Raw genomic sequence first — 72,089 nt, forward strand, 5'->3', positions numbered from 1 at the left:
GGCTGACCAGTGAGAGGCCAGCGAGTCTCCAGGGGATCACCCACTCACACGTGCACGATCACACACACACACTCACACACACGGGCAAAATCAGTGATGGACTGGTAATCTGGAATTTGGGCAAATGCCAAAGGGGCCGCGTGGGTCGGCCGGCCAATCAGGGAGTGGCATGACTGACCACGCGGCCCTAGAATTGTAATCGACGGCCCTGAGATTATTTCTCTCGGCCCCCTTTCAAGCGTCAATAATGTACTTTAACTAAGTGATAGCCAAAGTTCACCAAATCAAACTTCTTTAAATGCTTCACACTTATACAAATGGGAATCTGATCAGTATTTATGCCCCACGTGAGTCTCTATATCACAGTCATGGTCACCCTCTACAGTCTGCAGTCACAAACTTTTACATCAGTGGCATACCTATTCAAGCGAGGTCTTACTAAACAGGTCTCAGGTAGCACGACTGCCGGGAATTCCCAAACTTCCTACATGTGCAATAGGCTACCACACAAATCCACCAGATGCACACGTCAGGAGTGACAGTGTGGTTGGCTCATGTCTGCTTAGCGAGAGCTACTCGCGATGCAGCCATCTGAACCCAAATGAGAGGCGGGCGGCCACAGCCCAACTTCATTCTGTCACACGCTGAAATCTGCATTTCAAATCGCAAAGCCTCTCTCTGTAATTGGGTTTTTGGCTTTATAAACATCTATCCATGTTCTGTTTTAAAGGGTGTCCTGCAGCAATTAAGTAAGTGGTTAGACATATGTTCAGCAGTCATAGAGGAATCCTTGGCTGGTAGCATTTCGGACTCATGTTGACTCATCATTGTGAAGGTGTGTCGGATCAAGCCATGTGAGAGAATGGTGATGATGAAACGGTTTCTCTTGCCGCCTCCAGCATTTTAACGGGCTCGCACAAATCTTCAGTTTTGATTGCAACAGATTGATATTTTCCAGGCAGAGTGGGATAATTAAAAAAGGGCTGGGCCAGATATTATTAAACTGTCTTTGACACAACACAACACAACACAACACAACACAAACTCTTTGTCCTGTCAGTCCAAGGCTATCTCACAACCTCCTCTGGGAGTGCTGTTATAGGGGACAACTCATCAGTAAACAATGCTCTGATTGGGAGAAGTGTTTATGCTCCCTCTCCCTTTAGTCCAAGAGCATGCCTCGGTTGACACACACCCGCCTGCAATGGCATTTATAATGAATTAATCCGATGAATAATGAATTATTAAACACAGTAGGCTGAGCTAACACATTAACACATTAATACTTTATAAAAACTCAAATGAACATTTTACTCAGATCTCTTTATAAAACTCAAATGAAAATTTTACTCAGATCGATCTAAACACCCGGCAGGCATACCCTAATTTGAGATTACTTAACAAGATTAAGATTTATTAAGATAATTTAAAATGTAAGATTATGTAATTATATTGCCAGTTTCATAGTGGAGATGGCTATCAATGATTTTGTTACATCTTGCCCATCGTTTTGCTTCTTGAACATAACTTTCAGGATCTTGAAAAGTAGTGTTGGCAGAGCAGGGTCAGGAAGTTCTAAGCCCTTTCCACTAATACTCCACATTTTACTATGGAAAAAGCTACTCCTTGTTTAGGATGTGAATAAAACATTGAAATGTGGTAGAACACACAAGTAGAAAAAACAAAAGCCTCCATTGTGCACAAACAATGGACATCTTCAAATCGTCAAAATGGTCGTCTGTGAGACTCATCCTGGACCACACAGAGCACTGTGGCCACTGTAAAACCTAACCCAGTTCCGTGTCGGGTCTCATAAACGCTCAGCTGAAACTCGCTCCGTTAACGTTTATGAACCTGTCTGGGTCTGCTCCACTGACCACAGATGCTCTGGTGCAGGTGAACCTGTGACCTCATTAGGGTCGGTCCTCAACCTTTGACCCACATATGGGGAAGGGTTTGGCCAACAGGAAAAGATGTCTGAAACATGGACACCTGTCCGTTGGTGTGTGAGGGGCTATCCCTCCCACTGAACGCGTCATCTGAGGTTGCTGCGCATGCATGGGGGCGCTGACTGATTCGGCAGACGGAAAGGGTCAAAGGTCACTTGTGACAAAAGGTTTCAGGCAGAGACCTCACACAGGCCACCAGGCACGTGCAGCAGCAAGTGAGTGAGTCAGCAGTCTCTCCCCCTTACCCTCCCCAGGCAAGTTCAGGTTCCACTTAGTCGGGTAAGAGAAAAAAATAATCTAGTATATGAAATAACTTACATGATTTACCATATCCGATGGCAAACCACAGAAAAGCAACAGATGGAGGCCATCACTGACATGCCTCTCAATGTCCTCTGTGCTTTGACAAGCCTGTGGACCCCCCGCAATGACAGCTTGCGTGTGTAGGAACGTGTCCAAAGCTGTTTCAGCACATTTTGTCTGGTATTATGTCCTTGGTTTTGCCCACAATGGAAAACACCAATGTACACTTTCTCTCTTTCTCCAACCATCCATCTCTCTCTCTCTCTCTCTCTCTCTCTCTCTGGTGAATTAGACAGCACATGTACAACTCCAGGGCATCATGTACTCTGTACCCTCCTGTCCAGTCAGGGCCATGTGGTCTTGTTTAGGAGGCCATGGCTGCAGTGAGATCCCACACAGTCTCCAAGACAATAGTCACCTATCAGAGGGTGGCGGTCACTCTCTCCATCCAAATCTCTTTAATGAGCACAATGGAGCAGCGAAAGCCCCAGACAATGGCAAATAAAGATGTGTGTGTGTGTATGTGTTTGGCGTGTATGTGTGTGGTGTCTGTGTGTGTCTGGTGTGTGTGTGTGTGTGTGTGTGTGTGTGTGTGTGTGTGTGTGTGTTCGTGTGTTTGTGTGCGTGTGTGTGTGCGTGTGCATGTGTCTGTCTGTGGGACAACTGATCATGGGGCGGACCGAGCCCAAATATTTGCCCACCGCAACATGATGTGCTTTTGTTCAAGCCGACAAACAGAGCTGGTCTTATATACAGTGAGTGGAGTTCTGAGCTGGCATTGGAAGCAGCTAGCTGCAATACCCCATGCAGCTTCACAGTTCAATGAGCATCTTCGCAAGATGTATATACCCGAAATGCGGTAGCGTACCTATGTTCCCCGGGTCCTACGTTTCCCCGCTTTGTATGGGACCGGGGAACATAGAACCCTTTTTTAAAACCCTAACCATAACCCTAACCCCGAGCGGGGAACATAGGACCTAGAGAACATAGGACCCGGGGAACATAAGGATGACCCCCGAAATGCTGTGGGACAAGAATGCAATGTCATGTCATCATGCCCTTCCGTTACAAGTCAGTGTGGATAGATAGCCGTCGGACCCCTGAATGATGTCTCCGTTATGGTTCATTCATTTCAGTGCTTAAAATGGATGCATTTCAGTGCATGTATTTCAGAGCTTGTAGAAAAATCCCTGTGGTGGTGATCATTGAATTAAATTACTGAAGGGGATTTTCACAAGGAAATACAGTGTGTAGATGCTGGGTAACTGTTTGAAAACAAAGACTACAGACAAACAAAAGACTAGACTTTTCAGGCAGACATTCAACTTGTCAGAAGTATGAAGGAAGAGATTACAACACGATACTGGCTTCTAATTTGCACCGTGTGATTTGGTATGGGCTTTGAGGCAGGTGACTGAGACAGAGAGACCTGGGCTTAGACAAAACCATAACAAACATGAGAGAGAGAGAGATAGAGAGAGAGAGAGCATGCTACTGAGATACTATGAGCCAGCAAAGATCATTCATTACATGTCTAGTCTAGTGACTACTTTAAGTATACAAAACTGGGACTACGATGGGAGACAGCATCCAGCCATCATTATGTCATTCTCCAACAACAGAGAGATTAATTCATGGAGAAGAATTCTGTGTGTATGTGTGTGTGCATGCATGTGTGTGTGTGTGTGCTTTTTTTCCTTCCAAAATCAGAGTTGGCCAGGCAGTGGAAAAGAATGCACAAGCAGTTTCCAACTCAAGACTGAAAATATTCCAGATTAATCTATTGTTACACCTCAGAAACAGAGCAGCAATTAATAATAAATAATAAGAGTTATTATATGTAAGTGCTAATGTTGTTCGAGCTATCCTGATGTTCTGGATTAGCTGTAAAATCTAGTGTTGTTCCCTCTGACTTGGTTGAGACTGATGCACATATGACGTGAGAATGGCCGTGTTTTAGTGTGTGCTTTGGAATGCATGGGCAAAGTTGCAGCTCCTTTTCACTAGTACTAGTACTGTGTTGCCAGTCTATCGTGTTCCTCCTGTTATCTGTTATAGTTATAGTTGAGGAATAAAAACAAACACATTTTTAAATAGAGATTTGTAATGAGATTTGTAATTTGTAATGAACCTGGAGCAATGTTTATCTTTTTCCTGGCCCACCATGTGTGACTGACCCACAAACATGCAAACACAAATTTCAGGTTAATACTTTCATATTAGCCACTGGACAGTGAGGATGGAAGCAATCTAGTATGCATATCTCTTGTGTCACCCATTCCACTCTAGCTAGCCCTGCCGACAAACTTTATGTCTGCTGTCATGGTTACCGTGACAACGACGTCATGAGCGTGGCCCGGGAGTACGACAATACGTGTAAACACAGTCTGATAATAAAGAAAATTCCATTACTCATGCGATTATGAAAAACAAAATGTGCCGAGTGTTCCAAAGCATTCCGATATGAGGGGCACCAGGCCGTTCAGCTTAACAGGAAACAGAGGACACAAGTTCAGTCAGCCGAGATCCGAAGCATGAGCCAAATGAGGAGGTGATTGTTATTGGCATCCAGAGCACTCCAGATTGTTGTGGAAATATGAACTACATGATATAGGGGACTAAATCTTTCACCTTCTTGTGCACAGTTTAGGGTGCACAGGTTCAGAGTTTTATGTTGTCTCATTTCTGTCAAACTAATGTAAGACCTGTTTTGACTAGTACCAGTGCTGCCTATACATTTTGTATTTTAATCATATTTACTTCCATTGCAGCTCAGAGCCAGTAGTTGAAAATATATTTCTAAAATGTTGGCCAGTTATAATATTCGTGGCAAACAAAGGCCCCAACAGACATATAAAAACTTCAAAAGTCTCTCTTTTGTTTAAACTTTTAGCAAATCTGAAAACATGCCATTGATGACAAATGTACCATTTGGATTAAAACCACAGCGAACTACCAAGACAATCAATCATCAAAAAATGTCATAATTTTTTATTGCGGTTCTCAGCGGCCTTCTGTGGTGGCTATTATGATTCCACAGTCTGACTCACCAAACACATGGGGACACTTCCTCCACCCCACCCCCCCCCACCCCACTCCCCAGCTCAAACACACACACACACCCCAGCTCACACACACACACACACCCCAGCTCAAACACACACACACACCCCAGCTCACACACACACACACACCCCAGCTCAAACACACACACACACATCCCAGCTCACACACACACACACACACCCCAGCTCAAACACACACACACACCCCAGCTCACACACACACACACACACCCCAGCTCAAACACACACACACACCCCAGCTCAAACACACACACACACCCCAGCTCACACACATACACACACCCCAGCTCACACACACACACACCCCAACTCAAACACACCCACACACACACCCCAGCTCAAACACACACACACACACCAGCTCACACACACACACACACACACCCCAGCTCAAACATACACACACACCCCAGCTCACACACACACACACACACCCCAGCTCAAACACACACACACACCCCAGCTCACACACACACACACACCAGCTCAAAAACACACACACACACACACACACACACCCCAGCTCAAACACACACACACCCCAACTCAAACACACACACACACACCCCCCCGCTCAAACACACACACACATACAGACACCCACGCTCAAACACACAGACACCCCAGCTCACACACACACACACTCCCCAGCTCAAACACACACACACACAAACACACACACCCCAGCTCAAAAACAGACACACACACCCCTCCTGTTGTCCTCACTGCATTTCCATGTACTGTGGTATATCATTGTATTTTGTTGCCTCATGCCTTAATGCTTGAATAGATTTTGCAGTGTGTGTAGTTATACTCGATGCTTTTCCAGGCATGGGGAGTGCTGGTGCGTTGAAGGACTCCACTAGCGGAGAGTGAATATGTCCTGTGCTCCTATCCTTTGTTGCCGCAGAAAAGGCGGTGTCATAGTGTAACTATGCAGAAAAGGTGAAGGAACACATGCTTTTCACATGACACATGTTACTTTGGAGTGACATATTCAAATATGCATGGACCCCAAAATATGAACAGATCCATCAGCTAGCTTTTCAAACACTTGTGTCATCATGCATGCATCAGGGAAACCAAGCAACAGTAGTTGTGTCTAACTCAATGTGCCTTTGTGCTGTTTTTTTTGTCTGTATTTGATGAAAGAATGTAAGGACTGTAAGTGATTAAGTCGATAGTGTCCTAAAGGGCTAAGTGTTGTTGCCGAGGCTGACAGACCTGGAAAAATGACATAACAGCATGAAGACATGGGCACTTCCACCGTTACCCTCTGAGCGAGCAGGACAACACAGCTTGTGCTTGAGAGGACTTTCTAAGAAAAATAAAACAAAACCAAGCACAGCAAGGAATCAAAACTTTGATAAAAAACACTCAAGTATTTTTTTGTTTGGAAGAACTAAAGCTCCCCTCTGAAGCGCACACACACACACACACACACACACACACAGATAAAAAACTGTCCACTTGCGTGTATCATGGTCTATATTTATGCCCCTGTGTGTGATTACCTTGCACAACATCCACACCCAGGACTGTTCCCGTCTGTACCAGATGGATGGGAGTGCACTTCCTAATTGTTTGTTTGTTGGTGTGTGTGTCTGTGTGTGTATGTGTATATGTGTCTGTGTGTACTGTATGTGTGTGTGTGCGAATGCATATGTATGTGTGTGTGTGTGTCAGTGTGTGTGTGCTTATGTGTGTGTGTGTGTGTGTGTGTACATGCCGCCTGTGCCTGGCAATTTCTGTACAGGTCTGGGCCAATCCCTGCACACGCACTCGCAGCGGGGAGGTGCGATCCACTTGGTGGTACTGTATGACCCCGAGGGCAATCTCCGGAATGACGGAGGAATCTTGCCAGCCACACGCTAGCGGCCCCACGCGTGGCACAAGCGCGGCTTTGTGGGGTTTCTCGTGACTGGCTCGAGTGTTGTCAGAACGGAGTCGAGCGTTCGGGACGAGTCAAGGTGACGCATGTCCGTTCCTCTTGGCAACACATTCTGGCAGAGGCGCGTGGAAAACATCACTGGGAAATATTTTTTTCTTTCTTTTTCTAGTTTGTTTGTTTTCCATAGTGCAAGACCAGGAGGGGAATGCGTGGGCATGGTAGGTGACCGCTGGCTATCCCCAAATTTGGGCTGCTGTGTGTCTCCCCGCTGCTGCCATTGGTCGGCGTCCGTGTGAAGTCTGTGGCAGGAATGTGCAACGGGGCAGGAAGCAGTTTAAAAAATTCCAAACGAATTGGGCTGGGACTCGCGTCATGAGCACGCCACCATTCGGGACCACTCTGTTCTCTTCACCCATACTGAGATCCAGGCTATACATAGACCCATGTGTACACAGTGGTGCGGTGGTGTTCTATAGCAGAGGCCAACAAGCATGCCCTTATCACACATGGCATGGAAAAGCCCTTCATTGCGGCCATTAGAAGTCAATGATGCTGCACTAATGGCCATATTTGGATCTGACCCAGTTCAGCTGATGGATGGCTGGTCAGCAGCTGGTTATCTGTGGGGAGGAAGCAGTGACATGGCGGGGGGGGGGGGGGCGGGTGGTGCCTACAGACCCACACGCCTGTCACTGAAGCGCTTGCGAGAGAGGAAGAGGAAACCTCAGCAGGAGGCTGTTGTCCGTGAGATAGCCGCAAGAGAGGTCCAGGACTAGCCGAGAAGTGCCGTTGGCTGACTCCTGGCTTTGCCTCATTGCTTCGACAGTGCGTGGGCTAAGCAGCAGAAGAGGTGACTTCTCAAGTGGCAGAGAGACTTCTCAAGTGACTCGAGAGACCAGGCCTAGCGGAGCAGCCAATTTCACCATCTCAATTGTTTGCCTCTCTAGGCAACAATGTAAACTCTGAAGGTCTAGTAGATTTGACACAGATTTAGTACACTGTTCATTGTTTAAGCAGAGAAGGAGGTGACTTCCCAAGTACTATTCAAACAAGCCTTCAATATCGTTTCAAGATGTGCTTGCTACAGCTTTTAATTGAAATGTAACATCTATGTCCCTTCAGCCTGTCTGGCCAACACCAGGCATGCAGACTGTTTTGACACATTCTAACTGATCATATTCATACTTAGGCAGTGATCCTACTGACTTAGGCAAAGTTAAAACAGTATTTCACGGTGAAAGTTAACGAATATTCTATCAAAAGAATAACAAGACATAAGCAACAATGAGATAGCTTTTTGCATAGGCCCCGTCGTCGGTCCAGGTCTCTGAGCTTGCAGATCCTGCTGGAACGAGATGGCAGGGGCGAAGCCTACAAACTGGCGGTGATTGGGCAGGGAGGATGGGAACATCGTAAATCGGCATGTGGAAGCAGCAGGGCTGGTGCATGAGCCGAGTCATTATAAAGGCCGATGTAGACTGGTGATTGGTCAGGAGTAATGAATGAAGGAGTGACGTAGCATTAGAGTCTGACGAAGCATTAAAGTCTTCCTGGGAGAACTTTCTGTCCTTCTAATCTGAGTGAAATTCGGGAAGGACATGAAATGACAACAAGTCACTGCAACAGCCAATCAGCACTTGGAACTCCGTCTCATCACCTGATTGCCATCAGCCACTGGTGGCACATAGCTGAATCCAATGTCATCGTATACTGTCGCTAGGCTTCATTTCTCAAAAGTCCAGAGCCAATTACCCAACCAACACGCAAGCAAGCTTTGAGCATTGTTTCAAGATGTACTTGCTACAACTTTTAATTGAAATAGAACATCTGTGTCACTTCAGGCTGTGTTGCCAACCCCAGGGACTGTTTTCACACATTAACGTTTTAACTGATCAAAGGAGTTACATTCTAACAGTGAGACTGATGTGTCTGAGATATCAGATATGGAGGAGACCAGGCTTTCAGAGCAGTACCCAGCCTCTTTCAGACAAACTTGCCACTGGTGATGCATAGCTGAATCCTATGCCATCGTCTACTGTCAGCTAAGGCTTGATTTTTCAAAAGTCGAGAGCCAATTGATTTTTTTTCAAAGTGACATCTGAAGACAACTAAACTGGGGCATCAACCAGTAGTTCATCCAAGTATAATAAAAGGGATTAGTCTAATGCTGGGCAGACACTTTATGTGTTTTTTTTTTCAATCGAATACGATTGGGTCTACATACGATATGGTAACTCACACGACTCGTTTCAATTGGATGTGGTTACAGTGCTCCCACTGTACATTTGACTGCTCACACTGCAAGAGAGCCGCTAAAAAATTCTGATATGCCAGAAATCCACTCAGATCCAACCAGAGATGTAACATTGATTGTAACTTCTGCTAATCTTGAGCCTACTCATATTGAACAGTAATTCGGCCCGATTCAAAAGTTTTTATCGAAACTGATTCCGATTGAAATCGTGTCAAAATCATGTCGAAATCGCACACAGAATCGCTTGGCACAAAGGTTTAGGTCAAGGTGAAGGCAAGGTCATATTGAACACATCATCCTTCCCATCATCCTTAGCCATTTTCATGAGGTTAGTTTTTTTTGACATGATCATGACATGAATCATGATCAGATGAAACTAATCTGTTGGGTTGATATCTGACAAATGTCCTCAAGCTCCAATAAGAATGAGGTAAACATGACATGGTTGACTGGCCAAAGGGACTAGTCAGTCAGTCCGTTTTGAGCATACCTGTCAACATTTAGCTTTCCAAAAACGAGATGTGTTTATACCGGATCAGTGTTTGCATATTTAATACGTTTCATACACGTGTTTCAACACTGCATTTCGGTCGTTGCTTTTACCTAGCAGATCTCAAGGACATAGTCCTTTGTATGAAACCCACATCTTCCCCTGGTGATGTTGTCCCCTCTCCTATCTTGAAAGATGCTTTTGATGTGTTGGGCCCTTCCATACAGCTAGTTATCAACTCCTGTTTGACATCTGGTGCTGTCCCTGCCTGCTTTAAGCATGCGGTGGTCCAACCCCTGCTTAAAAAGCCCAACCTGGATGCAAATTCTTATAATAATTACCGCCCCATCTCTAAACTCCCTTTCCTTTCCAAGGTTCTGGAGAAAGTAGTGCTGGCCCAGTTGCTTCCCTTCCTGACTGAGCATAACATCCTTGAGCCCTTCCAGTCAGGTTTTAGAACACTCCACAGTACTGAATCGGCTCTGCTAAAAGTCACCAATGATCTGCTTCTCACTCTAGATTCAGGTCAAAATGCAATACTGGTTCTATTGGACCTCAGCGCAGCATTTGATACTGTGGACCACAACACCCTCCTTACCCGTCTAGAGGACTGGGTAGGCATAAAGAAGACAGCACTACTTTGGTTCAGCTCCTACCTCAGACACAGAACCTTCTCAGTATCCCTTGGTTGCTTATCTTCCTCCTCAGCTCCTGTCTCCTATGGGGTCCCGCAAGGCTCCATTTTGGGCCCTTTGCTGTTCTGTTTATACATGCTCCCCCTTGGTGACATCATCCGGCGATCTTTTCACTTCTATGCTGATGACACCCAGTTATACCTGCCCTTAAAATCTGATAACTCCATTCAGCCTCTTCTGGATTGTCTCCAGGATATTAAGTGCTGGATGAATAATAACTTCCTTCAGCTAAATGATAATAAGACAGAGATCATAATTTTTGGTCCTTTTAAAGCTAGACCCCTGATTGAAGGAAAATTAGCCCACCTCTCCTCTTTTGTCAAGCCACATGCCAAAAATCTAGGTGTCATCCTTGATTCAGAGCTCTGTTTTAAAAGGCAGATTGGCTCTGTTATCAAGAATAGCTTCCATCAGCTGAGAATTATTTCCCATCTCAAACCCTCTTTGTCTCCCAAGGACTTAGAAACAGTAATTCATGCATTTGTTACATCCCGGTTAGATTATTGCAACTCCCTCTATCTTGGTCTCCCCCACTCCCAACAATCTCGTCTGCAATTAGTACAAAATGCAGCTGCTAGGTTGCTTACTGGCACCAAGAAATACCAACACATCACACCTGTACTGGCCTCCTTACACTGGCTCCCCACTAGTTTTAGGGTCCACTTCAAAGTCCTTCTGATTGTTTATAAGGCACTGCATGGGTTGGCTCCCTCATATATTTCAGACCTCCTCCATCCCCTCCCAGCATCCAGGTCCCTTAGATCTGCCGATAAGGGTCTTCTCTCTGTGGCCCGCACCCGCCTCAAGCAAAGAGGCGATAGAGCTTTTGCGGTAGCAGCCCCACGTCTGTGGAATTGTCTGCCCCCAGATGTTAGACTGTCTCCCTCCATCACTACTTTTAAATCACACACCTTTACTCCTTGGCCTTCCCTGCTTCCTAGCTGTCCATCTCTCTCCTCTCTTCTTCATATTCAAGTGTCTTCTGTACTGTTGCTATTTATTTGTTTAGGGCTGTCTATTTGTCTATTGTATTTCTGTATTTGTCTTGCTTACTTTCTCTGTGCTTGCCTTTTATATTTTGCTTGTTCTGATTTGATTTTATTTTCTATTTTTAGCCATATCCTCTGTACAGCACTTTGGTCAGTGGAAACTGTTTTAAATGTGCTCTATAAATTAAATTTACTTACTTACTTACTTACTTACCTTATGTATCCACCAGCTGCCTGCCTACTTCCAAAACTCCAAAGCTGCTTGCTGTCAGATTTGGTTCCGAGGACACAAATTCAGTGTATCAACACTCAATAACAGTTTATGTAATGTGTTAATCAATTAAATTCCCAACAATTTCACAACAGTTCTGGAGTAGGCCATTCAACCAGCCCGCTTGCTTAAGACGAGACTCAGGCTGCGCAGTCGGCACCCGCTTCCTTATTTGGGTTTTGGGTTGCCAGGTTTTAGCCTATGACAAAACGGTTGAAATTGAAACTAAGTGATCGTGTATGTGTAGGGTGTATTTCATACACAATCTGGCAACCTGGGAGATGTCAGACTAATAGAAAAAAATGCTATGAAATGCTCAATGATTTTAAAGTGAAGTTTGATGGCCATGCAAATTACGGGAGTTTTCCGGGAGAAATAACAAAACGGGAGGGTGCCGGGAGATGACCTTGAAATACGGGAGAACCCGGGAAAAACAGGAGTGTTGACAGGTATAGTTTTGAGACAGATCAGAGGCCTGTGTTGTCACCTCTGGCTGTCTAAGTGTCCCAGCAGCTTCAGAGAATGATTGAGTCTCTGTGGTTCGGGTGAAGGTCTGGTCAATCAGTCTGCAGCATGAAGGCATTAAATGAAACTAGCATGCTACAAGGTGTCAACACTGGGTCAAAGCAGGAATATAAGGGATTTGTTGAGGACTCAACGCATAATCAAAAGAGGCTTCTTGGCTCTTTTGCGAGTAAATCACCAAGGCTAATATCTGACACTGACCACTGATCCAGCAGCAGCAGCAGTGAGATCAACAGCACCACTGTGGTCCTGCCAAAAGCACTGGCCTAGGAACACTGATGGCGTTTGGCCTGGAACACAGTGTCAGGGTCACAGAGGCGAAGCTTCTGTCGGAAGCTTACAGATGTTTCCACTCATCATGCGAAGTGGGGATAGGCGTCGATAAGAGAGCAACAGATGTTTGATGGTGACTTTGCCAGATAGGTGACGTCAGGCTGGGTTCCGTGTAAGGGCAAGTTGATGGAGGTCTGTGTGTGTGTGTGCATTTGTGTGTTGTGTTTTTTTGTAGATGCTTATGAGAGCTGAAAAGGTTAAGCTGATTGAAATAAAGCAGCTCTTGCTGCCTTTCTTTATTGGCTTACTGCAGACTGTGAGCATGAGGGTGATGTTACATCAAGAGGATTAGAAACTGGGATGAGAAACCCAAACAGTCACCTACAGGTCAAATATTGTATGACTGTCCTCTTGCATAGTGGCCTATAACAAATCTATTTGGTGACTTTATAGCCTGTTGAATGACTATTGATGAATTTATAACCTACTTTGTGCTTAGTATAGTCAGGAGCCTACAGTTTAGCACATATGATATGTTGCTCGATGGTGTTTTAAGTCCCCATCGATGGTGTTTTAAGTCAAGGCAGCGCTGCGACTGTCGACTTTTTTTTATGTATTGTCAAAGAGGGTTTGGAAACCACTGCTTTAATGGAATATATTGGGTCACTGACATGGCTTTGCGTATCTTGTGTGTGTGTGTGTGTGTGTGTGTGTGTGTGTGTGTGTGTGTGTGTGTGTGTGTGTGTGTGTATGTGTGTGTGTGTGTGTGTGCGTGTGCTTTGCCCCCAGAACACAGAACACAAGCTATTCAAGTGCTTCAATATGTGGCGGATACACCCAGTGGATTGACATGACTACAAAGTGCTATGCAATCAAGCTTGTTGTGCTTTTCTTTACAACAGTAAGTAAAGCTGTAATTGGTATTGTGCACATGCAAAGGCCTTTCATGTCAGTGTGACGTACTGGTTGGGGCGATTGTGGTTCAATCCCAAAATAAGTCAATACTCGCCAGTGTTTCCCCATGTCTGTTTCACAAAACTGAAAAAAGCAAAACTGATAATAATAGTAATAATAATAAAACTTTTTATGTACATAGCACTTCTCCAGCAGAGCAGAACATCACATGAACACCATTTGGTTTATGAAATGTTTATAGGGTTTGATACTGTTGTTTGTTACACAGGTCTGTGGCCTTAATAGGGCTTATACTTGTTTGTTACTGTTGTTTGTTACACAGGTCTGTGGCCTTAATTGGGCTTATACTTGACGATTTCCAAAAGGAGTGTGCAGAAAGAGTATTTTCGTAATACAGCTTGCTAGGGATTTGTGGCAAGACTTGGCAATAATTCACAAAGCACCCTGCGTATCTCAGCCAGCTTGTATGTGTGTGTGTGTGTGTGTGTGTGTGTGTGTGTGTTTGTGTGTGGAAGTGAAATGTTTAATAATATCAAACTGTAATCTGCTAAGGAATCAGGAAACTGTTGACAGGTTGGACAAATTTCCGGACACCGAGTTCACCAAAACACCGGTGGTTTGTTTCTACGGCGACGACAAAGCGATCATGTTGAGCAGTGGTTTTGTCCACCGAGGTGGAACACCTTGTGTATTTTCAAAGCGAGACAAAGAATGCTAATTATACTGTCCGTGGATCGACATTAAAGTAAAAAAAAAAAAAGGATTGCTGGCACAGCCTGACTCAACAGTCAATCTGTGGACGTGGCTCAAGAAAACATTCTTAGACACTATTAGATGTTTAGAAATCCCATAATACTGGGCCTGCGGAAACAAATCTCTTTTCCCCAGCGAAACATCCTGCCCGAGCTCCTGGCAGGCTGGGAAAAATGTCTGGGGCAGGACTTTTTTTTTTTTTAAACGACTTCTCCTTTGTTATGAGAGGAGCAGGTTACAGTAACACCTGCACAGGGGACCCAGTCGGGTCTGAACTTCTGTCTGATGTGGATCCAGTGAGGACGACGATACCAGGAGAGGTGTCTCTCACCTGGAAATGATCGAAGGAGAGGTGTCTCTCACCTGGAGATGATCGGAGGGAAGGGTGGGCATGAGGGAGGGTATCAGTGTGGCAGACAGACAGACACACACACACACACACACACAGAGAAAGAGAGAGAGAGAGAGAGCTCATGACAGGAATATGGTCGCTGAATACAAGTATACCAAGATGCATTTTTAGGTGTAGTCTGAAGTATCACCAGTGACTCTCCAGTAGCTTTGCTGCCCCCCCCCCAGCACCACCCTCCTCCTTTAAGGCCTGCTATGGTGAAACTGCCTTTTCTACAGGAGTGACCTGCGTCATCTCTTTTAATTATTTACTGACAGCTAAGCAGGGGGTGATCTCCAGCATTGCTAGGCAAGCACTTTTTGTTTTTTACTTTTTGATGTGTGTGTATGTATGTGTGTGTGTGGGGGGGAGGGGGGAGGCAGCGCATTTCAACTGCCTGTGTGGTCTCAGGTACATGTAAATGGGTAAGCAGAAACTGTGCCTTCACCCCTACAAACACACACACACACACACACACATACACACAGGCCTTGATTTGTTCCTGGCACTGATTTCTCCTTTCTCCTTCCCTTCCCTGGAAAAGGTGTTGCAGCACATGACTATGAGACGCTGCACCTGGGGACAACTCAGCGCACCAGGGGAGACTTATCGCTTCCCTGCCCGACCACAGGCATGCCTTCCCCCTCTCACTGACACTCTTGTTGGTAAGCAAGTAGGAGGGGGGAATTCCACAAACTTGCAACTGGGCCTGTAGAAGCAGAAATGACCCCTTGTGCAGCTGCTACTACTGTTCTCTCTCAATCTCCCTCTCTCTCTCTATCACGCTCTCTCTCTCTCTCAATCTCCCTCTCTCTCTCTATCACGCTCTCTCTCTCTCTCTCTCAATCTCTCTCAAACTCTCTCTCTCTCTCTCTCTGTATCTATGTGTGTATCAGGCATATTACAGTAAGGCTCTCTTCGGGCATTCCAATGGCAACTTTCAAACAAATCCCTGTGAGAATAAGGAAACTTGAACGTGAGGACAGAATCATCTTTTCACAGTGATGGATTCAGTGATGGGTTATTGAATCAACAGCTGGGCAAAAAGCCCCTCAACAAATATTATATGTGAGTGTGACCACATTATGTTCATCCAACAGACAACTTCAGCCAGCAGCGAGCATGAGCGTGAGGAGAATCTAATAAGCATGGGGCTGTTTCCCAACCCCTCTGAAGCCCCTGGGCTAAATGGATTGCGTGCCGAGCTGACTTGTGACCTCAGAGCAAACATCCAGGCCCTTACAGGCCTTTCTGAAGCACCTTCCCATTTTACATTGAAAACACCAGGCTCTGATTCAGAGCATTCCCATAAGAAAGGTGTTTCTACTCGAGAGAGACACGCTTCTGACTGAGTCGCCCGATCAGACTCCCCATACCATGACGACTGAGTGTTGGGACTGGCCAAGATGTGTGTGTTTATGTGTGTGTGTGTGTTTGTGTGTGTGTGAGTGTCTTTGTGTGAGTGTGTGTGTGTAAGTGTCTTTGTGTGAGTGTGTGTGTGTGAGTGTCTCTGTGGGTGTGTGTTCGTGTGTGTGTTTGTGTGTGTGTGTGTGTGTCTCTGTGTGAGTGTGTGTGTGTGTGGGTGTGTGTGTTTGTGTGTGTGTGTGTCTTTGTGTGAGTGTGTGTGTGTGAGTGGAGTGTGTGTGTGTGTGTGTGTGTGCTATTTTTAAGTAGAGAGGAAACTGCTCATCATTAGAAGTGAAGACAGCACAGAGTTCAGGCTCGTGGCACAGGGTTTGCATAACTGCGTGGATGCATCTGGGCTTACTCATTGGTTTCCAGTACCTGTTAAAGTCAGTGGCGGGCCAAGCACTCGCGCACGTGTGTGTGTGTGTGTGTGTGTGTGTGTGTGTGTGTGTGAGTGTGAGAGGAGGTGCCGATGATGGGCCCCTGGCATAAAGTCCCCATGAAAAAACAAAACAGTGGAAAGGGCACCCATGCTCACGTGTGGGGCACGAGTAGGCAGTTCACCGAAATCTAACCAGATGTGCCGCAGAGCGGTACACAATATGACCGCCGCCTAGTCCGGCACATTCTCTCTGCAAAAATAAATCACACTTGTCAATTTGTCTCCATCTCCTACATCTCCCCTACTTTTGTGTATGTAAATTAGTGTGTGCATAGCGTGTGTGTGTGTGGGGGGGGGGGGGTAGGTAATGGGATGTGTGTGTGTGTTTATGTGTGTGTGTGTGTGTGTTTTTATGTGTGTCCAAACATTCGGGGGTCCGGTGCGGTGGGTGGGCGACGGATCAGAACGAAAAACAATGGTTCCGTGTCATCTTTGTGGGGTACACGGAAGCCATAATAATAGAATAGAGTAGAGATCACAGCCTTACTTAAAGGAGAATTCCGGTGTGATTTTGACCTAAAGTGTTTTAAAACATGATACCGAGTGTGAACGTATGTCTCATAGCCCATCTCGGCTTGTCCCCTGCACTCCGAAATCTGGCGCTAGTTAGCCGATGCTACCAACAAGGCGGTCAATGGTTGTGCCTCGGCATCGGCATAGCCATGCAAATAAATCACTGTTTTACACCATTTACGAGGCTCAATGTATCTCCACACTTCATTGGTAGACTTCCAAGGGCCCTGAGATTTAAAACGAGACATTGAGAACTTTGAAAAAGCACTGGTAGTTTACTTACAAGACGATTTATACAGACAGTATCTTCTCGAAGTTTAGCGTTTGCAGCCATCTTGAATTTAGTCACGATAAGTCGAGCGACGAGTAAGAATGAACAGGTATGATAAGGGATCAGATTCCAAAAATAATTCTGTGGAAATGCATGGATTACAGTTTCTTCCAGTAGCAGCAATTATTTTTGGACGGAATTATTTTTGGAATCTGATCCCTTATCATACCTGTTCATTCTTACTCGTCGCTCGACTTATCGTGACTAAATTCAAGATGGCTGCAAACGCTAAACTTCGAGAAGATACTGTCTGTATATATCGTCTTGTAAGTAAACTACCAGTGCTTTTTCAAAGTTCTCAATGTCTCGTTTTAAATGTCAGGGCCCTTGGAAGTCTGCCAATGAAGTGTGGAGATACATTGAGCCTCGTAAATGGTGTAAAACAGTGATTTATTTGCATGGCTATGCCGATGCCGAGGCACAACCATTGACCGCCTTGTTGGTAGCATCGGCTAACTAGCGCCAGATTTCGGAGTGCAGGGGACAAGCCGAGATGGGCTATGAGACATACGTTCACACTCGGTATCATGTTTCAAAACACTTTAGGTCAAAATCACACCGGAATTCTCCTTTAATGTTAAGAGTGAAATTACACTGAGCGTTAGCACTTCCCAAGTAAGTGAATGTTACTACACATGCCATATGTGTAATATTGCTAACTAACAATAGAAATGACTAATAATAACTAATAGTTCACTAGAACTAATAGTTCAATAAGTTTAACTACATGTTCTAATTATACTTTTTTAGATGATAAAGTATAAAGCATATAGTGAACAAGGGTACTACATATGAAGTGGGGACAGGGGCGCAGGAGGCACAGGGGACGTGGGAGATATGTCCCCCGCAGTGCTGAAGAGACGACGTCGTCCCCCTCACTTTTGATAAGGTAAAAAAGCCTTATAGGTACGCTAAATAAATAATAACCTATAGGGTTTGCGCTAACTATGTAAAACTCCCCATTAACAGCATCACATCACTAACCACAGCCATCTACAGTGTAAGACAGCACAATCTCATATTCACTCTGTTGGATATAAGAAAATAATAGGCTACTTGCTTAGCGTAAATCCTCAAATTATGGCTGGGGTCTTTTGCAAAGCACAGCATCTTTATTTGAGGCAAGCTGGTAGGCTATTCGAGGCAGGCTTTTTAAATTTCTAACCTGCATTTAGACATGCGTTTCGTTTGGAGCGGCATACCGGTAGGCTATCAAAAGCATAACATTTTCGGTTTGGTTTGGGATTTAATTTACTTTTGGACTGTTTGATTATATTGCTAAATGTTGAGACTGATGGGTACTGAAATCTGGGAGATATTTGATGGTTCACTGTTATGTTTCATGCAGTTGAAAAAGTGTCGGGATTGTGACATTGAAGTGAAACAAGTGCTGCTGTTTATTGCGAGACAAGGCAGCCGTTCATTGAATAGGGGTTATGCTGTAACCTAATAGAAACCTTTTTGCGTAGCCAAGTAGCCTAAATTGAGTTATTGTTTAATTATGCATGATTTAGTACTTTTTATTAAATTTGTAGGCTGGAATGCCTTGAGTCGCGCAACATTGTGTTTAAATAGACTAGCGGCTTCAGCCAATTACCTCGAAAGGGGCGGCAAGAGAGCTTGTGAACGTGTGTTGGAGACCCATGGTAGGAAAACGACTTTTCTTTGCCAACCGTATAGGCTATTAATCCAACCAACAATATAATAAAATATTAAGAAAAGGTGTTATTTCCTTGACTTAAATCGAAACAATGTCTTCTAGTGCTGGTGGACTGATGGCAATTGTTGGTATAGGCAATTGTTACCCCGTCTTGTATGGGAATCTGCCTTTATTTGTCCGGCTATAAATAGAATCAATCCCGGGCATAATTTTAGGATTTATGGTAGCCTAGTCTCCTGCTCAACATGACATTAGCTGTTATGGTTATTGATAAAAAACTCAACTAGCCTACTGATCAACTCATTTTCACTACTAGCCTAACTATAAAATACAAGTCTATACCCAACGTTTTTGTTCTAAGACATTTCAAACATAATTTCACAAATTGGATACGTCAGTTACCTTGGTGCATACATCCCAGAGAGCAGGCTACCACACCCCAGAGTGATGGGCCTATAGCATTCTTACGCGTTCAGTGTGGGTATAAACAAGCTGAGAATTTAGCGGTGTCACGTCTGCCTGTCACAGACGTGGGGAGCTCTTTGAAGCTTGGGATAATGTGGTACAGTTACTACAGTAACAGTATTTTTTCCCTTCAATTTTATAAATGCTTTGTTTAAATGCAACTACAAATAGTAGTTGATTATAAAGTCAACTTTCTGTTGCAATTTTCTGTAGGCCTATGGTTCTGGACTGGTAACTTGTTAAGCCAACATGTTCTAACGTTGCATAAATATTAACTGCAAACACATAGTGGAGAGTTGATTTGGTTTATACCAGACAAGGTATAGGCTTAACTAGGCTATTTGATCATGTGGTCTATGTTTGGATCGTAGGCATGATGATTCATTCATGGCTTTATAAAATATCAACATTCCATGTTGCATTTTAGTATTCTACCATTGGCCCAAAGTGTGAAATAAATCTAAAATAAATAAATAAAAGTAGAATTGCACATAGCAAGAAGCTGGTCTGAGGGCAGATCTGGCGTTGTGCTATTTCACAGTTTTGACCATTTTTATCAAAAAATATTTTGAAAACAATCAATGGTATTATCTTAATATTCTGGCAAGTTTAAAACATGATGGTTGAAAGTGGGCCAGAGGTGGCGATCCGATATCTGGAAATCTGATCTCACTATGGGTTTGTGTTCACAATTTGGTCCCCCTCACTTTCAAAATATCTCCTGCGCCCCTGAGTGGGGACAAGATCACCACCCTGTTATTCAGACATCCTGGCCTCTGTGTGGAGGTGCGACGTACCCACATTGTGTTCTCAGTTTCCCTTTCCCAATGTCAGGTGTCACTTTTTCCTTTAAGCTTCAACGGTCAGCAAACACACTGCTGTGCGTCACAAGTTAAACGGGGTGAGTGGGCCTTTGCCTTCCAAAAATGTAACCCGTGGCAACGCAGGGGGCTAACCGGCGGCCGGAATGTGTTGGCGTGAGAAGGTGAGTTTGTGCTTGTGACTACAATGGCTACAGAGCACTCGCGGGACAATGTGAGTAAACAGAGAACTGAGCTGACGGGGCTTGTGTCTGACGTACACACACACACACACAGACACACAGCGGCAATCATCAGCTATGGCAAACATCTGGGGCCTCAGGGGACAATGTTTAGGTGAGGGTCAATGGTCTGACCTTAAAGACAGAGTGAGCAAGACTATCCATGCCACAACGATGCATAGCTATGTCCCCAGCTGAGAAACCACAAGTTTGACCAGCCGTGTTATGTGAAACCGAAACTGTGTCAATAGACACCAATCGAGGGCAAAGTGGGACAACAACATTGATCATTGGAATTCATCCAAACAGAGCTATGCAATAACGTTATGGAATTCTGGTGTGGTATAGTGTGCGAATTGAATTGGAGGGTTTTTAGTCACTGAACTGTAAGCTGTGTCCCAAAAGTTCCACCATACCCCGACGATTCACAGATTCCACGGTTCCTATGAAGTATACTATAGTCAAGCAGCTGAATCATTTGAGTAGTGCCTTGTGCCTTTCAAAGCAACAGATAATAGTTTTGAGGAGACATCAGGACATGGGGGGGCGGGGTGGCAGCCACAGCTGCTGTCTAGGCCATGCATGAGGAGCCGCAGTGCGCTCCCCTCTAGAATAATCTCTGGAATGATCAACAGACCCCAGGGCTGACTGAGAGACATTTCAGCCAGGTAGGCTGCCTCTGCCGTCTGCCTGCCTACCTGCCTGCCTGCCTGCCTGCCTGCCTGCCTGCCTTCCTACCTGCCTGCCTGCCTGCCTACCTGCCTGCCTGCCTACCTGCCTGCCTGCCTTCCTACCTGTCTGAGAGAGAAACACAGAGAAATGGGCGGGGGGGGGGATTGGGTCTGGATTTACGGGCGTCTGAGTCGTACTCTTACGAGCATCCCACCTCCGTCCCCCTGCCTGAGTAGCCATAACAGTGTCTGTTTTGACTGAGGCGACCGGGAGCCGTTGCCAGTCCACTTTTTAATAATTTATCTGGAGTCGGGACATCTAGATCACAGCGAGCAGCAGTGGGAAAGTGACCAAGACATGCACTGCAAAAGAGATCACCGTTGCGCAACGCATGCAAAAGAGCCCCAGATGACTATGTAAAGTGAATATTTTCTGAGGAGATATATTGGGAAAGTGCGAGACTGAGACACGCTGGGGTATTTGCCGGCTGGCTGCAGTGTCTGAGTGAATGACTAAAGCAATCTTAGACACAGCTGAAAGAGGGGTGCATCTTAGACACCCACACATCTCTTGGCCTGTCAGTCGAGATGCAGATGTGAATGCTAGCCATTTTTCTTGAACAATGAATGTACAGTTGAGCTATTCTGTAAGACTAAAAAGTGTGTGTCTGCGTGTGTGTGTGTGTGTGTGTGTGTGAGAGAGAGAGAGTATAAATTAATAATTTATCATTCTTGCATAAAACATTAACTCATACTGTATATGCATTTCCTTAAAGGCAATTGAATTCAAATATCAAACAGAATATGTGCTGTAAGCTCTGCAAAATGCGCTTTGATTTGAAAGAAATAAGTCAGAACATACACTTTGCAGTCACAGAATACATATTGCATTGTAAAATTACTTACATATTCGCAATTGGGTAAACAAGTGTCCTCTGTCAAATATTGTACAACTGCAATAGTTGCCTGTGCAAGGTCACGTTTTCAATTGCAGAACTCGAATGACTTCACTGCGGCCTCTAGCGGAGAGCATTAAAATGACGCGCGAAAGTGAAAAGACAAGAGTTCCGAGCATCCTTTGAGAACCAAGCTGTTATTGGACAAAGGAGCGCGCCGACCCGTCTTGTTGCCTCATGTTGCGTGCCATCCTTTTAAAAAATACATTTAAATAATATGAATGAATAGTTTTAAGTGTTTTTGACAAAACCATTCGCACTAACCGATCTGAATGATCTGTCCATTGAATGATGAGTTTTGTCTAAATAAAGTTTATTATGACACTTGTAAGGTAATGATTTAACATAGAAATGCCAAGTGGCCATATCACGACATTTCAGGCTAATGATGAACCAGCAAGCGGAAGTGAAGGTCTATAAAATTACGAATTTGGTTATGGAATTTGGACTCTGGAATGCGGCGCTTATTTTTTGACTTTCCTCCATGTGTGCGCTTATGTCTCAGACATAGCCGTCCGCGTTGTGAGGTAAGAGGATAAGCTCGTCCCTTTTTCCTTCCCTCATCTGATTGGAGGAGACACGTTCTTAGGAATGTCATGAAACTATTTAAATAGAACTTTGTTGCCTGTGCTGATTAGAATGGTACCAGCCTCTTAAACTAGACAGAAGAAACATCTAGTGAACTGAAATTGAATTAAAAAAGAATTTTTCAGAACTTACAAGCATTAATTCTGGGGCTAAAAAATCGTTCGTCTTATCATTTGAAACATAAGGATTACACTGCCGGTGCCGTTTGGATTGTACAGTTTTTCATCGCTATTTTTCACTCAACAGGTAAGAGTTAACACAGGGCTATCGAAATTTGTGAGCAAGTTATTACTTTTCACCTGAATGAAACCTTACCTGTTGCATTCCATAATTGAGAGTTGTGGGGAAATATGAATTAAATAATATTTGTTATGTTCTACAGGAAGCGTACAAGTGCTGAAATGAAGTTAACAGGAATATTTTTGTTGCTGATGGTTTGGCACAGTGAGAGCGCAAGAGTCGCAGGTGAGACAGAAACACTTGAGCAGTGTGTAGAGGGATTCCCTTACTGTTTTAAGTGATGCGATGAGTAAAATGCATGCTTGTTTTAAGAAATAATACAGAATGTATATGTTTTATTAAGCATGTGTACAGTAAAATAATAAAAAATCATTCCGACGTTTTTCTCGCTGATATTCAGTTTGGACTGAACTTATCCAATTCGATTCAACAGTACAGAATACGCTAATATTAATGCGCTTTGCTCCCTCCACAGAGACTAGAGACGACGACAATATGTACGACCTATTCGAGCTAATCCAGGTCCCTAAGAAAAACCATGGGGTCAGCCTGGTGAAAGGCGACGACCCATACAGCCCCGCCTACAAAATTCTGAACCCCGACCTGATCCCCCCGGTCCCCAAGAACGCCTTCAGGGACCTACTCGACTCAATTCACACGGAGAGAGGATTCCTTCTCTTGGTCAATTTCAAACAGGCCAAGAGGACCAGAGGCAGCCTGCTGACCATTGAGAAGCAAGACGGATCCGGACCTATTTTTGAAATAGTTTCCAATGCCAAGGCCAACACGCTGGACATTGTGTATTCCACGGAGAACAAGCAACAGGTTATGTCCATTGAAGATGCGGACTTGGCAACGGGGCATTGGAAAAATATCACTCTCTTCGTGCAAGAGGACAGGGCTCAGTTGTACGTAGGCTGTGAAGAGGTGAATACAGTTGAGCTGGATGTACCTATCCAGAACATCCTGAATAAGGACATCCCTATATATGCAAACTTGAGAATCGGCAAAGGAGCAGTCAAAGACAAGTTCATGGTAAGCGCGCTTGTTTAAAATCGATAATTAAGTTATGACTGGATATGACGTGAAATGGTTATGCATCGTTTTGTATGTTTCCTCTGTTTGTTTGTACAGTTAATCATGGTGATTTTTTTTTTACAGGGTGTGCTTCAGAACGTGCGTTTTGTATTTGGAACGACTCTGGATGCGATCTTAAGGAATAAAGGCTGCCAAAGCAGTAAGTGTCCAAACTTGAAACATTGCTGAATGAAGGTCACATAGACAACATAACTGTCAGTAGGCCTACCTACAGTATGCCATGCTTTGTCTGCTCTTTCCTAATACAAACATTTGAGGATTGAGTGTTTGTGCATCAGGCGCCAGGATCAAATTGCCCCATTTGAACAGTAGTTACTTTGTTATTACATGTTCACAAGGAAATAACAACTGCAATTTACTCTTTTACAGCAATTCTGACAGACCTCATAACCTTGGACAATCCCATCAATGGCTCTAGACCAGCTATCAGGACAGATTTCACTGGCCACAAAACAAAAGGTAAACAAAACGTTTTACCCCTTTTTGGAAACATCTTACTCTCATTCCAAATCTCATTTAAAAAGTGTCACTCAGGATTCTTGCACCTAAATCTTTTTGTTTATCACCACGCAGATCTTCAGATGATTTGTGGCTTCACCTGTGATGACCTGGCAGCTATGTTCAAGGAGCTGAAGACCCTGGGGGTGGTGGTGAAAGACCTGTCGGACCAGCTCAATAAAGTGGTAACGAGACTCCTTAAGCCTGTCACAAAAAGATAGTTTGCAGCAATACCAGTGAGGTGATAGAAGTCTAGTATGAACCTATTTTTTAGCCATCAGCATGTTAAGTGTGATGTTTGATTTGATGCAATGTTTGATTTGATGCAAAGATGCCTACTTCATTCTGAGAGGCAAAGACATTGAAACAAACTGAGCCGTGCTTCTTTTAATCCCATCTGAAACACATTATTAACACCCCCCCCCCCCCCCCACGCTCCCCTGCAGACTGACCAGAACAGAGAGCTCATGAAGAGCATCAACATCAACAACATCAGCGTCTGTATCCACAATGGCATTGTCCACAAGAACAACGACGAGTGGACCGTGGACGACTGCACCGAGTGCACTTGCCGGGTGAGCATCCTCCCTCAAGTACGCCACAGACCACCTCTCGACCGCTCGCCGAGAAGCCAGCAAGCACTTTTTTTTTTTTTCTTTTCTTTTTTTTAAGGCCCCTGAGGGCTTGGCAATTTGTGTCTTTTCGAGCTGACAGCCATCCCAAACAGCGGGTGCCAAGCAGGCAGTAATTAAGTGCACTTGGCCTTGGTGTATTGATGTAGGCTTAACTGGGCCACTTGCACAGCCAAAGGTGTGTCTGGCTCCCTCCCCAGGTCTCTCATTAAGGCCAGAGGTTGTAGGTTTCTGTGTGTGTGTGTGTGTGTGTGTGTGTGTGTGTGTGTGTGTGTGTGTGTGTGTGTGTGTGTGTGCGTGCGTGCGTGCGTGCGTGTGTGTGTGTGTGTGTGTGTGTGTGTGTGTGTGTGTGTGCAGAGGGGGTCAGAAAAAAGGGCAGGAAATGAAGAAAAGAGAGGTCTGTATGGGAGGATTTTTTTTTCTTGTAAAGAATTAACTTAAAGCAGCACCTCCCTGGCTGGATGCCTGATTGTCCCTCATGTGAAGCGACAGCTATAAATGGTGAACTTGTCAGCACACCAGGGCGTCAGCATGCTTAATTGGAAAAGAGTTGAACAAGTCCAAGAGGCTGGTGCCAGGCTTACTTCTCCAAAGCTGTTGGCAGACTATCCTTTTCTGCTTGTTTTCGGTCAGAGTGATAAGCTCGCTGTAGCCCCCTGCTAGTGTCTGAAATGGGCACTTTTCCACTGATTATGACGTGGAATGCGCAAGGTTCGGACACAAGATTGAGATCAGACAGTGGTTCTTAAAGTACCCCCCCCCCCCCACACACACACACACACACACTCCTGAATGACAGGGTTTCTTTGTCCCCTCCCCTCTGCAGAACTCAGCCATCGTGTGTCGCAAGATCTCCTGCCCTCTCATTCCCTGTGCCAACGCCACCGTGCCCGATGGGGAGTGCTGCCCTCGCTGTGGCACCCGTAAGTATCTATCGTGCCCACACTAAATACACTGTGCCCATCGGCAGGGTAGCATGTAGCCAAGCCACAACAACCAAACTACCCAGTGGTAGAACTGGCGATGAAAGACTTGTACGTGCTAGTGAACAACACTTATTGAACTGCATACCTTTGAACCAGGTAATAGCTGTAATTGGTCTATTTGGTTAAAGCAGAGTAGAAAATGAGTGGGCCATTTGGGCGGGTGACTCCTGGTCGAGGGAGAAGCAACATTTTCCACAAACCTACAGTGGTTCGCTTCAGTGGCTTCAACTTAAATAAACATGGAAAACCCCACTGGTTGCCACCTCGACCGTTTGAAGTTAGGACACGATCAAGACATGCTTGCAAAATTCAATTTCCACCCTTCCACCATTTCTGGGGGTGGAGGAGGAGGAGGGGGAGTAGGAGGAGGAGGAGGAGGACTACTCAGATGAGATCCCTATGTGTTCAGAGCACACAAAGTGATTCCAGCCCTGAGCATAGTGCCAGGATCCCCTCAAGTGCTCGAACTTAGGCAGCCACAGGCTAAATCAGGTCCATTAGGGCACAGCACGAAAAGCCCCCTCCCTCTCTCTCTTCTCTCCTCCTCTCTCTCTCTCTTTCTCTCCCTATCTCTCTTTCTTGCTGGTGCTTTAGAAAGTATGAATAGTTCACTCTATTGTGTCTCACTCTCTCTCTCTCTCCCTCTTTCTCTCTCTCTCTCTCTCAATCACCCCCTCCCTCTCTCTCCCCACACAGCGAGCGACTTTGCTGACGACGGCTGGTCCCTGTGGTCTGAATGGACTCATTGTTCGGTGTCCTGCGGACGAGGCGTGCAGCAGCGGGGGCGCTCCTGCGATCGCATCAATAACAACTGCGAGGGCACGTCGGTGCAGACGCGCGACTGCTACCTCCAGGAGTGCGACAAGCGCTGTGAGTGGCTCGCCAATCACTCCCAGCAGCACTCACACGACCATGTTACTTCATGTTTTGTTTTGTTTTGGATTGCATTTGTTCTACTTTGTTTTTGATAAAGTTTGCTTGACTTCGTTTTGAAAAAAAGTGAAACCCCCCCCCCCCTTCCCCTTTTCATCTTCAGTCAAACAAGATGGCGGCTGGAGCCACTGGTCACCTTGGTCCTCCTGCTCGGTCACCTGTGGCGCTGGTGACATCACCCGTATCCGCCTCTGCAACTCGCCGACCCCGCAGATGAGTGGCAAGGACTGCGAAGGAGAGGCCAGGCAGACGCAGAAGTGCCAGAAATCACCCTGCCCCAGTAAGAGCTCCGCACCAAACCAACCAATCAACACACATTACATTACATTACATTACATTTGGCTGACGCATTTTAACCAAAGCGACTAACAACATGGTAACAGTTAAGTTTTAAAGCAATTCTCTCAACAATTTTAAGACAATTTAAAAACGGTAGAGTACAGTAAGAATAAGTGCATCAGTGCATCAGTGAGTGCTGAACACACACACAATACAATCAACACACTCACAATGCAATCATCACACTCACAATGCATTCAAACTGCATTCATGGATCTATTGATAGAAATCCAAAGAAAGATCTGCACACTGTTAGACGCTCCCATAAACTTTATTCAGCAACGTATGGATCTTCTACTGTAGATACTCATGTCTCTATTGGCACTGATCCAGAGGGCTGGGAGAGCTATGTCTGAGGTAGAGTGCTAAGAGTCTACTGTTTCTGAACTCCCTTTTAGTCAATGGAGGCTGGGGACCCTGGTCACCCTGGGACACCTGCTCAGCGACCTGTGGAGGAGGAAGGCAGACCCGCAAGCGCCTCTGCAATGACCCGTCGCCCAAGTATGGGGGCAAAGACTGCATTGGCGATGGCACAGCGACCCAGACATGCAGCAAGCAACCCTGCCCTATCGGTGAGTATGTGTGTGTGTGTGTGTGTGTGTGTGTGTGTGCGTGTGTGTCCTTTCAGCCTGTTTTTTTTAGTGTGTGTAAGAAAGGCTCTGGACCTGGCTCTGATTGCTATCTCTTTGTGTGCGTGCAGATGGCTGCTTATCCAACCCCTGCTTTGCCGGCGCCCAGTGCACCAGCTTCCCCGACGGCTCCTGGAAGTGCGGCAAGTGCCCATCTGGCTACACTGGCAACGGCATCAAGTGCAAAGACATCAATGAGGTAAACAGCATGAAGTGTTGTTTTTTTCATCAATGAGGTAAAAAGCATAGAGTGTTGTTTTTTTTCATCAATGAGGTAAACAGCATGGAGTGTTGTTTTTTTCATCAATGAGGTAAACAGCGTTGAGTGTTGTTTTTTTCATCAATGAGGTAAACAGCATGGAGTGTTTTTTTTTCAGTCAAGGTGTTTTTTTCCCCTTTAAAACAATGTTTAAAAGTTTCAAATTATTAATAGCAACAGTTGGAAGAATACAACAATCTATATGAGAATGACTTATTATTACCATTATCATGACAGCTTCCTAAAGCCTAACCCAACCTACCAACACCCATACATACCCTCCCCCTCAAAAGTGATGGATTTTACTCTTTCCCATTAACTTGTCCACCGCTCAACGCAACCCCTATTTAACATGTTTTACCTCTCTCTTTTACCTCTCTCTTTTACCCCCCCCCCCCCCCACAGTGTAAGGAGGTTCCTGATGCCTGCTTTGAGTTCAATGGCGTGCACAGGTGTGAGAACACTGTCCCAGGCTACAACTGTCTGCCCTGTCCCCCGCGCTACTCCGGGCCCCAGCCCTTTGGCAGAGGTGTGGAGGAGGCTGCTGCCAAGAAGCAGGTAGGAAACGTCTGGATGGGTGTACATTTTCAAAGAATGTTAGCAGAGAATGTAACATTTTCATAGACTGTTAGCAGAGAATGTTACATTTTCATAGAATGTTAGCATAGAATGTTACATTTTCATAGAATGTTAGCGTCTTAGCTATGGTGAAGCAGGTGATGTGATGGCATGTGTCTCACAAACTTCTCTACTGCGTAGGTTTGCACTCCCCGTAACCCCTGTCTGGACGGAAGCCACGACTGCAACAAGCACGCCCGCTGCAACTACCTGGGCCACTTTGCTGACCCAATGTTCCGCTGCGAGTGCAAGCCCGGCTTCGCCGGGAACGGTCACATCTGCGGCGAGGACACCGACCTGGACGGCTGGCCCAATGCTGACCTGGTCTGCGTGGAGAATGCTACATATCACTGCAAGAAGGTAAGCTAAACAAAAGTGTAGAATGGACAATGTTAATGCTGTGTATTGTATTGTGGAAATATGTGTATATTATGACATAAAAAGTGTTTGGGCATGGACTTGGTTGCCTAAAATTGGTGTGTGTGTCCCATGAACTGTAGGACAACTGCCCCAACCTGCCCAACTCTGGACAAGAAGACTATGATAAGGACGGCATTGGGGATGCTTGCGATGATGATGACGATGATGATGGCATTCCTGACGACAGGGTACGTCATATTCACGCTGAACTCTACAGTTAACTCGTTTGTGGGGTTGAGTGAGTGAGAGTGTGTGTATGTGTATGTGTGCGTGTGTATGTGTGTGGGGGGGAGGTTGAGTGGTGGCTCTGTCTGTCGAGAGCAGATGTGTATGCGAGAGGAAGTGAGTGAATGTCCATGTGTATGTGAGAAAGAGTGTGTGTGTGTATAGGCACATGCCACTTGTGTGATTCATCATTCATCATTCATTCGTTTGAAACGAGAGGGAGAGTGAGGGGCAGGGAGTGCGGCAGAAAGCAAACTCTGCTTCCCTCAAAGCCAAACCTCAAATTCCAGCACTGAGGTACTACTCTGAAAGAGCCCCAGTGTACGCTGCTAATCCCAACATTAGATTTGGGATGAATTCTAAATATAAAGGCCCTTTCAGGTCCGCACATTCCTGTAAAAGAGACCCACTCATGCCCTCAGGGAAATTACAAGTCAAACATCTAAAAATTTCTCCTCGTCTGAAGTTTTATTTTTATAATCCGTGTGAACTTTGTTTTAATACCGTGGTGCTATTCTTGAAGGCTAACATTCTTCTTTTGGATTTTTTTCCCCCTTTCCTCCGAAACAGGATAACTGCCCATTCGTCTTCAACCCCAGGCAGTATGACTATGACCGCGATGACGTTGGAGACCGCTGCGACAACTGCCCATACAACAGCAACCCCGATCAGACAGACACAGACAACAACGGAGAGGGAGACGCCTGTGCTGTCGACATAGATGGAGACGGTAAGAGTTTAAAGTTGTACATGGAAATTGAACGTTCTAAAGATTATCTGGGTTCATTGAATTCAACATAGAATTTTAGAACCTTCAATTGTAGCGGAACGGAATCTTATGTTAGAATGTTCAAAAAACCAAACCTTCAAGGGTTAAAAAAAACAAAACACCGCCTACCCTTACAGGAGCCCGTAAAGAACTTCCCTTTGGGGGAAAATGCACTTTATGTGCAGTTCACAAGTCCTTACCTATTCCCTGTGTCTCTGTTCATCAGGCATTATGAATGAGAAGGACAACTGTCCCTATGTCTACAACGTCGACCAGCGCGACTCAGACCTTGATGGAGTTGGGGACCAGTGTGATAACTGTCCTTTGGAGCATAATCCTGACCAGGTGTGTGTCTGAGTAATGTGTGTGTGTGTGTGTGTGTGTGTGTGTGTGTGTGTGTTTGTGTGTCTGCGTTTGTCTGCGAAGTTCATGGGGGTTGAGGAGGAGGAAGGAAAAGCATGCAGGTGTTAGTTGTGAAGGCGCAAAGTCGCGTAGATCCGTCTATAGATCCACCTCAAGCCCTCATCTGTGCAGGGGGAAAAAACAAACTCGTGAGTAGGAACTGTGGGGAAGAGCAGTCGCTTTAACACGCTATAGAAAGGTGGAGAGACAGAGGGGAGGGGGGGGGAATCCTCCGCACCTCAGGGGCGCATCCAGTGAAAGACTCGGGAAAAAAGAGGGGGAGGTTTAGGGGTTTTTTGTACAAAGGGGTACTGGTGCGATCACTAAAGCCAAAAGGGATTGCAGGAGGGGTGGGAGCCTCTTAATAAGGATCGGGGCCAGGCTGTGGGTTCATGCGTGCCCCGTCGGCACACAATCCTGCCTCCGGATCGCACCTGTGCCATGGTTAAGTGAGAAGCAGGAATGCACGCTGGAAGAACAACAGGAACCGTTGAGGTTTGAGGGGGGGTGGGGTGCTGGGGTGTTGGCTTAGGGAGGGTGGATTGTGTTCTTTCTCTATTTCAGGAACCAATGAAAAGATGTGTTATATCTCTGCCAAAGGTGCAGGGTGGGGGCGGGGGGGGGGGGGGGTAGAGTGTCCCATGCTCCAGGGGAATGCCTCTGTGAGTGCCTGCCCGGTGTGTGGGAATACACACGTGTGGTTTTGAAGTTTACGGTCATAAAATTGCTTTGTCAAGGGATCACGCAAATTGACTTTGGCAGGCCCTTAGGGCTCTCATTCTGTGTTTTCTTCTCTGGTGTCTGGTAAGTGACTAACATGAAAGAGAGGCGAGCGGAGGCAATAGCACGATACCGGGAGGCGTTGATTACACGGAGAGTGAGCAGGACGATGGGATCGGAGTGGACAGATATAATTACGATAGAGCAGACGTGAATACCATGCTTTTTTCTTTTTCATTCCGATAGCTTGACTCGGACTCGGACCGTGTGGGAGACAAGTGTGACAGTAACCAGGACATCGACGAGGATGGTCATCAGAACAACCTGGACAACTGCCCCTACATCCCGAATGCCAACCAGGCAGACCACGACAAAGACGGCAAAGGTGATGCCTGCGACCACGATGACGACAACGATGGTATTCCTGACGACAAAGACAACTGCCGTCTGGCTTTCAACCCAGATCAACTCGACTCCGATGGTAAGCTGATTAAGCAAGTGAACCTGTGAATGGTAATACTATAGCGTTCACGTTTTAGCAAAATTAGAGACATATCATATAACTACAGTCGTTCTCCCAAACACCAGGTGATGGCCGTGGAGATGCTTGCAAAGACGACTTTGACGGAGACAACGTGCCAGATATCTACGACGTCTGCCCAGAGAACTTCGACATCAGTGAGACCGACTTCCGGAAATTCCAGATGGTGCCTCTGGACCCCAAGGGCACCTCCCAGATCGACCCCAACTGGGTGGTTCGCCACCAGGGCAAAGAGCTGGTACAGACAGTCAACTGCGACCCTGGCATTGCTGTTGGTGAGTACTTTATGTCCTCCACGCTCATGAAAACAATTCCATTTACAATTACTCATTTAGCAGACGCTTTCACTCACAAAGCGACTTGTAGCACAGATATTGATTTCCTTCACTGTCCAATGTATGCCCCATGGGAATGATCTTGTTTATCTACCAGACTCCTCTTCCTACCAGTTTCTCTAACACTGTATTGAACTTCAACTGGTCCTATTTACATGTTCACCTTCACTAAAATCATTTCAGGAGAATTGGATTGAAATACCGACACTTTGCTGAAGGTACTGACAAATGCTCAAATCTCTAACGCACCAACATCTCTACATTTTCTCAGGCTATGACGAGTTCAACGCTGTGGACTTCAGTGGCACCTTCTTCATCAACACCGAGCGCGACGATGACTACGCCGGCTTCGTGTTCGGCTACCAGTCCAGCGCGCGCTTCTACGTGGTCATGTGGAAGCAGATCACACAGACCTACTGGTCAAACAAGCCCACCAAGGCCCAAGGCTACTCGGGGCTGTCCATCAAGGTGGTCAACTCCACCACGGGCCCTGGCGAGCACCTCAGGAATGCACTTTGGCATACTGGAGACACGCCAGGACAGGTAAAATGATCCTTTAGAACCCCCCCCCCCCCCCTCTCTCTTATCGGTTTTGGCCTTTCTGGAGAGCAGAACTGATGAGCAGACGATGACTACTGACATCTACTGACATCTACTGACACGGCCGCCCATCTCTTCTTTTCCCCTGTCCAGGTGCGCACCCTGTGGCACGACCCTAAGAATGTCGGCTGGAAGGACTTCACTGCTTACAGATGGCATCTGACACACAGGCCCAGGACTGGGCACATCAGGTGGGCAACGATGAGGAAACAAGTAGCACTAAAAACCAGAGATGCTGTTTAGCATGGGGACAGAGGCCCAGTGATCATATCGCCCTCATTTCTGAGACTTCAAACTTTTGAAGATGTTTTCTGGGCATAGCTGCATAATGGTGTTAACTGAAGGAATGTGAAAGCAATACATGTGTGACTGACTTTGCTTGTGTTCATTTCAGGGTTGTAATGTATGAAGGCAAGAAGATCATGGCCGATTCAGGAAGAATCTACGATAGGACTTACGCTGGTGGAAGACTAGGTCTCTTTGTTTTCTCTCAAGAGATGGTGTATTTCTCCGACCTCAAATATGAATGCAGAGGTAAGCAACATGCCACTATTTCTTCATTACATGCCTGTTTACTTGTCAGATTGTAGATAACCACACGATCAAAAGACTTAATTTCTGTTTTATTTGTGTTTTTTTCTTGTAGACTTGTAACTGCCCGGGAAGCAAGCTCGTTGAGGGATGCACCTTTCTGTATAAACGTGAACATGTATTCCAAGCAAAGTCCAGGGACAGGATATTTTTGTTTGATTTGTTTTTGTTTTTGTTTTTCCATTATTCTTTATTCTGTGGCACGCACATTGGTGGAGCTAACCCCGGCGAGGGTAGCCAGCTTCAGTGTAAAGAAAATAAGTCGGGGGATGGGGCAGAGGCTGGACTGGACTGGACTGGACTGGTTGGCTGAACTGACCGCCAGCCAAGAACCAGGACCCCTCCACCAAGAGCAGGTAGAGCAGAAACAAAAAAATGCCCCAAAAATCCCTCCCCAGCTCCACTTTGCTTTGCTTGTTCGGGAGACCTATATCTCTCTGAAAGACCTCGTTCAGCTCTGTGTGGGAAGAAAGATCCCTCCAGACAACTATGCACTTCAAAAACCTTTATATATCTCTCTCTCTCTCTCTCTCCTCTTCCTCTATTCTTGCTCTTTCTCTTTGGATGGGTGAATAGTTGGATGGTTGGATCACATGGATGGATGCTACAAGAAGTAGTCTGACCAAACTCACTGCAGGTCTTTAAAAAAAAAAAGTTTTTTGAAGATTTTGGCACGAATTTATTTTTAAGGACAAATTTCCTCAAAGGATGAAGAAAAATCAGTAGGGCCCATTGAGCTTGGGCCTCTGAATGAGAGTTGGACAGCTAGATAGACTGAAAGTATGTAAATAGAGCTTAGATGTATAGTGTGTAACATTACTCCAAAGTCAGTGTAGAAAAGATGGTGCATTCATATCAAAGTCATTGTGACAAAACATTTAAGTCCAGCCTTTTCATGCAAGTTTTGAATGAAAAATGAACTCTTATTTTATCAAGTAGCCTCTATGTTGAGGTTCAACGGCAATGCTCGTATTCTGTGGCTGGCAGTGAATCGTGTTAGGTGAGACCAGTGGGCAGGGAATACTCAGGGTAAGATGGTGGACCACCATCTTAGTTTTGTCCAAACCATCCATCTTACAATTACAAGGAAGTTCAAAGAGAAGAGGGCATGGACAGAGAAGTTCTAGACAGCAGCACCATTTTGTGATCACAGTCAAAAATACAAACCAGGATCTATCTCGGAGAGTATTTAGAACGAGAACCATATGGGAGTTTGATTCTGATAAGATGAGTCTGCCCTAATGACAACGGCCCATTAAAAAGATTGATGGACTAAGACCAAAAAATGCAGTGGGACAAAATGTGTCCACCAAGATGTTTCAGTGAAGCTTCCCTCTATGTCGTTGAGACATTTAAAATGTTATTATTTAATTGATGTACATTTCCCCCTATTTATTTTGATCCAAACTAGGAGAGCTCTCTTGAGTAGAATGTAGGTTGAAACCTACACAGCCCTGTACAGAGTCCATTGCCTTCCATCTCTTCCTTCCTCTCTGGGGTCAACAGATTTCACAACTCTCCAGGAAGTGCCTTCCACACAGTAAGAATGACCTGTGTGCCTTTTCTATAGAGAGAGATAAAGGAAATAAATCTTTTGATGTACAAATATTACCTCATAGCTGTTGTACAATTCGATCAGATGAAAAAATAATTCCTAGTATTTTTCTTTTTTTTTTTTCTCGAAGAAACACAATTTGGTAAAACTTCCTATTGCTACTGTAGCACAGGCTGTAAATAGTACGACATTTTTTATCTTTGGGAATGAAACAGCCCTTCTTTACCCTTCCTTCTCCTCCCTCTGCACCGTAATTAGGAAAAACACAACGGGAGAGTTTTTTTAATCGATTCTTTTGCCAGTACTTCCAGTGTCTAGTACTTTTATAAGAATAAGTTATTGTTCTGTTGGTCTTTTTTTCTGTTTTAAGTCGTGTCATGTGTGTGTATCTGTCTCTGTGTGTGTGTGTGTGTGTGTGTGTGTGTGTGTGTGTGTGTGTGTGTGTGTGTAGATAAATGCTATTTAAATAATTTATCGGGGAAAGTCTTCTCTGGAGGCGTCTCCGTCTGTATAAACGGTTTGCACACTGACGTGAGGATGTTCTGTTCTTTATTGTTTTTACTTTTATTTTTTGTTCTCTTTTTGTTATTTTTTTTTGTACAATTAGTGTTGCTTGTCTGTAAACATTTTTACTTAGTTGTACAATGCAAAATGTTATTTTTATCCATGGCAATTATTTTGGTACATACTTCGGAACAATAAACAGATGTAAAGTCTCTTAAAGCCTCTCTGTTTGTTTCACTCGGCTGCTTTCCATTACTGCGTGCCCCTCATAGCCTTGTTTATATCATAAGGGCACACTATAACAACTTGATCTATCAGAACAAAGGACACTGTACAGTTAAGGAACTCACCAACATTTGGGAAATTACCTTATTCACCATCTCCTCCAGAGTTAGATAAGACGATACATACCCATGATACATACCCATGATACATATCCATGACACATACCCATGATACATATCCATGACATATACCCACGATATACCCATGATACATACCCATGATATATACCCATGATACATACCCATGATATATACCCATGATACATACCCATGATATACAGTATACCCATGATACATACCCATGATATATACCCATCATATATATACCCATGATACATACCCATAAGCAAGAAGGGTACGTAATGGTAAATGTTGGCGTGTTCCTTTAAGGCACTTGGCTTATGCCAGTAGCATGCCAACTTAAGGCAAGGCTTATGCCAGTAGCATGCCAATGGAGCTCTAGGGTTTAACCAAAGAGCTTTTAGTGCTAAACCAAAGTGGCTTTTTTTGCAATCAAAAGCGTCTGTGTGCCCAACAGGTTCTGTACAAGCTGAAACCCAAATCAGCTAACACTGAAGGCTAAGATTCAGTCCCAAGGTGAACTGGCTGAAGTACGCAAGGTTCACAGTTTTACCAAACAAAGAAGACACATGCGTAGATACATCAAAGCGTATGTTACTGTTGAGAGGTATACACATAAACATTCCACACTTGCATCACAGCAGGGGTCCGTTGCACAAAAGCAGAATTAAGACATCCAGGATAAGTTACTGAGCTGCGCTCAATGAATCCAAAACAAGAGCGTACAGGCTTAATTGGTTGCACAAAGACCAAGCCAGGATGAGCAGACACGGATTCATCAAGCCAGGTGAAACCTATCCTGGATAAGTGCGCGCTCACGGCTCCCTCAAATAGACCCCGCCACCGATCACAGATTCACTGATTTACCATGACAACTAGCGACTTCATTGCTTCTTCTACGGTGTGAAGTAGGTAGCGATAGCCTTTTCACAACAGCAACAAACAGCAACACCTCTGTTTAGGAGAATATTGCAACTAGTTCCGCGACCACCACGTGCAAAATGGTTAGGCACTCCCGTTGTCGCATGACAGGTCGGGAATGGCGAGTATGTAAAAGTTAATTAATGATCACAAACGTTTAAATAATGACAATGGGTCTAGGTATATGTGATAACAATGTGTAGTGGGCAGTGGAATAATTATTGGTTTCTGTTTGTGGTGACTGCTGACTGAGATAAGGGATGAGATTAAATAGATCCTGGAACTTAGCCTGGTCTGGAGCAGGCTAGCTCCAAAGAATAAATCGCCATGGTAACTTATACCATAACATATCCTGCTGCCCCCTATCCCGCTTTTGTGCAACTGGATCACGGATAAATTGAGCCAGGATAACCAAGATATCCCGGCTTAATCCCTTATCCTAGTTTTGTGCAATAGGCCCCAGGTGAACATATATATAAACACACAAACATGTAGAGGAACTGTCCTCTACATAAATACATCCAGCCTTCCACTCAACATCCACAGACATTCTCCCACCCCATTCACACACAGCCGTACCTGCACAGGCGCACACACACACACACACACACTCCTTCTGGAGGACATGAGGAATGTAACACCAGGGACTCCACTTTGCACTTGATCCTACGACCCCCTCCATGCAGGAGGCTTGTGAGGAACCAGCCAATCCTACTCCACACACACACACACACACCGACACCAGCAGCCCCTGACTCCTCAGTTCATCTGTTTATCCAGCCCCACATGCGAGAGATTTAAAGGGGTTCTCTGGCAAACCCACCTCCTTGAATACACACACACACACAAACACACACACACACACACACACACACACACACACAAACACACACACACACACACACACACACACACACACAAGCAGCCGCTAACTCCCTGCGACCCATCTGTTTATCTTGCCCCTCATGCAGGAGACTTAAGGACACTGCTTCTCTCTAACCCTGAGTAAACAAGCCGATATTAAAGCGCACAGCACAGAGGAGAGGAGAGCCAGAGATGGCCAATAGGTCCGAGGGATGAGACCCTAAAGAGCACACGAACGAGCTCTAGGGTGATGGCTCGTCCATGAGAGGGCCCATTGTGAGCTCTTATGCAAGGTAATGATGATGGGGTGGGAACCCACTGAGGAGATCTCTAATTCTGTATTCTGGTCTTGTGCAAATGGAAGTCTCATCAGATTGTTTCTTGCATTGAACAAATCAATCTCTCCCTTTCTCTCTCTCTCTCTCTCTCTCTCTCTCCCTCTAGTTCTTTCTCTCTCTCTCTTTGTATTTCTCACTGTGATAAGCCTCAAAGGCCTTAAAAGCATGCCACTTGGATGAAAAGGCCTGAAAGACAGAAAGATAATAAAAAAGACTTTCACCATGGATCCCCACTGTAATATCATACCCTCTTTTAGGGGGAATTAACCATCAAATTGTTTAATGGGCTTGAATTGCAGATATGCATCAGTTCTTTAATTGAAGTGGTTTGAGGCTGGTTTCATGATACGCTTCGCCACAAACACGCACAGCTATACAGGAGGCGTCACAGAGGATACTAATAACAGACGGAGCCCCAAAGGAACTTAACTATTTCCGTTTGCATTATCTAGATGGTCGCAAATTACGGAGCTGTCCGATGACTGGAGCCAAAGACGAGATTATCACCAGCGCTAGTTAGGGAGGCACAAGAGGGACAAACAGAACAAAGGACACTCTGGGTGATTAGCTTCTGAGTGTGTTTAGGGAAACAGGTTGTTTTGGGACAACTTTGTACTGTAGGTAATTAGGGAAGAGCTTTGTGTCTTAAGTGAACTCTTTCCGGAGGAGGTACTGAGACAAACAAACACAACGACACAACGGCACACTGTGTAAATAAACATAGATGCACTGTAAAAACGGACACAAAAGTGTACACAGTCACATTACAGTACACACAAAGAGACACCCTCACATTGTGAACATGCACACAGCCACGCTGTAAATACACATAGACCAGACACACACACACACACAGAGTCAGATATATGCAGCACACACAGACACACATCAATTCCCCACTTTCCCAGTGGCATACAAAAATGTCCTTTGCCAAACCCATTTCTGTGTCTCCACATCCATGCACCACCACACTCTCCCATGTGAAGGACCCTCCACATGGGAATCGGTTACAGTAATAGCTGTGGTTATCTCACTCTGTGGTTCTCCAAAGACTTAATAAAGCTTAGAATAACATTTCATCCACAGAATAAAAGCTGTAATTTTACAGGCATCTGGCCGGCTAACGTTATATATATATATATATATATATATATATATATTATATATATATTTGTTCATGTTCTGGGGTTATTCTGAGGGGCTTCAAAAACTGAAACGGCCACCTGGGTAATCTCCTACTGTGCTGTCCAGCATGAGTGCAGATATGTTATGATAACACACAGGGGCCTAATTTAAATGACAGCCAACGTGCAAAGTCAGGCAACAATAAAAGTGTCTAGAGAGCTATAGAGCTATCTTGCTTTGAAATGAAGCTATCTTGTAGCACATTGGGAAAATGGGAGCATTGCACTGTCCCACCAATTAATTAGCAAATAGGCTTTCACAGATTTAAGTCAGCTGTTTTTAACCTTTAGACTTTGTTTAAGGGCCTTATACAGAGTTGTCTATATTTGAGGATAAAGACAACCTCCATATTGAGAGAAAGTGGAATAGAACATTATGTCCAATATTCCAATATGTGGTTTAATGTTCTGCATTATGTCCAATATTCCAATATGTGGTTTAATGTTCTGCATTTCTCATTAGTGGGTCACTTTGATACTAAAAGTATGATTCTATGTAATGACTGTATGATATCTGTACTGTCCCTGTGTATATCTCTGTGTGACTGTATTTAGAGATAAGAAGGAATATTATGACTTTGTAGTGTTTCACTATTCTGCATGGCTGCGTCAGTAGCTATCTGCTCCGGATTGCCAGGCTGCCACTAATCAGGGTCTGATTCAGTGTAGTCCACGTGAGATGGGATGACCAACGCCATCTCCCGTGAGCCTGGAAGGATACTTAAACCCTAACTATTTCCTTGTCTAGTTAGAGCAGCTGATGGATCTTTAGGTGAAGTCATGCTGTCTCTCCCTTGATGCGCATCATTGTAAATAAATTCTGTTCCTGATTTTTCATACTATTGGTCTGACTGGGTCTCTATTAAATCTATGGTATCAAAATTACCATCAATATCCATGACATAAACATTTTGACTTAAAGAAGTCCGGATTTTTTTCACATAGATCGCAGTTTGTCAGGGTCACTGAGTAGTGTCAACTCCATACAAAAAGAAGCACTGTAGCCTTACTAACTTGAACTAGTAGGTAGCACCGATTTTGTCTGTTTCTTATCGCATCGACAGTATTCGGTGACCTCGACAAACTGAGATCTATGTGAAAAAACTCAGAACTTCTCCGTTGAGAAAGACTACAACAGTGGCCGTCACACAAATGTGAATAATTGAGATATTACCATTTGTATAAGTAGAGTGATGATTAATTATTGTCAGGGGTGGGGGTATTGCAAAGACTGTAAATGAGGGGAATTTTGTCAAATGTTTGTTTTTAAAAGCTGTCCTAAAAGCTGTCAGTCCTTATGAACTCTCTAAACTTGAGAACAAGTTCTATTACTTTAAATGAGACTATTGTGAGCAGATTCTTACTGCAATCAGGGGGATATAGTTATGCATTTACTTTTAAGGTTTTTTTATTGTCTTCTATTGTTTCGTGATTGTACATTTACTCTGATTCAAGTCCTCTTTGTTTGAATATTGTCTATGACCATTTAAAACTTCTATTGTTTCGTGATTGTACATTTACTTAAAAAAAAGATATTTGTTCTTAAGATTGTGCCACAAATTGTGAACATCCTCAGCAAAAATGCAACTTTCCACAGTCAACTCCTTGAACTCTGCCTGAACTACTTGGCGTGTGGACTTTGTTTGTTTTCTGCATTGTTTTTGAAGGGCACAAGTGAAGCTGAGAGGCATTTTGAATGTCTTAAATGAATGTTCCAAAACAAGTCTGTGCCACTCCGTGTTTAGGGTGGTATTTTTATCCTTCTTGTATTCAGTATGTTCCACCACTATTCTTTCTTTTCATAATGAACATTCCTTTAATGCTCCAAACATTTTAGTCAGCCATTTGCCAAATGGATGTTATTACACCGCTCTTTTATAATGGACACATGCATCTTATTTTCATTGGCTGTTTTCTTTCATGGTCTAAAGACCACATTCACACAGGGCCACCTAAGTCAGCAAGGAATGACTTCCAATTTCTTTTAACAAGTAACAGCCAGTGAACTAGCTTGTATTGTAGAAATGCCAGGAAATAGCACATTGAACGTTTGGTGTCATGTGAGCGCTAACTAGGGACAAGTACAGTGTACACATGTACAGTCAGAAAAAAAAAACAGGAAATCTGTATAATGGCCCAACTCTTTAGCCGTGTGAACTGTCATCCTTTGTCTTCAGTTCACATTGCTCTAGCAACAACGGCCATAAATTGTGTTCAGACGCATGTATGTTGTAGCCTACGGCATTGTCGGGGAACACAGCGGGACCCCACAGTTGTTTTGCAGCTCCATTTCCCCGAGAGGAAAAGGAGTGTTCCTCTTCAGCCACATGTCCTCTTCCACCCCAACGGTAGCCAAACGTGAGCTGCAGCCGTCCACGATATAGTTAGTGGAAAAAGTGGACGTCTTATATAAACCATCCGAGGGGGAGAAGAGGAAGAGACGGACTGATCGTTTACTATTCATTAGGCCGCTGGCATGAGATGAGAGGGCGTCGTGGTGGAAGTCAAAAGGAAGTGGACCCAAGCTTTTAATTTCCTGGAGGGAGTGGGCAGAGCACGCCCGGTGAATCTCCGCTCCGCTGCTTAAACTCCTGGTTGCTCCTCGAGGTCTGTAATTCACACAGGAGCCTGGAAGTCCTGCCATACCTGTCAAATCAGATCCAGCCACCGAAGCATCAGCTGTAAGCAACAGGCACTATAGAATGGAATAACCTATAGACACTGATAGATGCCAGTGAACAGTGATGAGCAATGCCTAATTATAGACAGCATGGTAGGCCACTAGGGTTAAATATAACATTTATTGTGCTTTACTGATAGTTTTGGGGCCTGAGAGAAACAATTGCAATCCTCTATATGTCTTGTACATATAGCAGAACTGACAATAAAGTTGACTTTATTTGATAACCTGAAACCTGTTCTGTGGTCTACGGCAACATAAAAACTTGCAGTCTGAAGCATGCCTTGTCCATTGAGAGAATAGCGCAGATGTTGCTCAGGTACCCCACCCCCCCCTCCCCCCTCCACCCTCAGCCACATAACATCCTGGACTTTTGGACCCACAATGGCTGCCTTGCACTACTCCACTTGCACTACTCCACTTGTACACTTGCACACTTTGCAACTTGTTGTTGTTGTCCTGTGTCCTGAAAACACTTCTGAACACACTTCTGCTGCTCTTACATAACTTGCACCACTATGCCACTTGCATACTTAGGTCAAACAGAACTACCTCAGCCATTTATTGGCCTGACTTTTGCACTATTATTATATTGACTGTCTACTGTATGCACAATTGCACAATTTCAACCCATTTTTTTTTGCTGCTCTTATTTCTTCACTGTATGTGCCTTCTTATTTACTTTTTATATTGTTTAATTGAATGTTATGTTTTGTCTGTGGACCTAATTGGTAAAATGTCTTGTCTCCACCGTTGGATAGTGGGAAACGTAATTTCGATCTCTTTGTATGTCTTGACATGTGAAGAAATTGACAATAAAGCAGGTCACCCGCGGTTATGAGTCATAAACAAAATATTTCAATGATATTCGGGTCATTTGCGGGCGGGTCAGTTAAAATTAATTAAATATATATTTTCTACAAATAGGCCTACTTAAAATATCACGAGAAGGCTAGCATCAATACAGTAAAGCATCAATACAGTAAAGTCAACAGTAAAGAAGCTGAAGACGCGATTTAAAATAATAAAGACACCCCTTCAGGAAAAGCGATATAGGCTATGGGAAATATTGGGAAAAGTTCTTAAAGAAGATGACAGTAGTAGGCCTACAAGTTATGGTCTATGTAGGCCTACTTCTTGCGAAGCCATTTAAAAGTATGACAGCCAAAACGGGCAGCCTGCAGGAATAAATGTTATGGCACAGACTACACAGCCATATCTACCGGTATGTATAGGTTCGCGCGTGCATAAAAGTTACCTTAGTTCGTTGTTTTTGTGACTTTAAACAGTGGATGTGCTTTAGTAAAGCTTTGTGCTTCATTCAGCATTATAAACCAGTTCATACGCTAACGTTTTGACCAGCAATGTATCTCTCTTGCCTACCTTGCCTCACCATTTCTGTTTTTGAAAGAAATATGTATGTCCATGGCCTTCAAATCTTATCCTAGTGTTCTAATCCTTGGTGGTTGCGTGCGTGCTTGCGCTCTTATTCTCATTCTCTCTCCTGTGCAAACATTTTGTCCTGCATGCCTACTGCGTGTAGTTCTACTGCATAAAGTTTCGCAAATAAATTAGTTTGTTTTACAGAAATGGCCTACTGTCACACTGCATGCAGGCTATAACCAAAAGCACACATTTTGTAAATAAGCCGGTCGGATCGCGGGTATAATTGTGTCCTAATTAATATTCGCGGTCCGAGTTGCGGTCGGGTTGATTAAAATATCGGGCGACCGCGGGCCGCTTGTGACCAAACCCGCGCAACACTGTAGCCTACCATAACTTCATTGAGTCAACTTGGCACTTGGCACCTTCGATTGACGTTTACCACAGTAGCCTAAATATGTAGGCTATACGGATTCTTTGAACTCTTTTGAACACAGATCCTCCGTTTATAAGTCCATAGCATACATGCACAGATGCTCTGTTTGCACAACAGGACAGGAGCACGCAAAATCACTTTCCATGTCAATCAGTTGCCTGCCTTGCCTATTTACAAGGTGCGCCTCTGCGCATGAGGCAATGTAAGAGAATCCATACACAACATTGTAAGTTGGTGTGATTTGAAAAACATTATTTTAAGGCAAAAAAACTATATTATGTTGCTTTAGAGGCCATGGCTCAGAGACTGATGGAATGGAACACTGGTGACATCAGAGCTGGTATATTTCCCTATGCATGATGGGAAACAGCGAGGTTCTGTTTTGTTCCTTGTTCCTTGAGATGGGCAGAGCATCGGTTGCAACTTAAGTTTTCGTGTGGTTCTCCATGACAGGTCGTGGCTGGAGAGAGTCTGTCTGTTGTCTAGTTGACGATGCTCTCACGCAAGCAGCAGGCAGCTGTGTACGTCATGCCCAACGAAAGAACACCAAAAACACAAACATGCTTACGAGTGGGATCCTCCACTTGGCTGGGATTTTGGTTATAAAAACGTCACTGCGGCACATCTCGCCCTCCAAAAAGCTTTTGACAAACATCCAATCTGTTCAAACAAGACCAAGTGGGATGATTGACTCGGCCGGAACGGTTCTGTTCCCCCTCGAGAGGAAGTCTGTGGCTTTCAGGGGCTCCCACTGACAACCGCAGAGCCGTCCTCGAGGAGGTGTGGTATGTCAGGTGGTGGTGTGATACCGGCGCTCTGTCCTCGTTCTTTCCTACAACCACCACGTAAGCCTTTTTATCCCCCCACCCCCCCCTCCACCTTTTCGTTTCTCTTTTTCACTTCTACCTGCACAAATATACAACATCGGTAACCGTCTCCATGGTGCTATTGTGACAAATGATCAGCGCTCTAACTGTCCCCCATCACAATGAACACCAAGAGAACACAGGTCAGGGAGTATGTGCCGTTAAGCAATGTAATGTCAGTATGAGTAATATGCCCATGACAGTAATATGTCCCTATAGTCCCTCTTTAGCTCTCTCTGGACAAAAGGAGGTCCAGGTGTCTACAGAGAACCCACATTGTTGTCTGACAGCTGGAGACTAATATGGGTTACTGTACATTTGTCATATTCTCCTATTTTCTTTTATGAGATTTTTAAACACATGGAGACATAAATGCTGCAAACAACAGGAAACTGCACAGAAATATTGAGGGGGTAGTGTAGCAGCCGCCTATTGGTTTTCTAAGCACCTCTGATAGAATATTGAAAGTTCACAATCTGTATTTGTGAATGCAGCTGTATTTGTGAATTTGTGAGGGCAGCCGTGGCCTACTGGTTAGCGCTTCGGACTTGTAACCGGAGGGTTGCCGGTTCGAACCCTGACCAGTAGGCCACGGCTGAAGGTCCCTTGAGCAAGGCACCTAACCCCTTACTGCTCCCCGAGCGCCGCTGTTGTTGCAGGCATCTCACTGCGCCAGGATTAGTGTGTGCTTCACCTCACTGTGTGTTCACTGTGTGCAGTGTGTTTCACTAATTCATGGATTGGGATAAATGCAGAGACCAAATTTCCCTCACGGGATCAAAAGAGTATATATACTTATACTTATACTTATATATGCAGCCAATTGTCTATGCAGCTGTTGCTTCTTGTTCTACCCGGTTACTGTCCATTTGTCTTCTCCGAAACGTAACCGTGCCACCAACATCCTTGAAATCTACACTGAGGTTGTTACGCCCTTCCACATCTGTCAGGTTACAGTACTTCCAAGTGTATAGAGGTGGGTCCTGAGGTGTAAAAAACAAAGAGCTCTTCCCAAAACACCCTGGCTGTGTCGGAGATGGATCGCCTGCCATTTCTTCTCCTCTACCTCCTCCTTCCTTCTGGTTGTGTAACCGGCCCACTGGCCAGAGTCCGTGCCACCATTTGGCCGCCCGGCTCTTGGAAGATGTCATGGGAGGAACCTGCGGAACTATGAAGAGGCCATCAGTTAGCTGCTACCGACGTGGGCACACACACACACACACACACACACACACACACACACACACACACACACACGGACACACACACACAGACACACGGACGGACGGACACACACACACACAAACACACACACACACACACACACACACACACACAGCTGACAGATGCCTTTCTGCCACCACATATTTGCCCTCCACCCACTCCGTGTCTTAGATACCATGCCGGTGGAGCCACACAGGCGGGCTGTCTTTGAAGCTCATTTATAGCAGATGAAATTCAGATATATATGGACTGTATACATATTTCTTTCAGCGTTTTTTTTTTCCGCCCCCAAATCTGAACTACCCCCTGTGCCACCCAAGTGGTAGCAATCTTTTCATAGAGGCAACAGAGGGCAACACAATCTTGAGGTTTGTGTATCGGTGAAAAAAAAGGAGCTTATGAACTTTGGCAGTCCAACAGCTCCCGCCCAGCAACCTTCCCGGCACACAGATAGTCTCTCCCAATGCCACCGTGCTGAGCCAAGACAGCAACAGGTATGCAGCTCTGGTTACAGCACCACTGATTCAGTTTCCCTGGGTCCTGGAAGAAAGACTCTGCAGTCGTTTGTCACTGAAACATTCAAATACTCTTTATGTCACTGGCTGTTTTGAATGTTATTTTAAGTACTGAGTGCCCCAATGAACTGAAGAGTGAGCTGAAGAATAGTGATTATTTTTGTTCTTTTATTTCTTATTTCACATTGTAACAGTAGTAGTAGTAGTAGTTGTCATGGTGATATTTCTTAAAAGGAGGAACACGAGCCTCACTTGTGAGTTCAAAACAGTGGGCTAAAGTGGGTGCTTGAGTCCCAGGAGAATCTCATGCCCTTTCTGTGTGTGTGTGTGTGTGTGTGTGTGTGTGTGTGTGTGTGCATGTGTGTGCGTGTGTGTGTGCATGTGTGTGTGTCTGTGTGTTATGTGAGGGATGGTTTTGGGTTGCCTGCAGTCCCATTTCGTGTCCACACTAAGCTCAGTGAGACAAAGGAGCCACAGAAACTGGAGCCCTTCAGCGCAGAGTATACTCTTTTGCTGGGAAGCCAGTGTGTGTGTGTGTGTCTATGTGTTTGTGTGTGTGTGTGTGTGTGTGTGTGTGTGTGAGTGTGTGCATTAATGTGTGTGTGTGTGTTTGTGTATGTGCGTGCATACATGTGTGTGTTTGTGTGTGTATATGTGTGAGTGTGTGTGCGTGTGTGTGTGCATGCGTGTGTGTGTTTGTGTATGTGCGTGCATACAGTACATGTGTGTGTGTGTGTGCATGTGCGTATGTGTGTGTGTGTGTGTGTGTGCATGTATGTGTGTGTGTGTTGGGGGTTAGATGAATAAGCTCCTTCTCATGGACCAGGCTGGCTCGGCCCGGAGGCCTGGTGTATACACCTCAGTGAAGACCACACATTGGCACAGCAAGATGGCCTAGCCCGATTCAGGACACACACACACACACACACACACATACATGCACACACACACACACACAGACACAGACACAGACTCACACACACACACACACACACACACACACACACACACACGCACACACACACGCACACACACACACACACACACACGAATGGGTGGGGATTGTGGTGAGGAGCATCAGCCTTTTGTCCCATCATTCAATGCAACCACTTGCTGGCTTCGCAAAAAGTGCACTGTTTATCTTACGCTGTCCAGGGCCCAGGACAAAGAGCCTCCCAAGTTTCATACGACACCAGGCTTTTTGTCCGAGCTGCTCATCTGTGGTTCTTGGCCCTGGGACTGGCCAGCCCCCCTTGATCCCACCCCCCCCCCCCCCATCCCCTATGGCCCCCCCACCCACCTGCACCCTCGCTAACACCCCTCCCCCCTCCTCCCTCCCATTCCTCCTCGGCTCAGGTTAAAAGGTCTGAAACAAACGATTGTTTCTGTTTCCACTCCTCTGCCCATTTTACGGGCTCCTTTCGCTGAGACAATAACCACGCTGGGAAGACACCAAGGAAAATAGCACAGCTTTTGTCCGTCCATCTGACCCCCCCCCCCACACCACCACCGCCTGGGCGAAGGGCAGTGTTGCTTGTACGGTGTAGTCTGTCCACTCGCTTGGGAGCTGCAGGAGGATGAATAAACCGTGTTTGTCAGTGTGCTTCACGGCTTGTGAAAAGAAAAGGGAGCTGGACCCTTCCAAGCGCTGAGTGGGTGGTGGAAGGCCAGGGGGGAAAAAACAGTTCCCAGCGAAGGATGTGTGTGCTGTGTTGTCATGGTGATGCTGGAGTGAATATGACATGATTGCTGTTGTGTATGAGGGTGTAGATGACATGATAGTCCGTTTTGTATTGCAAAGTGCAGAAAATTGCTCATTCATGCATTACACCTGCGCCTTTTGTCAGTCATCAACCTGTTCTTGTAGTTATCCAGTAATCCTAGACTGATACACAGATGCTCAGAATAGGGTCTGGTTCATGTTTTGTTGTTCTTGTTGCTACATTTCGTCATTTAGCATTTGTTTTTATCCAAAGTATCCTACTGACACAGGTAAGCCACAGTAAAGTAGTATATAGAGATAGATAGATACTTTATTGATCCCCAAGGGGAAATTCAAGGTCTCAGTAGCATACAGACATCACACACAATATGCACTTACCACAGAAAAAGTAATATAAGTATATAAATATAAAAAAACTCCACTGCACTTTGTTCTTCTAAAATCTTTCATATTGATCAGTGGTCATTATTTAAAGATGCATGAGAATCTGAAGAAACCTCACTGTAGAGAGTCAACAGTTACATAGCACTGTTCTACTTCTCTGAGCACTCAAAGTGCTTTATAGAGTAATGCCTCACATTCACTCATTCACACACACACACTCCATGCAAGGCGCCAACCTGCACATCAGTAGAAGTAATGAAGTGTGTGTCATGTTGATAGTCGGCATGCCTGCTCCTGATACTCTTTCTGTGCACCATACACTCACTCTCTGTGAACTCCATGCAATCTGCAATCACAACAAACCCTCCATGTGTGAGGGTGCAGTGGGTGGGTGTGAGGGGGGGTGGGGGGGGGGGGCTCACTTCCTGGAGCCCGAGAGCGGTCAGACACTCCTGTGCTCTTCAAAGCGTTGTTATGATATCACACCTTTATGGAAGACATCTGCCTCACATTCCAGTGCCTCCTCTTACTTCCACCTCTTATCTCCACCTCTTCCTCCACCTCCTCCTCTTACTTCCACCTCCTCCTCCACCTCTTACCTCCACTTTGTCCTCCTCTTCCTCCACCGCCTCCTCCACTTTCTCCTCCTTTTCCTCCACCTCCTCCTCTTCCTCCTCCTCCTCATCCTCCACGTCCTCCTCCTCCTCACACATGGAAAGATTTGAGAGAGAGAGAGAGAGAGAGAGAGAGAGCAAACCGATATAAACCATAAGAGGCCATATGTTGTCCAGTAGGGCAGGATCTGCGTGGTGTTGTGTTGTGCTCTGTTATGCAACCGATAGGTGAGAGAATGGGAGGAATGCGCCGGGTCGGCGTGGGGCTGAGGGGTCTCTGCAAAACTCCACCTGCTGGGACCCAGTGCGCTCTGACGGAGCACAATGTGTCCTTTGTGATAACGCCGCCACGGGCTCCAGGCAGATTCCATTCTTTCCGTTCAAATCACCGTTTCCTTTTCAAATACATAGAGTAAGTATCCCCCCAAACTAAAAAAACAATGTTATTCTTCCTGAATGGTCACACTGAGCAGTGAGCGACAATAACCAGTAGATGCCTTTTGATTTTTCTTTTGCTGAGCAGTGAGCAGTGTGCAGTAATGGTCATATGACAGAGAGTCAACCCTTCATCTCCGCCATGACACAAACAGACAAACGCCTGCCATTGGTTTCTTTTCAATTTACCTGCATAGTCTTCACAGAGGCAAACCAGGGATCGAGTTTGTTACAAACCCCTTTGAAACAAAGCCCTCTGGACCCGATGCGGCATAATGGTCATTGGTCAAATGAGTTCATGACAGTTTTGACAAAAGCAACAACAACATTCAACCTCATTATCAACCTATGCCAAACTCCACCAGCAACAGTCCCATAAAAACGCTTCATTTATTCACTAGTGAAATGGTAGTGAGTGGCAACATGAGTTTAAGCTGCCATAAGGCCTGCGGATCTGTCATCACCTAATCAGTGGAGATCCGCCAAGTCGTCTGAGTTACTGGCATGCTCAGGGGGCCCTGGTTGTCTCGTGCTTTACATAATCGCCGTCACGCATCGCAGCTCTTCCCGTTTGGCTAAGCTCGGCCATGTATACTGGTGGTGCATAAGGCCTCGTCGTCTTTAGTTTGGTGCTTGACTGTGTGTGTGTGTGTGTGTGTGTGTGTGTGTGTGTGTGTGTGTGTGTGTGTGTGTGTGTGTGTGTCTGTGTGTGTATGTATGTGTGTTAGTGTGTGTATGTATGTGTGTGTGTGTGTGTATGTATGTGTGTGTGTGTGTGTGTGTGTGTGTGTGTGTGTGGGTGTGTGTGTGTGTATGTGTTGAATTCAGGGCCATTGCCAAAGCCGAGGGGTCACTGAGCTTTGACTGATTACTGTACAGGGCAAAAGCAAAACCATACAAAGGTCTACCAGAAACTAACCACACACAAATGCCACTGTCACACACACACACACACACACATTTGAGCCATTTGGGCCATTTTACAGGCAGACCCCTTTTCACACAGAGATCAGCTGTGTGGTTTTGCCGATTTCCCAAAGCCAGTGATTACAGAGCTAATTACTAACATTCCTCTGAGATCTCGCAGGCCACTGTGTGGAGACTGGCCTCCTGAACAGAGGACCTCTTATAACGCCTCTGCAGCTTGCAGCATGCATATTAAAACACACAGCATAACATAACACAGACACTTAGAGGGAGAGTCTTCAATTCTGATCCAACCAAGTGTGCAGTTGGAAAGAAAATGTATTTGTACAACCTACGGGTGTTTGCACAATCTTTCGCTTGACTATACCTGCGCTACAGAACTTTAGGTTACACTTTACTTGACAGTATCGACATAAGAGTGACATGACATGGTCATGAACGTGTCATTAACAAGTCATACTGTAAACGTTTATGACTGATATTATATTCTCTCTCTCTCTTCACCCCATTCTCCATTTGGAACATCATTGTACAATACGTCCACAAATCTGAGGCAGGTTAATGAAAAGCCTAACAGTCAGTCTTCATATGAAACCCATACAAAGTCCACTGCAAATTAAGCTCCACTGATCGCCTGACTGACCAGGCAACAAAACAAAACAGACTGCTCCCAAAACACAACCCAGCAGGAGTAGAGCAGAGCGGCCAGGCTTTTGGATAACAGGGAAGCAAACCCACAATATTTATGTTACTGTAGCTAATGATTAGCTATGCTAATGACTACAGAAGGTGTAGGCCTGTAGGGTCTAAGTAATGTGGTTAAATACTAAAAAAAGATATTTTGAAAAGTGCTGAAAATGTCTAATGAGTATTAAGTATGAGTATGCTGTAAGTAAATATTCTCTATTTACCAATGCACTTGTTTGTATTTTCGAGAAAACCTTAAAATAAACTGTAAAAGCCACAGTACACTGATAACCCCTAATTCATCTAAGCATAATGCATTTCCAAATGACAGGGAAAAGGGTGTGAGGATTTGGCAGTTTTACTCTGTTGAGTGCTTTACAGTAATGGACAAATAACAGTGAGTGAGCCTTTAATCTCCACCATGAGACACAACACCTCCACTCCTTTTTCCTATGTCTTTTTCACAGGGCCAAACCACTTCAGAAGCAATTTACCCCAGGCAAAGGCAGACTGGTAATTGCATGGACGATTTTTAGTGGACACATCGCCTGTCTTTTTGATATATATAGTTTTACCGGAGTGATGACAAACAACTGCATGAAAAAAGCTGAGAAATAAACAAAGAGTTTACCGCCCGCTGTGCATGAAAAATGGATGAGCAGCTGCTTTGGAGAAATAACAGCGAAATCAACACTCATTACACTTGCAAAAGACGGATGAGCAGACTTGGGCAGGTATGGGTGTGAGGCCAGGTCACACTGCTCCTTCATGTAGCGCACAAAAACAGAAAACAAAGGCAATTTGCATACAGCAGCCTACTATTCTCGGGCTAAGAAGGCTAAATATACACTTCATGTTAGGTATTCTAAGCCCCGGTGTGCTAAATGACACAAAAGTGCCCTAATTAGGCCACTTAAATTATTTAAAATGTTCCGCTCTTGCACACACTGGAGTATGTATGCTGTTCTGCCAAACCTCTTTTTTAAATAAGAGAGGCATGTTAGTGCCAGCCACGGAACAAAGCAGCAATTTACTGCCACTCTTTTTAACCCCTCTCACTGGTCTTTCAGAATCAATGGCAGCGATAATGATTCACAGGACAGTGTGAGCGTTTTTTTATTTTGCACTGGTTTGATGAATACCCGAGATGAAGCCATGCGCTGAGGACCAATCTGCACCGTGGATAAGGAAAATCAGGCTTATTACGTTCTGCCTTTCACAATTTTCTCATTACATTTCCAAGGGGATCTGGCCTTATCTGATCCTCTTACTTGGGAAACGATCTTGAAAGACAAGCATCTGGGAGGGAAGGAGACTGAGACGGGGTGGCTGGAGTGTGTGTGGTGTGGTGTGTGTATGTGTGTGTGGGGACCATCTGTAGTCCCGCCATAAAGAACAGTGGATGGAGGTGGGAAAGGGAGGCCGGGGTGATATGGATCTGGTAGAGGTTGGATCCAGCTGTGTGGAGCACGGAGTGGGCCGGCCGGGGCAGGCAGGGGAACAAGTGCAGCTGCGTGAGATATGTTTACCGGGGGAAACCCTCGCAGAAGGAGGGGGGGGGGCAAGAGAGTAGAGTGTGAGAGGGAAAGCACAAGAAGGAGAGAGAAAGAGAGAAAAGATGGAATAAGAGAAGAGAATGAAAGAGTGAGAGAGGAGTCTGCTTTCTGCTGTAAGTGCATGTTGTGTGTGATGTCTGTATGCTACTGAGACCTTGAATTTCCCCTTGGGCATTAATAAAGTATCTATCTATCTATCTACACAGTAAAATTCCAAGAGTTAAAATGACAGAGTAGACTGTTATTGACTCTAATAGAGTTACATTTACTACAGTTGGAGTAAAATGTACTCTAGCATATTAGTTAAAAAACAGAGTTAAAATCACAAGAGTTAATCATCCACCCCATTTTCTCATTTGGATGCCATTTTAGAAATTTCTTGGGAGATGTCTGCCTAATTATTGTTTGGATATTATTCATAAAAAATAGTGTTTTTCTTCTGGTTAATTCCAAAGTCATTCGGTAGCTTTAAGATTTTTTTCTGGACTAGGCTACTAAAAAATTACTTGCAAGTTTGTAGGCTAGCATGTGCTACAGTAAAATAGGCAAATACTGCTAAGCTATCACCCATAAACCAGGCTATAAACGGAGTCTCTGTTATCAAGCCTATAGCTGTTCACAAAGAATAGTCAAAGCGAACAAACATTATAATAATAATAATTATTATTATTGTATGTTTGTTACATGCAATTGTGTAAGGGCTCAGACAAATTACTAACTGGCGAAACGTGCCCTCTGGTATCTCACGTCAGAGACGAACGTTAGTAGCTTATCACCCACTTCCTTCCATTTGAGACTGCAGCGACGCGACGGAGCCTGATTAGAAGAATCTCTCTGTTGCAGTTGAAGGTGAGTAGATGTTCATCTAAAATACACTTACTAGAGATTTATTTCACATGTTCCGTAGTATGCCGCGAAAATGATAAATGATAAGTGGTGACGCGAAAGAGGAGTGTAAACTGAACGTAAATGTATGGTCAAGATATCGTTCTGAAATGTGTTGACCTTCAGGGGCTAACGTTAACGTTAAGTTAACTGCTAACGAAGGTTGAAAGTTAACATGAACGTTAACGTTACCTCTGTGTAACATGAGGTACATGTCAATTCGTGCTCCTGTATTGTACAATGCTATACGTTTTTTTATCATGTTAATATTTACTCAACCAAATATGATACCAGTATAATCGTCTTTAATGGTTAACATTGACTTGGTTAGCCTATCAGCCAACGTAGCTCTCATTGGCAGCTTAGCATAATGCAAATCAGATATCAAATAAAGGCTATGGTTAGCTTAATGAGGTAACAGTTACTGTTGTTAGCTACTTAACATTAACAGTCATTAATAGGGCAAATTAGCTTAAAGGTCATGCTCTACTAAAAAGCTTGTTTCACGTAAAGCAGGCATCCATAAGCATGAATTTGGCCTTCACAAGTTGGTTATTTCAAAACTAGCTGCATTAATTTACTATCAAGGACATGTGTTGATTGCTGAATGTGCATCATTGATAGCATAGAAGACACGTGTTCAGTGCAAAGTGCCAACAGGTGCACGTGCCACATTTACTAGTTTAGTCAGTGTCACTGAGAGTTGTTACCTGGTTTGTTTTAAGAAAGTGTTTTAAAAGTAGTGTTGATTTTGTCTGAATGTTTGATTTTATGTTTTTTCAGGATGTTGGTGAAAGTTAAATACCAGGCAGACCAGATACATTAAAATGGTGGAAACTGATGCCACTCTAGAGGATTTCTTTAACCAAGGTACTGATTTATTCAATTGTTGCATTGTTTAAGTCTATTGTCAGGTTTTTTTTGTAATGTTCTGTTAATTTTTATTTTAGTGTTCATGAAATTTGATATTGAAGCCAAACACCAAGCTGGGCTAAAATGTATGATGAGTTTGGTACAGAAGATTGACAACTATGTGTCTGAAGATGTGGTGAAGGATCCAAATTGTGGTGTATTAAAGCTGAAGCCTGCAGAAGATGATGGTGAGTTGTATTATGGAATGTAGTTAAAACTTGGTACAAGTTTTGTGAATATATCAACAGCGGTTGCAACACATTGTTTTGATGGAATGCCACTCTGTGGGGTTTGTGGATGTTGATTATGTCCGTCTTTGAGCCTATTTAGTGTTTAAAAATCTCAGTCATCAAAGACTACATGACATACAGCCGTCACAGGTACTGGACATGACTATATTACTGATTTATTCTGTCCTCTGCTTTGTAGTAGATGCATTATGTGATTCAGATGACACCACTGCCTTGTCTCCAAATAAGCCCAAGGGAGATGATGGGGTAGAGCAAGTAAGTGGCATTTTTTCCCTAGTTAAATATTGGTAAAATCTTTATGTTGCCCATTAACACAAAGGTAACCTAAACTGAAACCCACACTGAGGTATTTTTTTTTTCTTCAAAAAAATTCCACACATCAGATCTGTGCAAAATGATCTTTTTATTCTAGATTTCGGTCATAGACCCTCTTCAGGAATCCTGAAAAAGGCCTATGACCAAAAGCTATATAAAAAGATAATTTTGCACAGATGCGAGTGTGTGGATTTGTCATGCTGTGCTTGACTTTTGACTTTAAATCCCAGTATCTCAACCACCAGATGAACAGTATTTTTTGTTTCTTTTAAATGATTGAACTTGAAATGAAACCATTTCATAAGTATTTCTGCATACAAATTGTAATGAATCTGTTTAAGATCAAATACATTGTTTACAGTGCACTGAATTTCACATTGATCTCCATTTCTCAAGGTCACGAGAACTGTCGGTACAGGGAAAAAACAAAAAACAAAAAAACAATCGGATTCACTTAGCTCGAGATGCTGCAGCCAGGAAGCTACTGCGCTACACTCTAGGGGCATGTTCCTGAGCCCCAATGTTCATGACCCCAGAGTGTAGCGCTGTAGCTGCACAGTCGCTTTAGCTGCTGGCTGTAGCAACTCGAGCTATGTAAAACCGATTGTTTTCGTTTTACATACTCGGTGATCCAAGAAATGGAGATCTATTTGGAAAATCGCTGGATTTCCCCTTAATGCTGTAACTCACCCTACTTTATACTGTTTTATAGGAACATTTCTATGATCCAGCCAGCGGATCAGGGTACCTGGCCTGACGCATTAAAACAATTCAGAGGAAAGCCTCAGGAACCACAAAGTCCAGCACACAATGAACATAATGGAGGACCAGCTTCTGAAGATGTGCCCGAGCCAGTCCTGAATGAAGAACAGCTGAGAGAGGCGGTATCTCTAATGAAGCATTCTTCTGATGAAGAAGTTGTGCGGCTGAAGGTGAACGTTTGATTATCGTCAGAAAAAATGGTCCATGACCCTCAATCACCTCATATGCTTGCAACATTCTCTCGATTTGTGGATGTAATGGATCAGATTGAGCAAGACTGTTACTGTTTGGTGAGATTTCAGCGAAGCTTTTTGAGAGGTGGTCAACTATGTTCAAAGAGAAGACTATTAAACAGAGTAAAGGTCTTTCTTCCTCCAGCATCGAACTGCAAAAAAGGATCCAGGTAGCAGAATCACCACATGGGCTGTGTCCCGGTAGAACACTCAGGTTAAAGTATGGTGAGACTGGGTGTTTCAGGGACATTTTCTGGCTTTTAGAAAACATTTGGAAAGGTTACATGAGTATAGCGTTAATAATGTTCATGTTTTGGAAAATAACTGTAGTGAACACACAAGTAATGATTTGGCGGTAGATTTTGATACAGTGGTTCCTGTTATGCATTCTGCTGTACATGAGATACAGGTTGAGGAAACTATTCAGTTTTTTGAGTGATAAGCAAAGTGTTGAGGAAATGAATCATACTTTAAGTCATCTTAAATCTCTTCTAGGCCCCATCCATTGGATCATGCCTTAGGTATGAGCTACACCAGGCGCGTAACTGAAGCGATCTGTTCGCGACGCGTAAAATTCATTTTTTTCAAACGTACGCGCCGCTATCACATCTGGTGTAGCTACCTCCATTGATTATAGTGCCAGCTAATTGTTGCAGCAGACGCTATGCGAACGTAAAGCTTCAGTTACGCGCCTGATGTAGCTTCACTGTTAGAATGTGTGGACTTAAACATGTCTGTGATGCTAGAATGTTTCAGTACAGACTGTAGAGTGAGTAAAATTGGTATGTAAGCTAATGTATCACTAACAACAACTTGATATTATGTTCTAGTGGCTTTGTTCCATTTGATGCCAAATGTGTTGTACTGTACATGCATTTACAAAAGGAAATATATTGTATATTGATACATTAACATAATATTTTGTAATAAATATTTTTTCAATAATTTGTCTATGTCCTTCAGATTTTGTAGAACTTGATAAAGGGTAAATAAAGACAAGCAAAATGGTGACTCTAGCAAGAGTAGCTGGGAATAAACTCTGAATAGAGATAAACTAAGATTACCCCATTAAGAGTTAAGATGACTCTGGAAAGAGTTGTTGGCTTATAGAGTAGATTTTTCTTTACTCCCTGTGGAGTTTATCTTGGTGATTTTCCAACTCTCTATAGAGTAAATTTAACTCTGAAAAATGTGCTCTAGGAGAAGAGTCAAATTTACTCTCTGTGGGGTGGGACCAATGGGTCTCTATGACAGAGTCAGAATCGACTCTATTAGAGTCGAAAACAACTCTGTCAATTTTACTGTGTATCTATCTATCTATCTATCTATCTATCTATCTATCTATCTACTGTATCTAAGAAAGAGAGGGAGTGAGAGATTCAATGAGTGGAAAAAGAGGGACAGAAAGGGAATAAGAAAGCAGAGATGATAAGGAGAGAGAGAATAAGAGAATGAAGAGAGAATAAGAGAAGAGAGTGAAGGAATGAGTTGCCAAGAGAGAAAGATGGAGAGAAGGGGGGATCAATACATAAAAGACAAAATGACGATTCTCAAAATGGGAAAAAAAGAGACATGACATCAATCAATTAGACACGATGACACTGAGCTTTCAGCGAATCAGAGCAGTCAGAGTGTCAGTCATCGCCCCTGGTGAGCAGGGCACTCGTGAGTCGGATAGGGCTTCCCACTGACATGCCCGCCATTCCCTGATGGAGAAGCGTGCTCCGCAGTAAGAGGGAACTATGCTGCAAATGCTATCAATGTTCTTAATTAACTTCAGAGAGCAGAACCAGGCTGAGCAGGAGCACTTGGCTCCAGTAGCCGCCGTCGCCTTGGGTTACATCCTACACAGGTGTGTGTGTATTTACAATGCCAACGAGTGCTAATCAAGGGAAAAGGAGGGATTAGTGAAACTAGACTAGGCAGGGAACCTTCGAATGAACCTCAGATAGATGCACATGGACAAGGTATATCTAGGTGGCCTCAGGCCCTTTTGAACCAAAACCAATGTTTGATTTAGGTTGTATTTTGGTGTTCAACAAAATTGATGTGTTTTCTGTTCTCTACTTTAGTTCTCTAAACGTGGTTTTTGACACCTTTGAAGTCTATTATAAACGTGCATTAAACGTTGTAATCAGGAATGTACGGAAATTAATGTATTTGACACCGATTGCAATGTTTGAAGAAGGTGTTGATTTAGTGTCAACTCACACCAACCAAACTCTAATGTGAATAACACATTCAAAACAGGTGCAAAACATAACATTAAACTAGATGTACCGCATAGCGGTACAAAACATGACCGCCGCTCAGTCCTGTACATCCGTTCCGCGAAAATAAATCACACTAATCAATTTGTCTCCATCTTCTACTCCATCCCCCACTCTTTAAACTTTTGCGTATGCTTGTTTGGCATGCCTGTGTGTGTGTGTGTGCGGCTGCAGAAAAAAAGTTGTAGCATTGTTATAAAACCTTTAAAATCTCTAAACAATCACAAGTAGGGCAGTTCATCACAGTTCATCCATTGCAACTGGATTGATGAAAGGTCACTTACACTAAATCACCGGCAGATCAGGCTAGGTTCACCCAGCCTAGTCCATGGTAGGCGCCCGATATTGTTTAATTTTCCGATTGAGATATCCACGTTCTGGCTATTCTAAATGCAAAAATGCATAGAGGGAGTTATGACAAAACCGTGACTGTTAAAGGAACCGTATGTAGGATTTTGGCCAAAACTGGTACTACAATCACTTTCAAAATACTGTAGAGCGGTGTACACCGCAGATGTGGTAACTAGAGCAGAGCTGGCAACCCATATGCCAAAACACTACTGACTTTGTGATTACTAGATAGGTGGAGGGTGGCGGATCAAGCTAAAACACAAATATGTAAACATCAACATCAGTTGAGGGCTGCAACTTCACTTTTTTAAATGACGATATCCTGGCCGGACTACTGTTGTCAGTGATATAAGTATTTGAAATTAGCATGATTTCCTAATGTCTAGTGACAAATCAGGGCCATTTTATGATTAATTGAATTACATTTCTTACATACGGTTCCTTTAACAAACTAGATCCTAATAGAAAGCTGTTAGCTTCCATAAGCTACATAAGGTATAAGCTAGGCCTATTTACAACATAAATTGTCAATAGGCTATGCTGGCGACACAAATAAAATCTCCTTTGGAAACCAATGGCTTAAAGAAGCCCTATGCAGGTCTGGTTATTCCTTCGCTGTTTCTGGTTTTTTTTCTGGGCATTTTTCACGACATAGCTCCCCCTGCAGCTTCGGTAGCAAGTGACTGCTACGCTAAACCCCCACTAGCTAGCAGCTAGCCATCAAGAAACCAAGCTAAACACATACAGGGCTCACAATAAAACGGTCAAGCAAACATTGTTCAAGAGACTATCAAACCACATTACAAAAACGAAGTTCACCCAAGGGTAGGCTACTTACAATTTCAACAGCAACAAAGCCAAGTCGGAGTCCGTTTTGCAGTTTTCTTAGAAACTACAATCTGACTACATTTTCGAGGCGCGATTGGATACTTCCGCTGAGTCACTTCCGGATTTGTTCGGACCGCGACCAGAAAGTTGCATATTCGGTTTTTCCACGGAGAAGCACTAGGGGGAGACGAAGCACCCACCAAACGACCCAAAAAGTGTTGTAGAACCATCAGAACAGAAAATGAGGCAAGGGTATCTGCAGTAAGGCTGGATGGAGGAGGAGGCAGCTGAGGGTTGAGTAGCGATTTGAAGGTTGAGAAAAGTTTTCGAGTGTCTGTAGCGCTGTTGATTTGAAAGTTCCAATGAAAGGTGGTTGGCATAGCCAGCTATTAAGTCCGTTTTGTTGACTGCGGATTGACAGTTCCACAAGCCCATAGAGAAGGAGGTTTCTGTAGGTAAGGACCGTTTAAGTTGCTGGAGGTTAAGGCGATTTCTGCCCCTTTTGGCATGATGCCGTTTTCTGCGATGGCCGGTGATAACAGATATGGTGGAATGGCACATTTTTGCCTTTGTCGGCGCCTGTGCTCGGTGAACTTGCACAGGTAAACTTGCTCGTCTTGACCGCGTCCGTCTTAAACGCGTACGGCTGCAACGAGGGCTGACGCTTCAGCAACAGCCACTATTGTTATGCTGACAGGAATTGCATGCAGCTGTCCTCGTGTCTCACTAATGATGAATCAGCGTAGACCGCCCTCTGACGTTCGCACAGCTTAGATTGTTCAAAAGGGTGTTAATTACTGTCAACTGAAAGTCTGCTCGCTCACACCGACCGAAACTCGCAGTTTCAAGTAGCCTCCTCCATTATATGTACAGCCCTGCCCTGGATACATCTCTCAAAGTGCGGTGTAACGTTGGTAAATCATCCATTGCACAGAATGTTTTTTGTAGCACGTGCAACAAATAATATTACGATTATGTGTACAGCCCTGCTGTAGATTATCACAGGTGTGTTAAAGGTAAACTATGCAGTATTGGCAATTTCCTTACTGTTTTCTCGGTTTTTGCTTCTTTTTCGCTGGCTCTGTCATGACGAATGTCTGAGAAACTCCATCGCTACCTTTTTCTAGCCGGTGCCTGGCGTGTATGTGTATTTGAATGCAGTAAAGCAATTTGTTACACTCATTATACTTCCTGACACTGAGGCCGTCGGCCCGCCGGCCTACAGTTGCAAGGGTGGTTTTTCCACTCACAGGCGCTAGGGGGAAGCAACATGGCCACCATTAAACCCCAAAAAAGTCATATAACCATTCCAATGACTCTGAAGCTGTTAAATGAAGGTAAATTAAGATAAAAAAAACTTGCATATTAAGCTAAAAACCCTGCATAGTGTGCCTTTAATAAATCTACATTGCGGCGAGTTGACACAACTTTCACTTTGACAAATTTATGTAGTCAATTATGTCGACTCAGCCCTAGTTACTTTACTTTGAGCCATGCTCTTCTTTACTTGAAACACCTTTGAAAATAGAGTATTGAAGTTGCCTAGTGGGTGTTTGGGAATGAACGTTAGCTCAGATGCTTTTTGAGACTTTTTGTGGTCTTAATGCAACATTTTACAAAGCACTGACAGGGCCACTAAGGACTGTGAGCGAATCAACAGCAGAACAACCTATTTAGCAAGCAGACATATCCCAGCCTGTTTAGGATGCTTCATAGACAGGTTATCTTTCAGGTATATTTTCCATTAGAAAACCATCGTGTTAGCAAACGCGTTGTGGCTAACTCACTTAGGCTATGGTCTGAAAAGAATGAGATGACAGTCGAAAGATACAATTACAGCGCTGATATCAATTTGCTTGGTAACCGCATTTATGTTTTTCTACAAATACACCAATAATCAAATTGGCCTCCATCACGGTAGACCTAACATTATTTTACCTAGGTCCTAGTCTATTGATATAACTTATATAAGATTAGCCTAGGCCTACCTGCAGTAAAAACCAAGCATGTCCGATAAACATTCTCAGATTTATTTCGGCTTCAAGAAGAAATGGGAATTACATTTCATGTGAAAATAATCCTACCCTTATTAGACGTTCTCTGCGGTAGGCCTAAACTACACAGTGTTGTCCTTATAGGAAGCGTCTATTGTCTTTCCAACCCAATTTAGATTAACCTTACTGCAACGATGCGCCATCTGGTGGACAAACTACTACGTAACGCCAATACTAATGATGAATATTTGGTTTTCCTTTAATCCTACTGAATTTGTAATTATGTATCGGCCTAATTGCCGATACCAATAGTATGTGCATGCCTGTGTGTGTGTGCGTGTGTATATGTGTGTGTTCGTGTGTGTTTGTGTGTGTGTGTGTGTGCATGTGTGTGTTTCTGTCTGTGTGTGTATGTGTGCGTGCCTACGTGTATGTGTGCGTGCGTACGTGTGTGTGTGTGTGTGTTTGTGTGTGTGTTTGTGTGTGTCCATCGACAGGCCAATGAGTGTACAGTCACTAAATGTACACATAATTTTTTTTAGACCCCCCCCCCAACCTGACTCTCGCCAGATGAATTTCGTTCCGCCTAGCTTCACTCATCCATCTGGGATCAATCCATTGAAGTGTTGCTTCAGAAGGCTGGGCCTAATCAAAAAATGCTTGCATATGATTGGATAAGCCACTTGTCCGTCATCTATTGACGTGCTACTTCAACCACTCACATTGAAGCCAACCCGTGACGCTGATAACAGTCTAACAGTCGCTTCTACGCTATGTCACATCTATGAAACTCCCGCCCTGCGTCCTGATTGGCTCTACCATAAAATCTGGTGCAGAAATCACTCTCAACGGAAGAGGTCCCAGATGGATGTGAGTGAAGCTAGGCGGAGCTAAGCGGAACGAAATTCATCTGGCGAGAGTCAGGTTACCCCCCCCCCCCCCCCCCCCATGTATGAAATTCTACGAAACTTAGCATACCCCCAGATAATGTCAGGTTAATCATACACATACAATTTGGTGCAGTTCTTAACATCTTAACTGAAGAGAGGGGCGATTAAAGCAGAATGATATTGATATTTTAATTTTTTACCGGGGGGATGCAAATCACAAATGAGTGATTATGGGCTAGGTTGATGTGGGCCCTTGAGACCAACATACCATAAAAATGTCTTCATCCTCGGTGCCACGGTTCAGGTAGTTATTTAGGAAAAACTGCATTTTTTGGGTTTCGGGGGAGTGGCCCCCGGGGACCAAACAAAATTTTTCCGTAAAAGTCTAGTGGGGCTACATACCCACCAAATTTCATGTGCCCCAGTGTTTCGGTGTCCCGGGTATCGTTGAAATTCAGGAAGTAGATGAAGTAGATGTAGATGACAGGGAAGTAGATGACAGGGAAAAAAAAATGATAATCCTTAAAATAAGTGTAAAACATAATGGGTGATAATGAACACATTTGACACTTATTTCCAACGTTTAAAAGTATACTATGCACTATGACAATTCTTGAAGTTGCATTGCTGGTTCTCTCGGTAGTGACCAGCTATACTCTATGCCTATGATAGGTGAACGATTCCCTATTACAAGTTTATTTACCATCAAATTGGCTTCGTAGAGGTCATATTAAGGTAAAAATCTTTCATAGTGTACCTTTAATGGAGGTGCTGGTGTGGTGTCATTTTACACTGAATACAGACGTGTAGAAAAGGTTTCAGACATGTTCTTCATTGATCTTCATATGATCTTCATTGTTAATACTATCTGTTACCATGTAAAACAAAAGGACAGTCATGATGGTTCAGATGGTAGGGCCTGGGCTACTGCGTAATGAGGTCATCATTAAATTGAATTATATGAAAAGTAACCTTACCCACACACCGAAAGTTTTCCATATTGCATGCAGGTTGATGTGACATGCGGAATAAGTGTAGTTGATGTGATTAAAACCTCATTTAAATGTTCGCAAACACGTCCATTGCACATTTTTGTTTTGTTTTTCCAAATGTGTTTTACACCCTTCTGCAACGTGTACAAAACATGTTTGACACCCATTATGAACCAATTTGGAATGCGTTAAAAACGTAATCGGGAACCTACACTTTAACCTAAAACCAACGTTATTCTGAATGAATTCTGAACGTGTCTGTAATCAAAATAACACTGAAAAAAACGTACTGTACACATTGGTTTGCTGCTTTGTGCAACGTGTAGTTGACACGATAAAAAAAAAAAAATTATTTAAATGTTCGTAACATCTCACATATATTTTTTCAAACGTTGTGTTTTACACCCTTCTGCAACCTAACCTAAAACTAACATTATTCTGAACAACTTCTAAATGTGTCTGTAACCAAAATAACACCGGAAAAAACGTGCCCTACACCTTTGCTGCTTGGGTAGAGCTGATTGGTTACTATTGTCATTGTTGTGTAATGCTGAAATGAAAAATACGCTCTGCAGTTCTAAAAGACAAGCGTTCTATATCTCGAGCGTTCAGCATCCCTTTACTACAGACATCTCTCTGTGCGGTCAATAGTGCTTGGCACTGGAGATTTGAGAACCTCCCCTCTTCCCTCCTCCCCTGTTGTGCTTTGACAGCATAACAGAGATGGGAGATAATCTTGTCTTAATTAGCTTTGCGAGTGGACAGTCACATGAGATTCCCCTCACACAAGGGGCAAAGCCTACAGGCCATCCAAAGGGTTTGATGGGAAATTTTTGGTCTCGAGCCATGACTGGGAGCTGATGATTGCCGCCTGACAGCTGCCGAATCCAAAAGCTCTCTCCTTTTACTCCTCCAAGTCCCAAAGTGGATCAGCAGTCGGGATGGCCAACTCGTGCCAAAGAAACAGCTTCATAAGAAGTCAAAGAATGGGAGCAAAGCTCATTACGTGGTCGCCCCACCAAGGGGAATTTTTCCCCTCGTTTTGAGTCTCACCATGGAACATGACATGGTGTGTCTTTTCATCTCCGGCCGTATTCAGTGGAAGCCAGAAGGCACACTGATTTCTAAAGCCCTGGCTCCACTGCCACTGTTGTAACAGTAGCTATACTGCCATTTACCTGATTGCCAAAACTTCACTTGGCTCGGGTCAAAAGATTTCGGACACCGGTTCAGAGCTCCTGAAAAGTCTTAGCTGTTAATGTTTACCCCCCCCCCCCCCTCCAACAACCCTACCCCATATTTCCACTTTCTGGTAGTCAGCACCTCCCACAGTCTTTAAAACGTTCATGAAAAGAAGGGTTGTGAGGCTTTTACCCTCTTTTTTTATTGCACAGTCACTTCTTATTATATTAGGGAGACAGGCTTACATAATTGCCGCTTGCCAACTGCACAGTGCGAGGGGGTCGGACAATCACCCCCTCTGTAACAGTTGCTGTGGGTTTGGCACCAGGAGAGAACAGGAGAAAGAGGTAATGGCATTCCTCGCCTTGTACATTTTTCATAGGCCACAAAGAAACACACAGACACACACAGACACACACACACACATACACACACACACACACAGTCTAAACACAAGTCACAAAGGCAAGCCTTCAGTACTGACTGTACTCTGTGTGAGAACCCTGTGCAGGTTCAGCCTGTACAGTTGGGCAGAGCTGAGAGCTGAGCTAAGGGAGTCCGTTTGGACTGCCGCCGGAGCAGGTAATTAAGGGAGCTCCGCTCCCAGTCAGACGTATGGCCCTGAGACAAGGAGCCATTACGTCCACACACTGCTACTACTGAACTCAGGCCAGCCACTGCCTGCTGTTTTCCCTCCTCTCACTCATGCTCTCTCTCTCTCTCTCTCTCTCTCTCTCACATTCACATTAATTTACAGTCAAACCGAGATGCTGCACTGTACTTCGCTGTGCTGTATGTAGAGTTTGAGAAAAGCCCACAGCAAAGTGCCTGGGAGTAGAGACAGAGCTGCAGCGTCTCACTGGGGGTAGCATAGCAGAGTCCAGCACAGGGCAGTGTAGCACAACACAGCACAATACAGCACAGCACAGCACGATACAGCACAGCACAATACAGCACAATACAGCACAGCACAATACAGCACAGCACAATACAGCACAGCACAGCACAATACAGCACAGCACAGCACAATACAACACAGCACAGCACAACACAGCACAGCACAGCACAGCACAGCACAACACAACACAATACAGCACAGCACAGCACAACTGTGTTGGAGTTGGGTATCCTGCTTTTAGGCTTCCCTTGTGCCTCACCCAGCTCTTGAGGAATAGAAAGAATCCCTTCTACTGCAAGCAAAGCCAGACACATGAATACAGCGAAGCTTTGTTACATTTCTAGTAAAGGATAGTCTATTAGAACTGAACTGCCACCACAATATTTTAAATATCAAAAAAATTCTGATCTAAACTTCTGGGGTAGTGGAATAGTAAACAGGTTTTTCTTCAGCCAGTATTTGCGTGTGACATACTGAAAGTGGCTTAGCATGGTCAATTACACAAGTTTAAGTTAAGTAACTTATTGTTAAATTACCTGCAACAACAGGCACGATGGCAGTACACCATGCCCCCGATTATGACAGCAGACATTAGTTTGGATTAATGTAAGACTATCAAGGCTACAATTGAAAATCAGATTTGGATTGATTGGGGTGAACAATGAGTGCATCCAAATCAGAGGTCATAGCACTCACAGACAACTATTGTATCGGGCTTAGAGGGTATTAAGTGTTTTAGCTAATGGGAAATTACAGTAGCTGCCCTGATTCTAAGAAACACACAATTCACACTTGTCGAGATTTCATGACTGTTTCAGCAAGTTACATGGAAGATCAACAATTTTCCACAATACTAGTTGCAAGTCAGTTGTGCAATGAAGTGAAGTGTTCTGCAGTGTGAAGTAATTTGAAAGTCCTTGAAATACAATTCAGGCATTTGTAAAATAGGGACAAATGACATGGAAACGCAAGAAACTCAAAAATGGTTTCGACTCGGTTTTAACTAATGTTGAAACACAAATTAACAATTATCACAGTTTTGACAAATCATGGGGTCGTAGTAATACATCTGTTCAGAGAAGCTGCCCCTTTTTCCAATGATTCCTTCCCCTGTGCTCCTGACCAAGTCAAAAATGTCACTGGGCATTGTACCCCCAAAAAACATTCCTCATTCTGACTCTTGGCAACCAGGGCGCATACATTTTAGCCAGACTCAATGGCACACAGATACGCCCAGACCGAGGCAGAGTTGGCCTGGGCCCAAGGGGGACACCTGAAAAAGCGCACTTTATGGGGGGAGAGGAGAAGATGATTTGACAGTTGATGAATGAGGGTAATGAACCTGCTGTTCATCCAATTTAGACCATTCTGCCAGCACAAAGGCCCTCGGTCCAGACAAAGAAATGTAAATAATTGTGAGCAACTGCTGAATGGCTTGATTTCACAGCCTTCTGGAAATTGATTTAAATGGTTTAAATACGTTTCTTTTTCTTTTCTAACTTTCTCTTCACGGAGTAAGGCAAGCAATTAAAACTAAGGTATAGACTTAAACATTTTTGACAACAAGGGGAGAATTTTGAGCACAACACACTGGAGAAAAAAGCCTTTAGAAATGGTTTCTTCTGGAGTGGAAGTGAATTAGGAGAGTTCTCCCTTATAAACGTCTATTGTCACTCTGGATGACTGAGCATATTTGTGTTGGGGAGGCACCACGGTCCACAGTCAGGAATCCCAGTGTTTGTTGACAACATCCAGAAGGATCTGAAACAGCAGCAGTGCATGACCGGTTACTGGCACATTTCTTTGCGGTAATTATACATTTTAGGTCCGATGATTCCTTGACCAGTGCTTAATATGCAAACTAACCAAAAAATACAGTACACAACGCTCTTGAAATAGACAAACCAGGTCAAGAAATGGCACCAAAATGAAAATGTTATTTCATGTTGTTTTGACGATCGCTATTCTCGTCGCATCGTCGAGTTGAGATAAACAGTTCCGTTTAGTAATCTAAGGGACATACTTTGATTATAGCCCTCGGCACTCTATATAAACATGTGAATCAAGAGGGAGGATCTCCTGACAGCCACAGATTAACCCCTGCATTCAGAGCACCGCACTGGCTTTCCCTCACATGCCTCTGGTGTCCACCCTTCTCAAAGGGCTCTTTGAGAACGATCCCTCTTTTTGAGCCCTCATCTCCTGCCTGAATTATTCCAAAAGCCCAAAGTCTGGCGATGTGCCATTCTTTTTGTGTGTGTGTGTGTGTGTGTTGGGGGTGGTGGTGGTGGGGGTCAGACAAGTGAGTTGCTCAAGGAACTCTCAAGGGGCAGACTCGCCCTGTGTCTTTTTTTTTTGCTCTGGTTTGGGCCTCGATCATTTACGCATCACAATTCATCGCCATGGTTACCGGATTGGACTCATGGTTACTCGGATAGGGTCGCTAATGAGGAGTGTGTCATGTCGAAAGGAGTCTGTCAACATTGTCAGACACTCAAGTATCTAGGATTAACTACATCGAGCTGTGAGTGTCTACAACAATGATGCAAGCTTCTGTGTAAACACAGGAGTCCTCAGACCGCTACAAATATTGTGCGAAAAAATCTATGCCAAATACAGGCATCATTAAGTCAGAAAGTGGAAAGAAAGTGTCTCCAAAATATACAAACAATATGACGCCCATGGCTAATGTTTATAACATCTTATTAATGGCTTTCTTACGTGTTTAGTTAACTACTTATAAATTATTTATAAAACCATTTCAGGAAGGTCTTATGGTCACGTAGGTACCACAATAGGACTCCCATGGCATTGCTTTCCTGTTGTTTACACTCCCTTCTCAGTGTAAACAACAGGAAAACATGACCATGGGAGTCGTTGGTGGAAATCTTCTCCTCAGGCGACAGCGCAGAGACGGCTATAGCGTGTTAAATGTGTCTTCTTCCGCCGCCAGGAAGAGGCTGCTGCCGGATTCCCACTGCTTTACACTGCGGCCCTCTCTCTACCTCCACCACAACAAGCGGCCAGACGACGGCTTATTAGCACTCGCTCTGGCTAATGACCCATTAGGAGGGGGAGCCACCCCTTACCGCACATGGGGAACACTGCTGTGCATCTAGACTTTCGGTGCTTCTGATGTGCATCCAAACATAGACACTTCTGAAGACTCGTTAAGAAAAGACCTGACCTCAGTTTAGGATGCAGAGTGCAAAAAATGAGAAAGTTTGTCTGTCACAAAGGAGAAGGACAGTACTAGTGGTTTAAGTCCTCAAAGTATTGAGATGTGTTTTTCAGAGACAAAGTATTTTGTGCACATGTGATGCTATGGTGAGTACTGGCACACAAACACATAAAGATCCCAGATGCAGACGCTGTGCGAAGAAGGACCAGAAATGAGAAGGGGTCAGCAAGTTCAGCGGTCCCACAAAGGAATGAAATGTCTGATAAAGCCTGCATATTTACAGGCACCCATCCCCCCCTCCGATGGCAATAAGTTTACCATGGCCCTGAAATGTTCTCCTCCTGCAAACCTTCATTACAGGCCGATCATACACTTATTGTCTTACAGAGGAATTCCATTACCAAACATTCCATGGAATCCACCGCCATCGTCGCTCCTGGCGGTATTCTATGGTTCCATGGCTCCAGTATCCAGTGCGCCCAGCATACAGAGTTAACTGGGGCTGGGGTTTAATGGAAGCTTCTTTGTTGATGAACTCACTTGAGGGGGGAGACTAACCCCGTTTACTGCTTGGCCAATAAATCCGTGGAGCACCAGAAATAATAGAGAGTCTTGTATTGTATAGACTGCTCATGAATGCTGTGTTGAATTCCTGCAGTGTTAATGACCTTATGTATGTCCATAAACCCTTACGTGGAGCCCAGTAAATAAACTGTAGAACTGTAAGCAAAACATATCTTGCATTATTGCCTGGTTTCCCATGAAATAGTATAAGCCAGAATAATAACGCAACCAGTCATGCTGTCCACTTGCAACCCTCTCCACGTTCTATAGTTCCACTTTTCCATATAGTCACAGTCACATTATATATTTGTCCCTGTCTTTAAGTGTTGCAACATTTTGTAGGTTCCTTGATTAGGTTTCAATTTCACAAATAAGTGTTGATATTTGAGCTCTTCGGCCAATCAAATTACACCCCTCCATTCCATGCTCCTGAATCGGCCAATCAAATTACACCCCTCCTTTCTGTGCTCCTGAATCATATGTGTTTTGATTGACAGGATTTGTCTATGGTTCTGTTACTATGTTTGTTCCCATGTCTTATGTTTGTCACCAAGTTTGTTTCCCATTTACAAAGCCAGGGTTGTGTACAAACACTGAATGGGCAGCTTGAAGACCATCAGGAGCAAATCACTGAACTGCTGAACTCACAGCAGTTCTTCCTTCAACACAGCATATTTGTTGGAGAAAAATAACTTATAGGATGATAGCAAGGGTCTGAAAGCTTTGCCAGTGCCGACATATTCACAATAATATGGATAATTGTTGTTGAATAAATGGTCAAATAAAAACAAAGTGAACAATAAAATGTATTTTATTAAAATGTATTAATGCTTTTTCTTTTCAAGTGTTAAATTGACAAACTGATAAATGTGGGGGCTGCAAGTCACATGCACACTCTCAGCTTCTCCAGTCAGTGAGGCTGTTTGGGAAGGCGGAGGCCCATGTTGTTGGACCAGTGCTGCTGTGGGGGAATAGAGGAGAAGAGAAGCAGATGGATGCTTATGAATGCTGCTGTTTAAAATTCAGACGCTGAAGGAGAGAAAAAAGAGGGGGAGAGAGAAAAAAGGGGCGACTGCTACATCAATTCCCCGGACCGCCATTTTCCTGTGGTCATTCATCATTAGTATAATGAGTCAATGAAAATGGCCGTCTGAGACGTGATGTGAATTAAGCTCTTTACCTTTCGTGCCCCGTGCATCAGTACAGCAGTCTGCAGCTCGTCATAAAGGGCTCTTTTTAACTGCACACTTTGCCTAGGAGTTCCTGGCAGAAATGTTTACAAGTTTCCCAGTCTTTATGGCACCATTAAGGCACTTTTTGGCTGGTCCTACTCCCCCCCACCCCCCACACACACACCAAAACCCAAAATGCCTAATTATAATTAAACAGTGTATGAAAGAGTCATATGTTCTATGCAATAAATAAAACAAAACCACTTCCCCAACTCTGGTTAGAAAGCCTAATTTCCTCTGTTTATCGTTGTGTGAACAAAAGAAATGGTTGCACTTGTGAATGATGCATAAAACTGACAGTAATGACCAATATAAAGGTGGGATAAAGTAGAACCAAGCACTTATTTATTCACAACAGAGAACATTTCCTTTTTCATTAATGCATCCTTTTCATAACCATCGCACCAACAAATGGAGGATTCTCCTCTCTCGGTTCTCTGACACTCTTAAGTAACGTGGCATCGTCCTGACCGTGGCGTGGAGCTAGTGGCCCCGAGGTCTGGCCAATCCCATCTGGTCAGACAGCACACATGCAGCGGCTTAACGCAGCGCAAGGGCAGGATGGGAAAAGGCTGCCTAATCTGGGAACGCCTGGAATTTCCTCTCGTCTGGGCTCCATCAAGCCCATTGATATAGGCAGGGATGTCTTCCCCACATCTCTCTCTCTCACACACACACACACACACTCACACACACACACACACACACACACACACACACACACACACACTCACACACACACACACACACACACACACAAACACACACACACAGGTTGCGGATGAAGGCGAACGGGCGCTGGTGAGGGAAGCCCTGTCTGGAGGAGGCTGGTGCAGTTTAAAATGAAGAGGAACGACAAGGAGAACACAATGAGAACACAATGTGCAAAACATGGTGGGAACACTTGCTGGAAAACACAGGAATAGGCCGATCTTAAGCAAAACAATGAGAGAGAGAGAGAGAGAGACCCAGGGCACAGGGCAATGGACCCAAAATATGTGGGCACCACCAAATACAAATATGTATATTATTCCCCAGTAATTATGTGTCGAGAAAATGCTTTTGGCTAAAAAACACTTTTTATGTAAGAATTCAACAAACTCCTAGTAGTTAGTTCACAATACAGAATGTATGCACAGTATATTGAGTATGTACATTCAACAAACTTTTAACTTAGAACTAGATGTACCGCAGAGCGGTACAAAATACGACCGCCGCCAAGTCCAGCCCATTTTTTCCAGAAAAATAAGTCACGCTTGTCAAAAAATGGGTTCATTTCCTACTTTGTTCCTTTTTTGTGTGTTTGTAATTGAGTGTGTGCAGAGTGTGTGGTTGTGTATATGTGTTTTGTGTGTGTTTTTTTTGTGTGTGAGTGTGTGTGCGTGTGTTTGTGTATGTAGGTGTGTTTGTATGTGTGGGTGCATGTGTGTGTGTGTGTGTATGTGTGTTTATGTGTTTGTGTGCGTGTTTGTGCGTGTCGTGTGTGTGCATGT

At 44.2% G+C, this 72,089-nt stretch overlaps 1 protein-coding gene and 1 long non-coding RNA gene across 3 annotated transcripts; both read left to right on the top strand.

The window, feature by feature from the left end:
* Positions 1-22,924: 22,924 nt before the first annotated feature.
* thbs1b (thrombospondin 1b) lies at positions 22,925-35,973 on the top strand. Its single transcript, XM_076273395.1, has 23 exons — positions 22,925-23,106; positions 23,243-23,325; positions 23,576-24,135; positions 24,262-24,337; positions 24,568-24,657; positions 24,772-24,881; positions 25,143-25,271; positions 26,155-26,251; positions 27,011-27,184; positions 27,351-27,527; positions 27,985-28,158; positions 28,287-28,414; positions 28,880-29,032; positions 29,234-29,452; positions 29,593-29,700; positions 30,308-30,467; positions 30,733-30,851; positions 31,875-32,109; positions 32,217-32,444; positions 32,776-33,047; positions 33,198-33,295; positions 33,499-33,638; positions 33,751-35,973. Exons 2-23 carry the CDS (start codon positions 23,262-23,264, stop codon positions 33,756-33,758), a joined length of 3,519 nt encoding a protein of 1,172 aa, XP_076129510.1. The 5' UTR covers positions 22,925-23,106; positions 23,243-23,261; the 3' UTR covers positions 33,759-35,973.
* A 17,088-nt stretch (positions 35,974-53,061) lies between these two features.
* LOC143110091 (uncharacterized) lies at positions 53,062-57,507 on the top strand. Of its 2 annotated transcripts, XR_012984058.1 has the most exons (5): positions 53,062-53,705; positions 54,525-54,611; positions 54,692-54,841; positions 55,083-55,159; positions 55,932-57,507. It is a non-coding gene; the product is annotated as an uncharacterized LOC143110091 (long non-coding RNA). The 2 variants fall into 2 exon arrangements; XR_012984057.1 differs by having other exon boundaries at positions 53,252-54,611; positions 55,932-57,506.
* The last annotated feature ends 14,582 nt before the right edge of the window (positions 57,508-72,089 follow it).

Source organism: Alosa pseudoharengus, unplaced genomic scaffold (assembly GCF_046254945.1).
Source record: "Alosa pseudoharengus isolate Yale_2024_CS ecotype anadromous, Long Island Sound unplaced genomic scaffold, YU_APseudo_1.1 YU_APseudo_1.1_scf_7, whole genome shotgun sequence".
Classification (NCBI taxonomy): domain Eukaryota; kingdom Metazoa; phylum Chordata; class Actinopteri; order Clupeiformes; family Clupeidae; genus Alosa; species Alosa pseudoharengus.

Coding starts and splice junctions, on each gene's coding strand:
- thbs1b (XM_076273395.1), top strand. CDS start 23,262: ATGAAGTTAACAGGAATATTTTTGTTGCTGATGGTTTGGCACAGTGAG. Junction 24,338..24,567: donor GAATAAAGGCTGCCAAAGCA/GTAAGTGTCCAA, acceptor ACTCTTTTACAG/CAATTCTGACAGACCTCATA. Junction 30,852..31,874: donor TGGAGCATAATCCTGACCAG/GTGTGTGTCTGA, acceptor TCATTCCGATAG/CTTGACTCGGACTCGGACCG.